The sequence below is a fragment of the Monodelphis domestica genome, chromosome 1 (genome assembly GCF_027887165.1).
Source record: "Monodelphis domestica isolate mMonDom1 chromosome 1, mMonDom1.pri, whole genome shotgun sequence".
Classification (NCBI taxonomy): Eukaryota; Metazoa; Chordata; class Mammalia; order Didelphimorphia; family Didelphidae; genus Monodelphis; species Monodelphis domestica.
The window spans coordinates 64,217,527-64,283,910 of NC_077227.1; the positions used below are offsets into that span (position 1 = coordinate 64,217,527).

Below are 66,384 nucleotides of genomic sequence, written 5' to 3' on the forward strand. Positions count from 1 at the left end.
AAATAAGCTGTCTAAGTTATTTGGTATTCCTGTTTCTAGGCTTCTTGCTCCATTTTCAATTGGGTAAGTCTGAGAAATAGAAGAGTTGGGCACATTAAAAGGAAGGGTTTGTTGTTGTCCCATATTGCCAAAAAATCAGGAGTACGGTGTGAATTTAGGTTGGAATGTGAACTTAAAGTGGATTGTGTAGGAGGAGAAGGAGGAGCCAAGGAAGAAGTGTGAAAGGATACAGAGGTGTTTGGATTGGAGGAATCAGTGTCAGAAGTATTGGTAGGGTGTGAACTTAGAGTTGATTGTGTTGGGTCAGAAGAGTGGGTGGGGTGCCAACTTAGAATTGATTGTGTTGGGTCTGAAGCATGAGCAGTGGGAGGAGTGGGTGGGTTTTCTGAGGCCGAGGGGGAGGGGGGAGGGGTGGGTTCATTAGAAGCAGGGGGTTCTAAGGTCGAGTTGGCAGAAGGAGCTGTGTCCAGAGTTTCTGATAATGTTCTTAATTTTCTTTTAATGCTTCTCATAAAAGCTACAATCTCTCCTTGACCTTTCTCTATAAGCTCAAGCCGAGTATTTAGTTCTGCATATTGGTGATTCCCAGTCCCAGTTCCAGACCTCAAACTATATTACAAAGCAGCAGTCATCAAAACAATTTGGTACTGGCTAAGAGACAGAAAGGAGGATCAGTGGAATAGACTGGGTGCAAGCCACCTCAGCAAGACAGTATATGATAAACCCAAAAATCCCAGCTTTTGGGACAAAAATCCACTATTCAATAAAAACTGATGGGAAAACTAGAAGACAGTGTGGGAGAGATTAGGAATTGATCAACACCTCATACCCTACATCAAGATAAATTCAAAATGTGTGAATGACTTAAACATAAAGAAGGAAACCATAAGTAAATTGGGTAAACACAGAATAGTATACATGTCAGACCTTTGGGAAGGCAAAGGCTTTAAAACCAAGCAAGACATAGAAATAATCACAAAATGTAAAATAAATAATTTTGACTACATCAAATTAAAAGGCTTTTGTACAAACAAAACCAAGGTAAATAAAATCAGAAGGAAAACAATAAATTGGGAAAAAATCTTCATCGAAACCTCTGACAAAAGTTTAATTACTCAAATTTACAAAGAGCTAAATCAAGCCATTACAAAAAATCAAGCCATTTTCCAATTGATAAATGGGCAAGGGACATGGATAGGCAGTTTTCAGATAAAGAAATCAAAACTATTAATAAGCACATGAAGAAGTGTTCTAAATCTCTTATAATCAGAAAGATGCAAATCAAAACAACTCTGAGGTATCACCTCACACCTAGCAGATTGGCTAACATGACAGCCAAGGAAAGCAGTGAATGCTGGATGGGATGTGGCAAAGTAGGGACATTAATACATTGTTGGTGGAGTTGTGAACTGATCCAACCATTCTGGAGGGCAATTTGGAACTATGCCCAAAGGGCGATAAAAGAATGTCTACCCTTTGATCCAGCCATAGCACCGCTGGGTTTGTACCCCAAAGAGATAATGGACAAAAAGACTTGTACAAGAATATTCATAGCTGTGCTCTTTGTGGTGGCCAAAAGTTGGAAAACAAGGGGATGCCCATCAACTGGGGAATGGCTGAACAAATTGTGGTAAATGTTGGTGATGGAATACTATTGTGCTCAAAGGAATAATAAAGTGGAGGAATTCCATGGAGACTGGAATGACCTCCAGGAAGTGATGCAGAGTGAGAGGAGCAGAACCAGGAGAACATTGTACACAGAGACTAATACACTGTGGTATAATTGAACGTAATGGACTTCTCCATTAGTAGTGGTGTAATGTCCCTGAACAATCTGCAGGGATCTAGGAGAAAAAACACTATTCATAAACAGAGGACAAACTGTGGGAGTAGAAACACAGAGGAAAAGCAAATGCCTGACTACAGGGGTTGAGGGGAAAGGTCAGAGGAGAGACTGAAGGAACATTCTAATGCAAATACTAACAACATGGCAATGGGCTCGAATCAAGAACACATGTGATACCCAGTGGAATCACGCATCGGCTTTTGGGTGGGGGGGAGGAAAAGAAAATGATCTTTGTCTCTAATGAATAATGCTTGGTAATGATCAAATAAAATATTATTTAAAGAAAAAAAGAATAAGGTATGGCTATATCAGGTAACAGTAATTATAATAATCAGGGTTTCTTACTTTGGAGATAGGAAATGTCCATAGGGTTAAAACCACTTTCACCATTATGTCATGTATCTAGATTTGTGGTCTTGTAAAAAACTTATTAGCCAATTTCTCCTCTGCACAAATGGCCTATAGTATATTTTCACAATTATACCGCTTTTCAATTCATTTAAACTCACACAAATTCCCTCTGACAAGCTTTACATAGCATAACAAATATCCTCCTGAATCTGCTTTTTTAATATTCACTGATACTCAAATCTATTTTGTTTATATTTCTTTCTTTTTGAATCAGAAATCCTTCTAGGGCAGGGATCCTTAAACTTTTGAGTAGCATGAATGTGTTTGGTAATATAAGGAAGCCTATGAACTCCTTTAGAATCACATTTTTAAATGCATATAATAAAACATAAAATCAGAAAAGAAAAAAAATTATTGAAATACAATACCAAAATATAAACAAGTTCAATCACTCTAAATTAAGAACCCCTGCACTAGAGTCATATTCAATTTATGAGTCCCATTCCACAAAATAAAGGAATACATAACATATGAAGTCAAATTTGTCCCCTGGATATGAGGAATTCTAATTTACTCTATTTTTCATTTAATATTTTTGTGTAGAGAAATCTCAGGCCATTGCATGTTTGTTTCTCTTTTTGGGTAACATCACTTGTTAGTTGTTCATACTCTCTCTTTTTGTAGTACTGAGGAAAAAGTATGGCTAACAAATTCCTTAATTATTGAATCTGCACAAAAATGCAATGGACTCCCTGTGAAAGTGATGGTTTCCCTTTCAGTGAAGCAAAAGGTAAAAGTTGGATAACTATTTGTTGGGGAAGTAGTCTACTGGTTTTAGTGTCAGCAAAAGTTTCAATCTAACCTCATATATTAATTAGCTGAGGGTCTCTGGGGAACTCATTCAGCCTAACCATATATAAAATAAAAATGAAACTAGAATTCCACCTCCTGGGGTTATTGTGAGAATCAAAAAATGTACATAAATTGCTTTGCAAGTCTTAAAGTGCTATATCAATGCTAGCTGGCTACAGGAGATACCTTTTCACACTTCAATTGTATTGCATAAATTCTGAGGCCTCTTCCAACTCTGAGAGGCTATAATTCCATCATTCAGATTTTGTATTATAGTTATTTATATGTGCATCATTTATAATATCTCCTTATTAGATTGTAAGTTCCATGAAGACAGGCATCACATCTTCTTTGATAGTCCAATGAATTGGTGATCTCATTGATATGGGTAAATGACATAGAAAACAAGCCAGATATACGTGTCCAAACTGTGTGTCTCTTTGTAACATTTACCATAAAATCCTACATGGGGGGATATATTCAATCTGATTGGGGCCTACTTCTGGATCTCTTGGTATCACATGAATATCAACATAATGTATAAGTTAACCATTACATATCAGTCCCAATTATTTTTCTGGCCACACATATATCTTCATTTTTGATATCTGGAAGGCTAGAACCTTTCACCATGAACCTCTCCATTCCCTTTGTTTGAGGATTCATTTTGTTTCTTTGGTAATCCTGGCATTCCATGACTAGTAGGATAATCCCTGTCTTGTTATTCATTGAATTGGATTAAATTGAAATGGGACAACTCAGAATGGAAATGAATCAGATATAAATTTTCCTTCTAAAACCCTATAAACTATGTATATCATCCTTTCTCATTCTGCTTTCACCACTAGCTAAGTAACTTGAATAGGGAAGAAGGTATAAGAAGACTGCCTAGGACAGTTAATGTAGCTCCTTTGAAGTAATTATCTATTGGGGCAGTTCTGTCAGGAAAGGACATTGATGGCTTTCAAGGTAAACTGGAATCCCATTCTCTTTCCTGCTTTTGGAACAGCAATTGGACTTGGGAATTCATAGGTGCAAGAAACTCCTAGAGAAGGGAAATTGTTTGATCAGTACAGACTAACCCCTTCTCTATAACCTACAGTCTTAAAGTTGCCTAGAACAATTAGGAGTTAAATGATTTGTCAAGGGTCACACAGCCAGTGTATGTCAGAGACAGAAGTAGAATCCATGTCCTGGTTCTCAGGCCAATCAATACTCTATCTACTAGGTTAGGTAACCTCTCTTTCCTCTCCTAGCTATGTCAAGAACACCTTGAATCTAGGATGTAAAAACTTCCCTAAAGCTTTGTTTACTAAAGTACACAAAAAATTCCTATATGAAATTAGTAAAATAAACTAATCAATCAATAAAACAAACCCTCAAACTTCCTTGAAACAAATTCTCAGAAATTGAGCAATGGGAAGACGGATAGAAAGTTAGTATATAAAGGGGAACCCAACATCCTTGAAAACATGTATCATGATCATTTCTGCGGAAGTGGAGGCATCGAATACCCCTGAACTCCATTCTCCACTCTTCTATCAAGCTCATTGGTGACCACCCTATTGCCTGTCTCATCTAAACTTCCCCTTGTGGGGGACTTCATAGGCCTTGGGTGGAGGTAAGCAGTCATGGATCCATATCTGGTTTGGTTTGGTTCCCTTACTTGTTTCAGGAAGTGTGAATGAGTGAGTACTACCTACTGTCTCCAATCCCCATTGTTGATCACATTATGCATTGCTTTCTGAGATGGATGCAATTTAATTTGAGACTCTGAAGGATCATTTGCAATTGTACCATACCTGTATTAGATTGGTGTCCAGTCTGTGGCCTACTGACCAGTGGAACAACTAGTTGGCTTCTACTCTGGGAGCCAACATTGCTCTCAAGCTCCTTTCTGCCTCAGCTTTCTGGTGTTTCCCAAGTTAAAAAATAGGGCAAAAACTACGTCATGGAATAACCTTCCATATATGAAGCAGGCAGTGCAGCCTATAGAATTAAGTGAAACATGTTAATTAAGATATGTTCTCAAGCCATGAAGAAATTGTATCAGAATGTCCTGCATACTGGTTGGAAATAGTTAAAGTTCTGAGACATAGGTGCCAAAGTAATGAATGACAGAACCTATAGTTACTGAAAAAGAATCTCAAAGGAGTATTTTAAAAATTAGACTTAGTCTTGAATTAATAGAAATATCAAATCCCAATGATTCAGTCAAATAAATACAGGAAATAATATATTTACCAACTTTTAGAAGGTAATTGATCTAATTCTCTGTTAGAGTTCTGGACATGTGATCTGAGTTCAAATCCCACCTCCAGATTTTTATTCAATTAAATTCGGAGCCTGTTTCTTTATATACCAAAATGAGTCATGATGAGGATCAAATAATATAACATATCTAAAATGCTTTAGTCTATTGTATTTGTGATCTCTTCATATTTCATTTTCTTTCCAAGGACTCAGATCACAGTCCAGTCACTTTTATCTGTCCTGTAGAACTCATAAATTTGCTGGGGGGAAGTTGGGCATAGGTTATGGAGAAAAGTGATCAAGGGTCCACCCCGAATGCTAAGTGTCTTACCAAAGCTCTTTTAATATTATCATTCTGAGACAGAAGGTAAGGGTTTAAAAAAAGAAAACAACTTTAGAAGCTATAAGTTGACACAGTCATACCAGAGCAATGTAAGAATATTAATGTTAACCAAAACAATAGGTCTTTGTTTCAGAAAGGAACATTTGGACCTTAAAAGAATTTTGTAATTTCCCAAAAATGATCCATCTGATTCTCTTCTTATTTTTTCTGGACCTAATACATGGTTCCTTTGCAATATCACACAAGATACCTCTATCTATGTCTATGACTATATCTAATTATGTCTATGTCTGTGTCTATATTTATGTCTTGGGCCTCTATCTCTATTTATATCTATATTTGTGTCTGTGTGTATGTCTATCACTATTTCTATATCTCTATTAATTTTTATTTATATAGATCATATATATATATACATATGTACACATATGTAATATACAAATGCACAGGCAACCTATATAGAGGAAACAGATTAGATATGTACATAAATTGACAAATAGATCCATAAGGAATTTCTTTAAGTTGTCTATCCCGATCATAAGATATTCTGGACAAAAAGTAGTCTTTAGCTACTTGATTTTCCTGTGTAGAAAAACAGGCTACACTTATCTGAGTGATTAAGGATCTCATTTAGGAGAATCTTTATTATTCTGGGCCTTGGTTGGCTAATCAGAATGTGATCCTTAGAAAATGAAATCTGAAGTATCTTACCATCCAAAACAACTATCATTACTTTTTAATAAGGAAGTTGAGACTTTAGGAAATGACTTTACCAGAGTGACAAACTGACTTAATTGAAGAGCTAGAAATAGAGGCCCAACCTTGTTAGTCACATCCTAAAGCTCCTTTCCCTATGATAGGATGACAAAAATGAGTATTTCATTGTCCACTTTTGTGTTTTGGTCTGTTGTTTTACTATAGAGAGGGCTAAAGATATGGGAGAAAATACAACTAGCAGGTACAGTTTTCTTAAATTATTTAAATTATATTTAGATATAATTAAAATTACATTTGATAGAGTATTGCTTGATTGAAGTAAGAAACACAAACACGGTACCCCCAGAATTCTTGATGATCAACAAATGCCTCCCAGCAAAACTTTATTGCTCATATTTCCCAAGTGAGTGACCACACTCCTTAGCAAAAAATGAAGAACACAATCTCTGGCCATACACTGTAATTGGTCCTTCCCCATGTTCTGCAACAAGCAGTAAATTAACCCTCTTCCCATTGTGGTTCAGAGACAAGAATCATGCTCCTCCTCTATCTCTCTGCACTGATCCTCTTCATAAGCCCACTGGCTGCTCAAGATGAAGTGACAACACCCTCCAAAGAAAAAGAAAGCTCAGGGGCTTGTACCCTCATCGTGTGTGAACCTGGAGAAAGAGGATTGCCTGGAAGAGATGGAATAGATGGCAAACAAGGTCCCAAGGGAGAAAAGGGAGATCCAGGTACAGATGTTTCTATGACTTTGACTCACTAGGACATACATATATTCTGCTGACAAAGTTTCTCTCTCTTCTTGTGTTATGCATCTGAGTTGGATTTTGAAATTAGGGAAAAAATAATTTCAGAGCTATCAGCAAGGCCTTCAATTTCTCACTGCTTTGTGTAGAGTGTCAGTTTTTTTTTTTTTTTTTTATCAGTAACTCAGGTTTCTCTGGCCGTACTCCATCTGAGAAATGATTTCCGCAGTAGAATGAAAATTGTTTGTGCCTCTGTAGTGAGAAATGTCTTGAATGACCAGTCTGAACTTTCATAGATGGTAAAAGCTATAACCTAGAATTAACAAAAAGATCAAAGCTAGTATTAAAACAAAATGTGAAGAAGTCAAACATTCCTTAAGGTTCCCATTGACTCCTTTCTCTACCCTTTTTCTGCTGTTACCTTTCCCTCTTCCCATAAGGCACCCAAGCACTCTGTTCTCTCATCTCTTTACCCTTACTAAAGCCTATTCTAAACAAAGGCATGGACAGAGGCAGCAAGGTGGTAGAGTGAATAGGAAGTAAGTCCTGGATACAGGAGAACTTGGGTTCAAATCTGGCCTCAGACCTTTCCTATTTGTGTGACTCTGGGCAAGTTATTTAAATACATTTGCTTAGGCTTGCCCTTTTTTCTTTGAGTTGTTACTAAGATAAAAGGAAAGGAAAGGAAAGGAAAGGAAAGGAAAGGAAAGGAAAGGAAAGGAAAGGAAAGGAAAGGAAAGGAAAGGAAAGGAAAGGAAAGGAAAGGAAAGGAAAGGAAAGGAAAGGAAAGGAAAGGAAAGGAAAGGAAAGGAAAGGAAAGGAAAGGAAAGGAAAGGAAAGGAAAGGAAAGGAAAGGAAGGGAAAGGAAGGGAAAGGAAGGGAAAGGAAGGGAAAGGAAGGGAAAGGAAGGGAAAGGAAGGGAAAGGAAGGGAAAGGAAGGGAAAGGAAAAAGGAAAGGAAAGGAAAGGAAAGGAAGGGAAAGGAAGGGAAGGGAAGGGAAGGGAAGGGAAGGGAAAGGAAGGGAAAGGAAGGGAAAGGAAGGGAAAGGAAGGGAAAGGAAGGGAAAGGAAGGGAAAGGAAGGGAAAGGAAGGGAAAGGAAGGGAAAGGAAGGGAAAGGAAAGGAAAGGAAAGGAAAGGAAAGGAAAGGAAAGGGGGAGGGAGGAAAAAGAAAGAAACAAAGAAAGAAAGGAGGGGTGAAGGAGACAGGGAGGTCAGGAGGAAGGGAGAAAGACAGATACTGACATTGGTCATTTATGATTAAAATCACAATGGCTGGGAGATTAGAAAACATGAATTTAAGTCCTGACTCTTCCATTTTTAAGTTATATGACCAAAAGCAATTCACTTAAATTCTATGAGCCTGTTTCCTCAACTTTAAACTAGGGGCAATGACAATATTGTACTAGCTCATAGTAGGACTATGAGAAAGGCATTTTGTAAAGAATAGTGCAAATGTGAGTTCTAAAGCTGCATGGTACAGTGGAAGAGGTAGCCTGGGAAAGTCAAAGGAATAAGTAAGCACATGTAGTGCCTACTATTTGCCAAACACTGGCCCAAGTGCTTTACAAATCTCATTTATCTACTTTGGTCCTACCAACAATCCTGACAGATAGATGCTATTATTATTATTATCCCCATTTTACATATGAGGAAACTGAGACAGAAAAAGCTAAACTGCCCAGTGTCACCCAATTAATAAGGGTTAGAGGCTGGATTCAAACCCAGGTTCTAGGGAATCCAAGTCTAGGACTCTCTTCTGATTCTTTCTAACACTCTTTCCATAACATCGTAATCCCCCTTTCCCCACTAACCTGAGTGTTAGCTCTCCTTCAGACTCTACCTCCTCCATGCCTTTCCTGGGTACCATGCCCTTATAGATGTCCCACTCCCTCCTCTGAACTAATAGCACTCATTGCCTGCACCCTTCTGGTAGCACTGCTTTTGTGACACCTTTTTTTTCGTGATGATGCTTAGAGGAGACAAATGTCATGTAAAGAGCATTGGTTGGGGAATAAAGAGCCTGGATTCAAAATCCCATTCTATCACTTAATGCCTTTGGGATTCTGGGGGAGTAACCTTATGTCTCTGGGCTTCCATTTCCTCATTCATAAAGGAGATAGAGATGCTATGTAAGTCCTATTTCCTCCCTTACATCTTATGAATGCAGTTATATTATCTTACAATCATAAAGTCATACCTGGAAGAGGCTTGAGAGCTCATCTCATCGAAACTCTGTTTTTCAGAAACAAACCGAGGCTACTTGCCCAAGATCACTTTCATTAAGAAGAAAAGGGATTTGAAATCAGGTTCTTGGATTCCCAAGTCTGGCATCCTTTCCCCTATGCCCCAGGTGTACTTAATTATTTCCTCAGAGGTCCTATAAGTTCCTCGCAAATTGAGGCCAGGGACAAATATCTATGAGTATCACTATGCTGTGCATATACTGGATGATCAATAAAAATATTTTGAATAATGTCCTTTTTGGCAACATTTTTAACAGCTATTGCTACTAGAAATGTGTTTGGTTTAGAAAAAGGAGAGGCAAAAGTTCACCTGGTATGATGGGTTCTTAAGTAGAATATTCTACAAAGAGCTTCTTCTGTCTTTACATTGGCTGATTGAAAACCTGTTTCATTTTGGGGGGTGGGGGGAATACGAATGCCAGGACCAAGAGGACTGGGTTTTCCTAGGAAACCTGGCCCTATTGAACCCTGTGGGGAAAATGGTTCTCTAGGTGACCCAGGCCCAAAAGGAGAGCCTGGAGAAAAAGGTGAGTGCCAGCATAAGAGGAAGTTTTGGAATAGTGAAAACAAAATATTCTTGAAGTAAGAAGACTTGAGTTCAAGTTTTGATTCTAGTATTACTTAACTCTGTGAGGAAGGATATGTCATTTCACCTTTTCAACTCAGGGCCTTCCTTCCTCCTCTATAAATGGAATAAATAATTAGATCAGATAATATCTAAGGTCCCTCTCTATCCTCCCCTGCCTTATCTTCCTGCAGTTCTCCTCAATCTCCATTCTGCTCAGGGCTAGCCCCATTCACTGTCCTCTGAAACCACACAATTCTGTTGATCCCACTTTTTAATATTTTCCAGGGGACCAGCTCTCTAAGTCAGGCTGCTATGGAAATGATTCCCTGAGTATATTCACTGCTCAAAAACATCTCCAGTACTCTTGAATCTTAGTTTGCTTCCTTTCTTCATTGTTTCATGATTCTGAGGTGTTAAAGAAGTTATATATTTTGGAGACTTATGAGAATTTATTTTTCATATACTGTATTAATTCTTATATCAGGGTCAGCCTCAAAAATGTATCTTGGTGCTAACTCCATGTAGTCTCATTGAGATTTAATACTTTCTTCCTCTCTTCTCCATCACCCAGACATTATCTCCAGCTAATATCAATATTTCTTTATGGGTTCACTCTCTCTGTGCCTTCTTCTCTGTTCTTTTATATTAGTGGATCTAAGCTCAGATATTTATAGTACCTCCAGCTACTTTCTGGCACTGTATAATGGAAAGAGTAGTAGAAGATAGATGGCAGATATGCGGTACCATGAATTAAGCATCAGATCTGGAGTCAGGAAGATTCATCTTCATCACTTCAAATCTGGCCTCAGACACTTTTGAGCTGTGTGACCCTGGGCAAGTCTTCAGACTGTGTTTACCTCAGTTTCCTCATCTGTAAAATGAGCTAGAGAAGGATATGGCAAACTGTTCTAGTATTTTTACCAAGAAAACCCCAAATGGAGTTACAAAGAGTCAGGCACAATTGAAAAATTCAATCCCCAAAAGGAGGAGACAGGAGAGAAATTGGTTATCTCTAATGTACACAAAGTAATAGATATGCACACATATACCTATACATATATTTGGGAAAACTGAGTGGAGTAAATAATTTACCTAGCATCCTAGCCCTTGTTATTGTTCAGTGATTTCAATCATGGCTGACTTTTGGTAAGCTCATTTGGGATTCTCATGGCACAGATAATGGAGTAGTTTGCCATTTCCTTCTACAGCTCAATTTATGGTTGAGAAAAATGAGGCAAAATAGAGTATGTGATTTGCTCAAGATCACACAGCTTACTAAATGTCTAAGATCATATTTGAATTCAGGTCTTCCTGACTCCAGGAGGGATGCCCAATCCACTCTGATGCTACCTAGCTGCACCGTGGGATAGTAATCACATATTTTAGCACTTGGGACACTAATGAGTGTTAGGCACACACACACACTTGTGGAACAAACAAGTAGTTTAATATAAGGTAATTATTTGGGCATGTGTTTATCCCTTCAGCAAAACGTAAGCTCCCTGAGGGCAAGAACTCTTTTGGTTTTGCCTGTGTAAGGTATCAGCAGTATCTTACAAGTAGTGGGTGATATTGATAGAACTAATAAAAAATTTGAAATTGAAATACCTCATGGTGAAACTTATATGAAATACTACTGATTTCCCCTACATAATTCTTCTAATGTTTCTATCAGTCTTGCCCTCTTCAACTGGACACAAAAAGGTGGTTCAAAAAGGACTACGGATTACCTTAACTGTTTTTCCCTCAGGACACCCTAGAAATCCAGGTTTACCTGGATAAACGGGTCCCCTGGACCCCAAGGTCCAGAAAAAGGACCTCCATGAGAACAGGGACCCAAGGGAGAAGATGGAGCCAAAGGTAGATGGCACAGGTGGACTGAAGAATTATTGACACTTATTCTTTGATGTTCCTCTGCAACTAAGACTACAGTGAGCAGAAGGTATCCTAAGTATTTGGAGGTGAAAAGAGATCAAGACTAGGAATCTAACAATCTCTCTCTGGCATCAGTTAGTATGTTATTTTATATTGACCCCTCTAAATCTTATTTTTTTCATTTAAGAAGAGGAAAATTAGAACCTCTAAAGTCATTTTTCAGGTTCATGATTTTAATCCATGTGTCTTTTCATTGTCAAAGGTTCTGTTAGTTAACTACCCTTTTTTTTCTCAGTGATTCTATGCTACAGATGTTACTATCATCCTTGTTAATTATTCATCCCTGACCTGAGAGGCATAACTGTCACTCCTAAGACTTTCTTCATTCTGACAACATTTGTGGAGTCCTCAGATATTTACTGAAATTTACATAATAATTCCATTAGAATCATCATGGGAGAAAGCTCTGGACTTAGATCTGAATTAAAATCCACAATCTTATATAACTTATATGTCTGATTCTAATGGTACAGTGCACTTACTAGAACAACAGCAACAACACATACACACACACCAGCATCCACACACAGAGCAAGTCAAGAAGGTATAGTAGAGTCAAGTATGGACTTGAACCAAGTGTTGAGGGAATTAGAAGTAATTCATATGAAGGGTGTCGAAAGGGAAAGCTTCTACACGAGGTGTAGCTTTAGACATGAATGAGATCTCACAGTCCATCTAGTCCATTCTAGCCCCACTACCCAACTATTTTATAGGTGGGAAAATTGAGGCCCAAAGAGTAGACATACATACTCTAAGAAAGAAAAACTGCTTAAACTCAATTCTAGGTTCTTCGACAGCAGATTCAGCCCTTTCTTAACTGTATTACCATAATCATGGTTGGGTTTCTGTGACCATCCCTCATTTTTTCGCATTCCCCTGAAGGGCAGATTCAGAATTTCTGTTCTTTATTATCTTCAAGTGATGGTAATGCATGTACTTATCTTCATGATGGTCTATTTGCTTAGAGTCAATATGAACATTTTGTGGAGGTGTGACCAAATATATCGATGGAAGGGTTTTGTTGTTGTTGTTTTGTTACCTTCAAGCAAATGATCAATTGGCAAGCATTTTAAACATCTACTATATTCTTGACACTGTGCAGGGGATATGAAGACAGACATGAAAGAGTCCATACCTTCAAGTAGATTGCCTTGAATCAGAAGAAACAATAGGTACACGTATACATATATTTACTAACTGTCAACACCTTGATTTGCCCCTCTGAAAAGGACATTTGAGCTATCCTTTTACTAAGGCCCAACTTTTTTATGTCTCCTCATTCCATTTTAAAGAATGGGACAAAGGGCCACTTTGAATCATTTCATGAGTCTTCATTAACAAAGAATCTGTCACCTGCTTGAGCTTTAAATCTATAAGCCTATGAAATAATCCAAATTTAACCCCTAATTAAAGGGGAGTAAAATGAGGAACAGAGAGGAAAAACAATTTTCTGTAAAGACCCCCAGGTACTGTGTGACAAAGCTGAGTACAGAAGCCAGCTTTCTTGACTCCTAGTTCTGTGTAGTACTATAGGTATTTTTATTCCAATTGAAAAGATCTGGAAACTGAGACTGGGAGAAGGAAAGCAGCTCTTCCATGATAACTAAGTATCAAAGGTGTGATGTGAATTCTTGTATCTTACTTAACAAGTCCAACATTCTTCAAAAGCAAATTCCATTTGAGATACCAGTTTGAACAATATCCATGTATAGATATCAAGTGGAAGTTTTTTGAATGGAGCTCAAGAAAAAATGCTTCCATCCCTAAAAAATCCCTAATAAGGCCTTATCATGCACATAGCAAACTTGCTTATTTCTGAATTGTTCAGTTTCAGACACTGAATATGAGCACCGAGCAAATCACATCACCCCATTTGTCTGTTTTCTCATCAACAAAATGAGTTAGAGAAGCAAATGGCAAATCACAGTAGAAACATGAAGTATCAGATACAATGGAAACAACTACAGAACAAAGAGTAGTTCTTCAGTTGTTCTTCAGAAAAAACATAGTAGCACCTAGATAACAAGGTTAAAAATAGAAAACTAACTCATTGGTCCTCTGAAGTCATCACTGCTCCTGGTCCAGGATTATTCCTAATCTTTTTTACATCTCTCCCAAACTGATGGTGTCCTTCATGTCACTGCCCTGGATTATGGCTTATAGAACTTGTTCCCCAAATTCAAAAAGTTCCTGGTTATACCCCTCTATTGAACTTGTCTCTCCATGAGACCAACAACAAATCTTAAGAAAGAGAACAGTATCACCATCTTACACTGGAAAGAGTCAGAATATCTGGGTTCAAATCCTACCTTTCATGCTTCCTTTGTTTGTTGGATTTATTACTTTGGATTAGTTAATATCATTGGGACTCAGTTTCCCCATCTATAAAATGAAGAAATGAGATTAGATGGACTCTGAGGTGCCTGCTACCTCTGGATCTATAAAGGTGTAATCCATTCAATTGTCTTCTCTTTCTACTGTATTCCATAATATCTAACAAAGGAGTGGGCATATACCCAGGACTCACTGAATATCTGTGAATTGGTTGATTGAATCTGACCGAAAATAATTCATGGGCTAAGTAGATATGGGGCTGCTCTAACAGCATAACATCAGAAACTACTATACCCCCAGGTAGAGGAGATGAAGAAAGTTGAAGAAGAAACTAACAGTCCATTTTCAGGGAAATGTTCAAAATACATGTTGTATATGTGCTGCCACCAATTAAAAAGAGGGAGAGAAGAGAAACCAATGATCAGAATATTCCTAAGACATTTCTGTTCCACCATCAGGAGCAGCAGGAGAACCAGATAAAGAATATTCCTCAGGCCCGATTGGCCCCTCAGACCTGGAAGGAGAAAATGGAGAACCAGGAGCAGGACTTCCTGGACCTGCTGGTGAGTGATGGAAAGCAGGCCTGGGAATCTCAGGAAAAAAAAAACAACCCTGTCTGCATGTTCACCAAGCTCCAAACTCCTTTTCATATAGCATTTGAGTCAGAACCACACCTTCTTATGGTGAAGGGTCAAGAGAGATTGGAAGACTCAAAGTATTCATCGCTCAGGAGGGATGGGGAATATTTACTGAGAAAGTCCTATTAACTAACTCTTTCCTGGTCTCTTGTCATTCAAAATTAGGGCCACATAGAATACCTGATTTTCCAGACCCCCAAGAGCCAAGTGGTCCATCTGGGCCACGGGTTGATATACCATTACCTGGGGAGAAAGGAAAATGTTGTTGCGCAGGTAAGTCAGCCAACATTAAGGGTCCATCATGTTTGGTATGAGCCGGTTCTCCTAGCTCATTGCTTCCCTGTTGTTTTGGAATTTTAGAGAATGACCAAAACAGTATTAGGAACCAAACTATCAAAAGTCCCTCTAGATGGGAAAGCAGCCTCAGGAGATGCAGAGTTCCTTCCAATGGAAGGTGATGGAAGAGCTATACAAAGTGATCAAAACGAATATAACAAACTTTCCTAACATTCAGGTTAATGAAACTAACTCTAAACGTGACAAAGGAGTCATCACAATGGGTAACAGGTTGCCAGAAAGTGTCTCTTTAGAAGACCTGAGATAATGCTTAGAACACATACCCTATACACATGTACATATGTGTGTACATATCTATAGACACATAGATAAGATCATGTTAACATCAAAGGCAGAGAACTGATTGGCCTGCAGCCAATTAGTACTGAAAACTGAAAGGCAACATCCCAAACTGACCGAGGCATCCAGTTTCTCACAACATGGTTGATTGACTCCCAACATATCTCCCTCTTTGTTATGACCTTGCTGAAGAATATAAAAGATGAAAAGAATTCATAAGAACACTGAAGAGTTTTTTATTGAAACATACCATTCATTATTCACTTTATTTCGTTCCATGATTTTCCTTAGGGCAAGCAATGTCTTGTTTCAAAACATGATAAATAAGGAAATATGTATTATATGATAAAATGTGTTCAACTATATCGAAGAATAAGTAGGAAATTAGGGTTACAGTCTCTTTCTTCTCCTTTCCTGCCCTTGTCTGGACAAAGCAGGACCTTATGAACTACAGACTTTGTTTATTTCTGAGACAATGGAATATTGGATAGTAAAGACTTTCTTCTATGTTCCTTATAGTAACCTAAAACTCAGCGGCTTTTTCTCAGAATTTATAGTTTGGTCTCAACTCCCAATTCAGACATTCCTTCATGTCCTCTTATGAGCATTCTGTAAAGGATGGGTGTGAGTAATAGCAAGAAGGACTGTTGACTGGACAAATGAATTTATAAAGAAGCCTTAGGTGTGATGAAATTGGAAATACAGACTATATTCAGCTGCAGAAGATTAATAAGTGACAGAAAACTTCATATTTGATCCTAGAGGAAATTGGGAAGATTGCAGTTGTTCAGAATTTCAATCATATCTGACTGTTCTTGACCCCATTTGGGATTTTCTTGTCAAAGATACCAGAGTGATTTTCCATTTCTTTCTTTAGCTCATTTGACTCATGAGGAAACTGGTTCAAAGAGGGTTAAGTGACTTGCCCATGGTCACACAGCTAGTAAGAGTTAAAGGCCAAATAGGGAACTGAGGTCCCCCTGACCCCAGGTCAGGCACTCTATCCCCTGTACCTCTTAGCTGCCTATAATTAGGAAGATGCTGAATTTGAGTAATTAGGGAAGTGACATGATACATATTCTCCTAACTGTCAATTCTGTAATTTGCCCCTCTGAATAGGATATGTGAGCTATCCTTTTACTAAGGCCCAACTTTTTTATGTCTCCTCATTCCATTTTTAGGAATGGGACAAAGGGCCACTTTGAACCATTTCATGAGTCTTCATTAACAAAGAATCTGTCACCCGCTTGAGCTTTAAATCTATAAGCCTATGAAATAATCCAACTATAAATCCTAATTAAAGGGGAGCAAAATGAGGCCCAGAGAGGAAAAACAATTTTCTGTAAAGACCCCCAACAAGTGTGTGACAAAGCTGAGTACAGAAGCCAGCTTTCTTGACTCCTAGTTCTGTGTAGTACTATAGGTATTTTTATTCCAATTGAAAAGATCTGGAAACTGAGACTGGGAGAAGGAAAGCAGCTCTTCCATAATAACTAAGTATCAAAGGTGTGATGTGAATTCTTGTATCTTACTTAACAAGTCCAACATTCTTCAAAAGCAAATTCCATTTGAGATACCAGTTTGAAAGATATCCATGTATAGATAGATATCAAGTGGCAGTTTTTTGAATGGAGCTCAAGAAAAAATGCTTCCATCCCTAAAAATCCCCTAATAAGACCTTATCATGCACATAGCAAACTTGCTTATTTCTGAATTGTTCAGTTTCAGACACTGAATATGAGCACCAAGCAAATCACATCACCCCATTTGTCTGTTTTCTCATCAACAAAATGAGTTAGAGAAGCAAATGGCAAACCACAGCAGAAACCTGAAGTATCAGATACAACGGAAACAACTATACAACAAAGAGTAGTTCTTCAGTAGTTCTTCAGAAAAAACAGAGTAGCACCTAGATAACAAGGTTAAAAATAGAAAACTAACTTATGGGTCCTCTGAAGTCATCACTGCTCCTGGTCCAGGATTATTCCTATTCCTTTTTACATCTCCCCCAAACTGATGGTGTCCTTCATGTCACTGGCCTGAGTTATGGCGTATAGAACTTGTTCCTCAAGTTCAAATAGTTCCTGGTTATACCCCTCTATTGAACTTGTCTCTCCGTGAGACAAACAACAAATCTTAAGAAAGAGAACGGTATCACCATCTTACACTGGAAAGAGTCAGAATATCTGGGTTCAAATCCTACCTTTCATGCTTCCTTTGTTTGTTGGATTTATTACTTTGGATTAGTTAATATCATTTGGGACTCAGTTTCCCCATCTATAAAATGAAGAAATGAGATTAGATGGACTCTGAGGTGCCTGTTACCTCTGGATCTATAAAGGTGTAATCCATTCAATTGTCTTCTCTTTCTACTGTATTCCATAATATCTAACAAAGGAGTGAGCATATTCCCAGGACTCACTGAATATCTGTGAATTGGTTGATTGAATCTGACCAAAAATAATTCATGGGCTAAGTAGATATGGGGCCGCTCTAACACCATAACATCAGAAACTACTATACCCCCAAGTAGAGGAGATGAAGAAAGTTGAAGAAGAAACTAAGAGCCCATTTTCAGGGAAATGTTCAAAATACATCTTATATTTGTGCTGCCTCTAATTAAAAAGAGGGAGAGAAGAGAAACCAATGATCAGAATATTCCTAAGACATTTCTGTTCCACCATCAGGAGCAGCAGGAGAACCAAATAAAGATTGTTCCTCAGGCCCAATTGGCCCCCCAGACTCCGAGGGAGAAAATGGAGAACCAGGAGCAGGACTTCCTGGACCTGCTGGTGAGTGATGGAAAGCAGGCCTGGGAATCTCAGGAAAAAAAAAAACAACCCTGTCTGCATGTTCACCAAGCTCCAAACTCCTTTTCATATAGCATTTGAGTCAGAACCACACCTTCTTATGGTGAAGGGTCAAGAGAGATTGGAAGACTCAAAGTATTCATCGCTCAGGAGGGATGGGGAATATTTACTGAGAAAGTCCTATTAACGAACTCTTTCCTGGTCTCTTGTCATTCAATATTAGGGCCACATAGAATACCTGATTTTCCAGACCCCCAAGAGCCAAGTGGTCCATCTGGGCCAAGGGTTGATATACCATTACCTGGGGAGAAAGGAAAATGTTGTTGCGCAGGTAAGTCAGCCAACATTAAGGGTCCATCATGTTTGCCATGAGCCGGTTCTCTAGCTCATTGCTTCCCTGTTGTTTTGGAATTTTAGAGAATGAGCAAAACAGCATTAGGAGCCAAACTATCAAAAGTCCCTCTAGATGGGAAAGCAGCCGCAGGAGATGCAGAGTTCCTTCCAGCTGGAAGGTGATGGAAGAGCTATACAAAGTGATCAAAACGAATATAACAAACTTTCCTAACATTCAGGTTAATGAAACTAACTCTATACATGACAAAGGAGTCATCACAATGTGTAACAGGTTGCCAGAAAGTGTCTCATTAGAAGACCTGAGATAATGCTTAGAACACATACCCTATACACATGTACATATGTGTGTACATATCTATAGACACATAGATAAGATCATGCTAACATCAAAGACAAAGAACAGATGAGTCTGCAGCCAATTAGTACTGAAAACTGAAAGGCAACACCCCAAACTGACCGAGGCATCCAGTTTCTCACAACATGGTTGATTGACTCCCAACATATCTCCCTCTTTGTTCTGACCTTGCTGAGGAATATAAAAGATGAAAAGAATTCATAAGAACACTGAAGAGTTTTTTATTGAAACATACCATTCATTATTCACTTTATTTCTTTCCATGATTTTCATCTAGGGCAAGCAATGTCTTGTTTCAAAACATGATGAATAAGGAAATATGTATTATATGATAAAATGTGTTCAACTATATCGAAGAATAAGTAGGAAGTTAGGGTTACTGTCTCTTTCTTCTCCTTTCCTGCCCTTGTCTGGACAAAGCAGGACCTTATGAACTACAGACTTTGTTTATTTCTGAGACAATGGAACATTGGATAGTAAAGATTTTCTTCTATGTTCCTTATAGTATCCTAAAGCTCAGTTGCTTTTTCACAGAATTTATAGTTCGTTCTCAACTCCCAATTCAGACATTCCTTCATGTCCTCTTATGAGCATTCTGTAAAGGATGGGTGTGAGTAATAGCAAGAAGGACTGTTGACTGGACAAATGAATTTATAAAGAAGCCTTAGGTGTGATGAAATTGGAAATACAGACTATATTCAGCTGCAGAAGATTATTAAGTGACAGAAAACTTCATATTTGATCCAAGAGTAAATTGGGAAGATTGCAGTTGTTCAGAATTTCAATCATATCTGACTGTTCTTGACCCCATTTGGGATTTTCTTGACAAAGATACCAGAGTGATTTTCCATTTCTTTCTTTAGCTCATTTGACTCATGAGGAAACTGGTTCAAAGAGGGTTAAGTGACTTGCCCATGGTCACACAGCTAGTAAGAGTTAAAGGCCAAATAGGGAACTGAGGTCCCCCTGACCCCAGGTCAGGCACTCTATCCCCTGTACCTCTTAGCTGCCTATAATTAGGAAGATGCTGAATTTGAGTAATTAGGGAAGTGACATGATACATATTCTCCTAACTGTCAATTCTGTAATTTGCCCCTCTGAATAGGATATGTGAGCTATCCTTTTACTAAGGCCCAACTTTTTTATGTCTCCTCATTCCATTTTTAGGAATGGGACAAAGGGCCACTTTGAACCATTTCATGAGTCTTCATTAACAAAGAATCTGTCACCCGCTTGAGCTTTAAATCTATAAGCCTATGAAATAATCCAACTATAAACCCTAATTAAAGGGGAGCAAAATGAGGCCCAGAGAGGAAAAACAATTTTCTGTAAAGACCCCCAGCAACTGTGTGACAAAGCTGAGTACAGAAGCCAGCTTTCTTGACTCCTAGTTCTGTGTAGTACTATAGGTATTTTTATTCCAATTGAAAAGATCTGGAAACTGAGACTGGGAGAAGGAAAGCAGCTCTTCCATGATAACTAAGTATCAAAGGTGTGATGTGAATTCTTGTATCTTACTTAACAAGTCCAACATTCTTCAAAAGCAAATTCCATTTGAGATACCAGTTTGAAAGATATCCATGTATAGATATCAAGTGGCAGTTTTTTGAATGGAGCTCAAGAAAAAATGCTTCCATCCCTAAAAATCCCCTAATAAGACCTTATCATGCACATAGCAAACTTGCTTATTTCTGAATTGTTCAGTTTCAGACACTGAATATGAGCACCGAGCAAATCACATCACTCCATTTGTCTGTTTTCTCATCAACAAAATGAGTTAGAGAAGCAAATGGCAAACCACAGCAGAAACCTGAAGTATCAGATACAACAGAAACAACTATACAACAAAGAGTAGTTCAGTAGTAGTTCTTCAGAAAAAACAGAGTAGCACCTAGATAACAAGGTTAAAAATAGAAAACTAACTTATGGGTCCTCTGAAGTCATCACTGCTCCTGGTCCAGGATTATTCCTAATCCTTTTTACATCTCCCCCAAACTGATGGTGTCCTTCATGACACTGGCCTGAGTTATGGTGTATAGAACTTGTTCCTCAAGTTCAAATAGTTCCTGGTTATACCCCTCTATTGAACTTGTCTCTCCATGAGACCAACAACAAATCTTAAGAAAGGGAACAGTATCACCATCTTACACTGGAAAGAGTCAGAATATCTGGGTTCAAATCCTACCTTTTATGCTTCCTTTATTTGTTGGATTTATTACTTTGGATTAGTTAATATCATTGGGACTCAGTTTCCCCATCTATAAAATGAAGAAATGAGATTAGATGGACTCTGAGGTGCCTGTTACCTCTGGATCTATAAAGGTGTAATCCATTCAATTGTCTTCTCTTTCTACTGTATTCCATAATATCTAACAAAGGAGTGAGCATATTCCCAGGACTCACTGAATATCTGTGAATTGGTTGATTGAATCTGACCAAAAATAATTCATGGGCTAAGTAGATATGGGGCCGCTCTAACACCATAAGATTAGAAACTACTATACCCCCAGGTAGAGGAGATGAAGAAAGTTGAAGAAGAAACTAACAGTCCATTTTCAGGGAAATGTTCAAAATACATGTTGTATATGTGCTGCCACCAATTAAAAAGAGGGAGAGAAGAGAAACCAATGATCAGAATATTCCTAAGACATTTCTGTTCCACCATCAGGAGCAGCAGGAGAACCAGATAAAGAATGTTCTTCAGGCCCGATTGGCCCCCCAGACCCCGAGGGAGAAAATGGAGAACCAGGAGGAGGACCTCCTGGACCTGCTGGTGAGTGATGGAAAGCAGGCCTGGGAATCTCAGGAAAAAAAAAACAACCCTGTCTGCATGTTCACCAAGCTCCAAACTCCTTTTCATATAGCATTTGAGTCAGAACCACACCTTCTTATGGTGAAGGGTCAAGAGAGATTGGAGGACTCAAAGTATTTATCTCTCAGGAAGGATGGGGAATATTTAATGACAAAGTCCTATTAACTAACTATTTCTTGGTCTCTTTCTTGTCATTCAACATTAGGGCCACCTGGAATACCTGATTATCCAGACTTCCTAGAGCCAAGGGATCTGTCTTGGCCAAAAGGTAAAATAGGAATTCTTGGGGAGAAAGGAAAATGTTGTTGCGCAGGTAAGTCAGCCAACATTAAGGGTCCATCATGTTTGCCATGAGCCAGTTCTCTAGCTCATTGCTTCCCTGTTGTTTTGGAATTTTAGAGAATGACCAAAACAGTATTAGGAGCCAAACTATCAAAAGTCCCTCTAGATGGGAAAGCAGCCGCAGGAGATGCAGAGTTCCTTCCAGCTGGAAGGTGATGGAAGAGCTATACAAAGTGATCAAAACGGATATAACAAACTTTCCTAACATTCAGGTTAATTAAACTAACTCTATACATGACAAAGGAGTCATCACAATGGGTAACAGGTTGCCAGAAAGTGTCTCTTTAGAAGACCTGAGATAATGCTTAGAACACATACCCTATACACATGTACATATGTGTGTACATATCTATAGACACATAGATAAGACCATGCTAACATCAAAGACAAAGAACAGATGAGTCTGCAGCCAATTAGTACTGAAAACTAAAAGGCAACACCCCAAACTGACCGAGGCATCCAGTTTCTCACAACATGGTTGATTGACTCCCAACATATCTCCCTCTTTGTTCTGACCTTGCTGAGGAATATAAAAGATGAAAAGAATTCATGAGAAAACTGAAGAGTTTTTTTATTGAAACATACCATTCATTATTCACTTTACTTCTTCCATGAGTTTCCTCTAGGATAAGCAATGTCTTGTTTCACAACATGATAAATAAGGAAATATGTATTATATGATAAAATGTGTACAACAATATCGAAAAATAAGTAGGAAGTTAGGGTTACTGTCTCTTTCTTCTCCTTTCCTGCCCTTGTCTCAACAAAAGCAGGACCTTATGAACTACAGACTTTGTTTATTTCTGAGACAATGGAACATTGGATAGTAAAGACTTTCTTCTATGTTCCTTATAGTATCCTAAAACTCAGCTGCTTTTTCTCAGAATTTATAGTTTGTTTTAGTAGGTGAGTGTTATTGAGGTCTAGAACTAACATCATGGCTATTATTTAGGATGAAGTAGTAGGAAGGAGACAGATGCAAGAGATGTTGTAGAGGTAGAAGGGACAAGAATTTCCACCTTCTTAGATGTGTGAGATAGGGAGAGTAAGGAGTCATGGATAATGCCAAATTCAAACATCTCAGACTTTTGTTAAAAATGGGGAAATTCAGAAAAGGAAGAGAGTTGGGAAGGGAAAGATAATGAGTTGAATTCTGCTAGGACATGCTGGGTTTGAGAATCCTAGAGAACATCCAGTTCAAACTTCCAAAGGTAAGTACAGATGTTGTGACCACAAAAATGTGGGTGCAAGACTGTGAATTGCCAAAACTGTAAAGATAATTTTGGTGTTTTGATTTTAATCAAAAATTAGTGGTCGCCATGGGAAAAATTCCCAAATATGAAATACCCAAGTCAGCTGGGTTTTATGGAGATTTTAATTAATACGAATGAAGGAATTAAGGGAAGGGAAAGAGACAGAGTAAGAGGAGATAGTAGGAAAAGGCCTAGGGCCTAGGCCAAATGACCTAGGCCTTTCTCTTTAACAGAGAAAACTAAGTCAGTCTTTTATCTACTCACCACAAGATTTTGTCTGAAGCAAAACTCCAACTTAGTTCAGAGGCCCAGCTACTACAACTAGTCCGAGATCCAATCCCCCTAAGTTGAGAGAGCTAGCTCCTTTTAAAGAGAAATTTCTCTCATGTCACCTCCCCTAAATTTTCACATCTACATTTTTTTGTTGAATTGCTTTTGTATTTTACTGGCAAGTGAAATATTCTAAAACATAGACATTTTGATAGTCTTCTAATCCCTCTTGATTCAAACCCATTTCCATGTTGTTGATATTTTCATTAGAATGCTCATTTAGATTCTCTCCCCAGATATGTCCCCTCAACCCCTGTAGTCAAGCAATTGCTTTTCTTCAGTGTTTTTACTCCACAGTTTGTACTCTGCTTGTGGATAATGTTTTTTTCTCCTAGATCACTACAGATTGATCAGGGACATTGCACTGACACTAATGGAGAATTCCATTACGTTTGATTGTACCACAGTGTATCACTCTCTTTGTACAATGTTTTCCTGGTTATGCTCCTTTCTCTCTGCATCACTTCCTGGAGGTTATTCCAGTCTCCATGGAATTCTTCCACTTTATTATTCCTTTTAGCACAATAGTATTCCATCACCCATTGCAGTAGACTTTTTCCACAGGACTGACCATTCTTAATTCACATCTTTTTTTGTTAATCACCTTCCCTGAGTATACTAAAACTTCATACCTCTTGCTAAGCTTGCCCTTTGTAAGTTGCTTGACCTTTTAGTGATTAATTTAATCTTTATAGGTACTTATCACCTTTTTGAATTAGACATAAAATTGACATAGATTAAGGTTTTGGCCTCACTATAAGTATGAGTTAGGGACTTTTTCATTGTTCAATAAGGAGTTTTACAATTTTATCTCCCCCTCAAGTATGCCTAAGTATGGGTGGAGTAATGTTAAAATTCCCAATACATTCATTTTTTTTCTCTTTTTTTTTTAATTTTTATTTGGTCATTTCCAAACATTATTCATTGGAAACAAAGATCATTTTCTTTTCTTCTTCTTCCCCCACCACCTCTCCACCTTCCCAATACATTCCTGATCAAGTACCTCCATTGTTTAAATGAGGAATAGCCTCAACCAAATGTTCCAAGGTAGAGTCTGAGCAGTTTTAAGATTCACAATCCCCCGTGATGATCATTAGGAGACTAGTCTCCCCACTGATCATTTAACATAATCATCCTGTAGTCCTAAACGCACTTCAAACTGTAGATTCATACAATATTATATTTTCTAAGAGGAAATTAGAACAGTGAGGGATAAATGGAAAAGAAAGAAAACAAAACCAATGTTTTGCTAGGTGCATTGACAGAAAGCCAAATTAGGGGAAGTCTCTTTTGGCATAAATGTGTACATTTACAATAAATGTTCAATCAAACTTCAGTTCAATCAATCACACTCAAAGTTCACTCTTAATCTTCTTGATCTAGTTTGGATTTTCCAGCATCTTTCTGAAACAGTTCATTCAGGCCTTTCCATAGAAGCTTCCAAAGAAGCTGCTAGCTTTGCAGCGGCATCTGCTCTATCATTTCCTCTAGAGTCAGGGTCAGTACCACCTGTATGGGCAGAGCAATGAACTACAGCTAGGGCTTCAGGCAGCTGGAGAGCAGAAAGAACTTCATTCATAATTTCTGCATTAGCTATAGATTTTCCAGCTGAGGTTTCAAATCCTCTCTGGAGCAATAACATTCCGACTGAGTGACAAATGCCAAAAACATATCTAGAATCTGTATAAATTGTTGCCTTTTTATCCTTGGCAATTATACAAGCATGCTTCAGAGCTATGAGTTCTGCTCCTTGAGTGCTAATTTTAGAGGGTAGTAAAGCTGACCACTCAGTGGCAAATTCTAAGACTATGGCAGCTCCACTGTAGCGTAAGTCATCCCTCATAAAAGAGGAACCATTGGTAAATAAGATCAAATCTGGTTTGTCTAGGGGAGTGTCCAAGAGATTATCTTGAGGCTTTTCTACTATGGATACTAATGTTTCACAATTGTGTAATGGTTCTCCTGAAGTTGGTAAATCTGGAAGCAAGGTGGCAGGGTTAAGAATAGTACAATGTTTCAAAGTAATATTTTCACTATTTGACAAGATTATTTCGTATCTTTTAATTAGCTGATCTGAGAATGCCTGTGTTCTATGCTTTAGCAACAATGCTTCTACCTCATGTGGGAACATAATTGTTAATGGGCATCCCAATACTAGATCAAGAGTTTTTTTCACTAGTAAGGCTGTATCAGCTACTCCTCTAAGAGATGATGGTGCTCCTGATGCTACTGGGTCCAGTTGGGCAGAATGATAAGCAATTGGATGCTGAGAAGTCCCCAAAGTCTAAATTTTAAACACTCGAAGCTACTCCTCTTCACTCATGTACATACAAAGTAAATGGTTTGTTGTAATCTGGGACGCATTAAGCAGGGGCAGACAGTATAGCCTGTTTTAGATCTTATAGAACTGACAAGTGTTCTGGCTCTAATTTGAGGGGTTCTGGGACTGAATCCTTTGTTATTGCTATAAGGGGTTTAGTAATTTCCACATAGCAAGGAATCCATTGTCTGCAAAACCCAGTTGCTCCTAAAATTATTCTCAACTGTTTCTTAGTAGTAGGAGCTCTTAAATTTTGAATATTCTCAATTCATTTCAGAGAAATATAGCAAGCACCAGCAGTATGGATGAATCCCAAATATTCTACTTTCGGGAGACACCACTGAACTTTATCATTTGAAATTTTATGTCCCCTTTTGTGTAATTCCAAAAGAAGGTGTTTGCTATCTTCCTGACATAATTCTGCATCTGTTGAAGCCAAGAGTAGATCATCTACATATTTGATTAATTTACTATTTTTAAATGTTATATTATCTGTGTCTTGGCTCAAAATGTGTGCAAATAAACTCGGGATTTCCACATATACCTATGGCAAACGACTCCATGTATATTGTGAGCCCTTACAGGTGAAAGCAAAAATATGTCTGGAGTTTTCATGTAAAGGTATGGAAAAGAAAGCTGAGCATGAGTCTACCACTGTAAAGTATGTAGCTGTGCTAGGAATAGAAGAAATAATAGTGTTAATGTTGGAAACTATGGAGTGTCTTTTTATAACGTGGTTATTCACCACCCTCAGATCCTGTACGAATCTATAGAGGTGCTTGCCATCGGTCCTTCTTTTTGGTTTTTTAAAGGTCAGGATGGGCATATTGCATTCAGATTTACAAGGTATTATCATTCCTTGTTTAATTAATGAGTTAATTACTGGGGAAATGCCCTCAATTGCCTCATTTGAGAGAGAATACTGAGGAATGGAAGGAGGTGGGATAGACTTAGTTTTTATCTGCACAGGAACAGGAGATTTAAGTAAGCCTAAATCAGAAGAAGATGCGGCCCAAAGAGACTCTGGTATATCCATAGGTATTTCAAAAGTGAGAGGCTCTTTTGCCTCCTGGCTCTCTGAGGGAAGTACAGGAAGTAAATTTAAAGATTCCTTTTGTACATTCAATGTTAAGGAACCATCTGGGGAGCAAGTTATTGTGGCTCTGAGTTTGCATAGAAGGTCTCTCCCCAGCAAATTTAAAGGGGAGTCAGGCATCAAAAGGAAGGAATTTTGTACCTTTAGGGGTCCTACAGACACCGTTCTAGGGGCAAGTTTTTCAACTCTTTGGGGTGTTCCTGATACCCCCACTACATTTTGTGAGTCAATGGAATAACAATTTAAATCAGGTACATTCTTTAATACACACCTGGTAGTTCCAGTGTCTAAGAGACAATCATAATAGGTGTTACCCAACTTTAAGGTAACAAGGGGTTCACTAGTATGGGGAGGGCAGTGGATAAGGACAACGGGTAGTAGGAAATCAGGCTCTGGAAAATCAAACATTGTATCCTTTTATTCCTGTGCCCCAGCCCCTCCCCCCACACACCTTCATTGTGTTTGGGATTTTCCTTGAGCACCCCCCAAAGGGCATTAGCACCCCCTGAAGGGCATTGGACGAGCACCATTTCTTATATAATGTTATTGGGTATTATCATTTTCTTCATTTGGAGCATTGTCATTATTTTCCCAATTCTTCTTTCTAAAATTTTGGATTCTATAGTCCTTATTTCTATAGTCATTATAGTTAGTTCCATAATTTGTAAAATTCTGTTTTCTATGATTGTCATCATTTCTATAGTTATTATTTCTAAAGTTGTTAACCTGTGTATTCCTTCCAATAATCTTGAGAAAAGTTCTACATTCTATCATTCTGTGACCCTTCTTTTCATAGAAGTGGCAGGTTACTGATTTATTTATGGAATCCTGCAAAGGGGCTATAGTCTCTACCTTATTTTTCAATTGCCCCTTTAACATTTCAATTTCTTTCTTTAAGTCTTCCACTAATGTATTATGTTCCTCTGGTCTTTTTACACAACCTTTATGAAATAGGTTGCTACTCTCCTAAATTCTTCAAGGTCCATAGCGCCCCAATTGGGACAGCTAGTTTTAAAGTAGTCTTTTACCAATGAACAACAATTCTCAATGAATTGCCTACATATTTGCCTAATGTAACTTTCTCTGGATAAATCAAGGTCCCTATATGTATTTCTTACGTCAATAAGTCTATCCATAAACTGTGAGGGGATCGCATCAATTTCTTGTTGGGTTCTTTCAAATTTTGACCATTTTTCAGGTCTATCTGAGCAAGCTCTCATGTCTGTCAATAATGCTTCTCTGGCCTGGTTTAGTCTAGTTCACCATTGGGGTTCCAGTGTGGATCTTCAGGTGGCCAATAATGTCCTTTCCTACCTCGCTTCTGATTAGCCAGAGAGACAATACTGTATTTTTCTCTTTCTGTTTAAAATGTCTCTAACTAATTCTCAACATCCATCCAAGTGGGGTCAAAAGTTTTGAATATGTTTTTTAATTTTTTTATAATTAATATTGGTTCTTCCAAAAATGATGGAAGATCTTCCTTAAATTTGTTTAAATCCTTAGGGTTAAAAGGTGTATGATGTCTTTCAGATACCAAGTTCTGATCTTTATTAAGAGTGAGTACTTCCCTTAAAGGAAATAACCTATCTGAATTATTTGTTACTGCTGATTCTGTTTCTAGGCTTCTTAATCCATTCTCAATGGGGTAGGTATTAGAAAAAGAAGGGGTGGGCACACTAAGGGAGAAGGTTTGTTGTTGTCCCATAGTGCCAGAAGGATCAGAGGTAGGAAGGATCTGAGAATTAAATTGGGCAGGGTGGGAAGAAGAGGCAAAGGAAGAAGGGTCAATAGCTGGGGCAAAGGATGCAGAGGGGTTAGGGTTGGAGGAATGAATATGGTGTGAACTTATGATGTGAATATGGTGTGGAGGCATTAGGATGGTCAGAATGGGTGGGGTGTGAACTCAAGGTGGAGGTGGTTGGGTCAGAATCATGGGTGGAGTGTAAAGTCAGGGTGGAGGTGGTAGGGTTCCAAGCATTGGTGGGGTGTGAACTTAGAGTGGAGGGTGTGGGATAGGAAGCATGGGCAGGGGGAGGAGAGGGTTGGTTAGGAGCAGGGTTTTCTGAGGCTGTGGGGGCAGGGGGAGGGGTGGGTTGATTAGGAGGGTTAATGTCCAGAACAAGTTGGGACAGAGATTCTGATAATCTTCTTAACTCTCTTTTAATGTTTCTCATAAAAACTATGATCTCCCCCTGACATTCCTCTATAAGTTCCTGCCTAGTATTTATTTCTGCATTTTGTTGAGTAGTAGAAGGAACACTCAGTTGGTTTGACTGAGAAGTAACAGTCAAAATCCCAAGGGGGACTAGTATGTTGATTATACTTTGCCATAAACTCAATGGTTGAGAAATTTCAAAGACAATGAATGAGAATTGTACAGGTTTGGTCATAGAGCTGATGAGCCAGTTGTTAGTACATTGTGAACTGGCTGTGTCCACATATTTCTAAAGTAAACATGTGGAGAGCAGGACAAGGCAAAAAGCTTTTCCCAGGTTTCCCTTAATCCTAATTTAGGCAGTTGTTCCCTAAAGGAAAGGATATTTAGAAACAGCTCTCCTAGCCAGGATCTTAGGGCCCTGTTGCTAAGATTTAAAACAGCTGTGTTCTATTTAACTTAAAGAGAAATAGATTGTTTTTACTCACCCACTCTTGCAGCTGTGTTTTGAAGCCGAGTTAGCACATTTAAAAAGGTTGACTGACAGAGCAAGTAATAAAGAGAGAAAGGAAAGATACTTCACAGAAATTTGGGGGCATTTTAGTTACAATCTTCTTGGTCAGCCATAAACTGTGACCACAAAAATGTGGGTTCAAGACTGTGAATTGCCAAAACGGTAAAGATAATTTTGGTGTTTTGATTTTAATAAAAAATTAGTGGTTGCCATGGGAAAAATTCCCAAATATGAAATACCCAAGTCAGTTGGGTTTTATGGAGATTTTAATTAATACAAATGAAGGAATTAAGGGAAGGGAAAGAGACAGAGTAAGAGGAGATAGTAGGAAAAGGCCTAGGGCCTAGGCCAAATGACCTAAGCCTTTCTCTTTAAGAGAGAAAACTAAGTGAGTCTTTTATCCACTCACCACAAGATTTTGTCTGAAGCAAAACTCCAACTAAGTTCAGAGGACCAGCTACTCCAACTAGTCTGAGATCCAACTCCCCCCTAAGTTCAGAGAGCTAGCTCCTTTTAAAGAGAAATTTCCCTCATGTCTCCTCCCCTAAATTTTCACATCACCAATCACAGTAGATGTTTTCCACAGGATTGACCATTCTTAATTCACATCTTCTTTTGTTAATTACCTTCCCTGAGTAGACTAAAAGTTCACACCTCTTGCTAAGCTTGCCCTTTGTAAGTTGCTTGACCTTTTAGTGATTAATTTAACCTTTATAGGCACTTAGTACCCTTTTGTATTATATATAAAAATAGACCTAGATTAAGGTTTTGGCCTCACTATAAGTATGAGTTAAGGATCTTTTCATTGTATGGGGGGAGTAATGTTAAAATTCTCAATACATTCCTGATCAAGCACCTCCATTGTTTAAATGTGGAATTGCCTTAACCAAATGTTCCAAGGTAGAGTCTGAGCAGTTTTAAGAATCACAATGTGGGGCAATGTATGAATCCACATAGAGATGATAATTAAGCACATGGGAACTCATAGAGTCACCAAGATAGAATGTAGAGAGGGAATTTTTGGATTATTATCCAGCAAAGAAGACATAAAAAGAGTTGTCAGGCTCATTGAGAAGAACAAAGAAACCACAGTAGCAAGATAATTCAGAGGAGCAAAAGAACCTGGGAGGAGAAGATGATCAGGAATGCCAAAGGCTGCAAAAGGTCTGGTAGAATGAAGTCTGAGAAAAGAACATCAGATCTGGCCAGTAAGAAAATATGACTGATAACTTCAAAGGCAGTTCATATGGTCAATGGGTCAAAGATGAGGAAGTTGAGGATGTGAGATAGTGAAAAAATGTTCTCTACAAGAAAAGAGAGAAATTCACAAAACCATAGAATAGACTTAGTGAGGGAAGGGATCTTAGCATCTCTCATGTCTAGCTTCCCTTTACAGATGAAGAAATTAAGGCACAGAAAAGTTCAGGTGACTTGCCCAGCTCACATAGCTAACTTATCTGACATAGGACTTGAACAGGGCTCTTCTGAACTCCAAGTCCAAGTGCTCTACACAGTCACTCTGAGGATGACTTTGTGTGGAAAGGTAATGGTAATCATAACCCATCCCTGAATGTGTAGCAATCAGAGTACTTTAAAGTGCTTCAAGGCCTGATTTATTTGGACAACACCAAATTAAGTCTCTTCACAGCTAATCTCGCTTCACCTTGTGGAGAAGTCAATGAGTCCTCACTCCTTCTTCTTCAGGCAAACTCAGACTGTTGAGTGGGAAATAGTTGAAGTTCAGCCATAGGCCAGGGCTTCTCACCCATAAGCTCTTATAGGAAATTGCATTACCCTCCTATTCACTGTAGTTAGTGAACATTTTTGGCACAATGGGGAAGGAGGGATAGAGATCCTCTAAGGCAGAGCAACAGCAGAAGGCTTCTCCCCAATAACAACCCTTACCCCAGGCACCTCTTACTGACTGCTGACTCCCTGGGTGTCTCCAAGGACTTTCTTCTCTAGCTTATGAAAGCCTAAAGTATGAATCCAAGAAAAACTCATGGACTGAGTATGCTTCCAAACCTCTTTCCCCTCATGCAGAATCTCCCAATGAGTTGGAGCAACAAGTGCCTGAACTGCACAAACAAGTTGAGAACCTCCAAAAAAGGTTTTCCAAACAACAGAAAGGTAAGTACTTTGGGGCTGAGGCTAGGACACGCTTTTCTTTTATCTCTGTCTCTTTCTTTGTTTTCTGGCCATGCACTGCTTTTGCCAGCTCTTTCGAAGTTTGTTTCTTGCTTTTCAAACCTCCTTCTCTGTATTTGGGCTTCTCTCTTGCTTAATGATGAGGAGAGGATGTAAAAATCCATTTGAAGGAAATGGGAAAATGCAGCCAAGGAAAGGGAAGAAGAAAGGAAAATGGAATTCTAGACTTGGTGCTGGAAAGGATGTTGGAGGCTACCTAGTGCAATCCCCTGGATTTAAAAATAAATAAAACCAGACCCAGACAGTGTAAAGGGCATGCCCAAGATCAGATAGGGAGTGAGCGGCTGCTCTAGGATACAAATCCAGTGCTCTGCCTCCACCTACAGCATGATTTCTCTACTGCATCTCCTTTGTCTCAACACCATGAGTCTCAGATATTTCTCATTTCATTTTTCTTTTTTTATTCCAAATTTCATGAAATAAACCAAAATTTTCCATATAAAAAGAAAAAGAAGACTGCAAATAAATGAAACCACAAATCCCTTCGATGTTTTGCTTCTTTTTCTTCATATCTACATAATAAAGTCCATCCACACATGTCCCAGCTTCTCTACATCCTCCCTGTATCACAGAAGATATAGTCCAGAAGCCTGCCATGTTCATACAAATTAAATGTGCATCTTTCAGTTCACTTTATGGAGGTAACATTCACAGTTTATACTTCCAACATTAATTATTCTATCTGTGTATAATGTTCATTTGGTTGCACTCATTTCACTATTCATTATCTCGTGTAGTTCTTTCCAAGTCTGAAATTTGCTTTGAAAGAAGGACAATCAGTCAATCAACCAATAAACATTTAATTGTCTACTCTGTGCCAGGCACTATACTAAGAGCTAAGGATTCTGAGAATCAGAACCTAAGGGGAAAAATCCATTTCATTCATGGAGCATAGGTTGTACAAATGGTTGAAGGCAAGCTTTGGAATGCTAAGCTCAAAAAGAGCCAGTAAATCTGTCTGGCTAGAATGTGTAATACAAAAAGAAGCTATGTGGCTTACTGAACTGAGAATCAGGTATAGAGAAAAGAGGTCCTGGGTTCAAATCTGGATGGGTGACCCTGAACAAGTTACTTAAGCTCCATTGCCTAGCCCTTACAGCTCTTCTGCCTTGGAACCAATATGCAACATTGATTCTAAGAGAAAGGGAAGATTTTTTTAAAAAAGAGATAAAGTATAGATGGCTTCCATAGATCCTTAGTTGATAAATTGATATGTCCTAGGGGGTCCATAAAACAGACATCTTTCTTTTTACTGATCTGTAACTGAAATTTAGCATTCACTTTTTTACTTGAAAATAGTATTCTGTTGTCTCCAGTTTGCCAAAAAGGGATCTATGAAACACAAAAGGTTATGAACCTCTACTCTAATAGTATAGATATATGCTGAGAATTTTTGATCCAGAGGACCACAGAGTCAGAATTGAAATTCTCTGGACCCTTAGTCCCCTACCTGCTATACTATCTGCAGAACAAATACACATGTATGTTTATTTTATTCCCTGTGTTTTTTTCCTAGTCTATCTCAATGGTCAAGCACATGGGAAGAAGATATATAAGACCACTGGCACAGAACACAACTTTGACGATGCAGCGGAAATATGTGACAAAGCCGATGCCATAGTAGCCCCCCCAAAAAACAAGGCATAGAATCAAGCTATACAGGACATCCTCTCAAGATACAAGAAGTCAGCCTTCCTTTGCATGACTGACAGAAAGAGTGATGGCAAATTCGTCTATCGAACAGGAGAACCACTGGTCTATTCCAACTGGAGGTCTGGAGAACCTAATAATAAGGGTGGTGGAGAGAACTGCATTGAGATGTCTCCTAGTGGCAAATGAAATGACATGCCATGTCAGGAATCATTTCTCACTATTTGTGAATTTGAAGTCTAGGTGGTTTGGGTAGTGTGTACTAGGGAGATGTGTTGCTATGGGTTAGGGGTGGGGAAGAGGCATGCCAGGGGATGACAGATGATCATCAGGTGGAGGGCCATTGTACCACTCATAACTAATAAATAAAAATATCAATGCTCTGCACTATCTGCTGCTTCTCTAAGCATGACACCTGTTAATTCCCCTAGGGCCTGAGATGGGAAAAGGGAGATGGTGTGGTCAATACCCAACCTTGGGTTCTATCTGCCTTCCTAAAAGTCTTCAAGCTGAGCCCTACCTTTTCTTCTTGGTAGACATTCATTAAATGCTATGTAGAGGAGCAGATAGGTTATTCCGTGGTTAAAATAGCTTGTGAACTTTAGATTACTCCACCCTACTTAGTCCAACAAAAATCAGGAATGTCTACACCCGTACATAAGGATTAAATATTTAGGAGGATGGCCTATGACAGACGTGTGCTAGCAAATGACAAATCAGAAACACCTGGCAGACCCCTGGGCTGTCCTAAGTCAAGCCTAAGATATCTTTGGAACATGTGAGATTCAGGAAAGTGATGAAAAACCATCTATACATTTTGCATCACTTCCTCTCTCCGGCCTCATTGACGGCAGAGAGGTGGCTGGTGGCAGCTTACTGAGTGTCGGCCTCTTGGTGTGGCAGCTGCTATTGTCCGGGTTTAGCAGTGAGTTTTCCTTGATACCATACTGGAAGAAGCCTAGTAACCTAGTTAGATGAGGCTCTTCTCTGAGATCTTTTGGAGTTTAGGTTGATTTTTCTCTCCTTTATCTTCCAAACACTATCATCTTAGAGAAAGACTCTAATCTTCAAGGACCTTGTGGTGGAGGTCTTTGAACTTTCCTGGCACAGGCTGGGTGGGAGAAATCCTATACCTTTTCCCTCTCTCTTCTCCTTGATTTCTTCCCCACATATTGATTAAACCAACATGTATTTCCAAACTGACTTTGGTATTATATTTGGGATATCCCCTGGTGACCAAAAATCAAATTTAGATTAGGTAACAACCCTAAATTATGCTTAAAAGCTGGCCTGGAGTCAGGAGGACTTGGGTTTAAATTTGGCTTTAGACATTTCCTAGTTGTGTGACCCTGGGTAAATCACTTAACCTTGATTGCCTATCCCTTGCCACTCTTTTTTCTTAGAATTGATCCTAAGGAAAAAAAAGGTAAAGCTTTAAAAAGAAATGGTATATATGTGGAGATGACTGTGCCATACTCTGCACTTTAAAAAGTTACATGATCTATTTAATCCAGATTGATTATCTGGATCCTATCTGGATCATTATCTGTAGCAGCAGCAGCAGCAGCAGCTCTCAAATAGGAAGAAGGAAGGGAGACAATTTAGATCATATAACTTCAGAAAATACATGTGGGGATTTGTTATTAAAATAAAAAAATTAAGCAACATGATTTTACATTCCTGGAACTTACAGTGGAATATTAAGAAAATTAAATTCTTCTGTTCTGAGATATGTTTTCTTTCCCTGTTATAAAGTATATCACTTAAGGTCTGGGACTGTTTTTTTTGTGTGTGTGCACTTAGCACATGTTTGGCACATAGCAAGCATTTAATAAATGCATTACCTTCATTCATTCAACTAAGCTTTTCATTCAGTTAATGCCTACTTGGAATGTTTACTTCTACTTTGATGAATCAATGAAAAGACATTTATTAAGTGATTACTCTCTTCCCAATACCACACTAATCACTAGGGAAACAAAGAGGAAATAGAAATTCCCTGTTTTCATTGAGCTCACATTCTAAAGGAAGAGGTCAAAATACCCCAAAGGATTCAGTGATAGAATAGGATGGAAGATCCTGGTGGTCCAAAAGATGTAGCAGTAGCTCAGATGGCCAAACCAACCTTAGGGTTCATTGATATGTCAGATTATAATGCTCATGGGCATTGGGTGTCATAGTGCCCTTTGGTCAGCTGTTAAAGCCTTTGGATTTCTTAGAATGTTCTAAAATGCATAAAATAAAATACATAGAAATATAAAGGAAATCAGTTAAACTGAAATAGTTATACAAATATTCAAAATATAAGTTTACAGTCCCAAAGTTAAGTAATCCTTGTCTAGAGGGTATAGAAGGTATTCTACCTTCTACCTCTAGCTTTCCTTCTGGTGGGAACCAAGAGTCCCTGCATTGAAAGGGAGCTTAGAAGGTGGTTAATTATGCAGTAGAGCACAAAAGAAGATAATGGGAATCATGACTTCAGGAAACTTCCTGTCTCCTGAAAGGAACACAATTTGTACTATTAGGCAATAAAAAAAAATGTATTTGCCCAGGTAGGTTTGTGATTAAGGGCTGAATTGTAGCTTGTCAAACTCTTGTTCCTGCAGTCTAGTTTTCAATGTCTCTCCTTGGAAATGAAATTGATGTCCAAATGAATCTAAAGATATGCTTACTTGGATGGACCTCTAAGTTTCCAGATCCTAAATCTACTCAAGTCTTGTGGCCTCCGAATGTTAATTCCACTTCACTTTAGTTCCACACAGGAATGGAAACTTAGGTGTGTTTTTAGGCAGCAATAAAGTAAATAGTAGAAAACAGGAGAGTGAGACAATGGAGAAAGATGGTGGGTACATTTTGCTGAAGATGGTGGTATTAACAGATTGATCTTGAAGAAGAGAAGGTTCACCTCTTTATCTGAGACTGAAATAAAACAAAATGGAATGGGTGGTGAAGTTATGAGATGCTGAGAAAGGGAAAAGAGGGAGTTCAGGATGAATAACCTTTATTTTCTCAATAAAGCATTTTTGGTTGTGAGGAGAAAACACTAGCATCCAGAAACTGGGAAAGTATTCTACAGAAAGTACAACTTCATCTGAGATTCAAAGGAAACCAGATTCTGAGAGGTAGGGGTAAGGAGGGAGAACATTTTAGACCTGGAGGATGAAGCCAGTATATATATATATATATATATATATATATATATATATATATATATATATATATATATATATATATATAATACCATCAAGTGTGAGGAACAGCAAATAGACTAATGTAACTGACCCTTGAGAAGAGGAGACAGAGGAGATTTGGGTGTCTCTTTAGAGGTAGCAGGGAAGGAATGGATAAAGAAACTGGAAAATCTGTGCAAACTGAATGAAGCATGGTGACTCCAAGACAACATCTACAATAGCCATGACATTATGAATGAAAATAACTTTGAAAGATTAAAGAGCTCTGATCAATACAATGAACCAGAATGATTAAGTGTAGAAGTGATGGACTGTAGGCCTTTTGAGAAGACTTGCCTACTCCTGAGTTATTGGTGATTTCCATCTCTCCGAAATTTCTTTGAATTTATTTATCTACCTAAATTGGATTCTAGATTTAGAGGTCGAAAAAAGGTACAAGAATCATCATCTAGTCCAATATCTTTGTTTCACAGGTAAGGAAACTGAAGTCCAAACAGGAGATGTAATTGTCCAAAGTCTTACAGGAAGAAAGTTGGAGGGATGAAATTTATTTTTTTCCATTTGAATTAGTTTATTTAGTCAATTTAGAACATTATCCATTGGTTACAATAATCACATTATTCCCCTCCCCTCAACCCACCCTTCCCACAGCCAACATGCTATTTCATTGGGTAATACTTGTGTCCTTGATCAGAACCTATTTCCATGTTGTTGTTTACACTTGGATGATCATTTAGAGTCTACATCCCCAACCATATCCCTTTGATCCATATATTCAAGCAGTTGTTTTTCTTTGGTGTTTTTACTCCCACAGTGTTTCCTCTGGATGTGGATAGTGGTTTTTCTCGTAAGTTCCTCCAAGTTGTTCAAGGTCATTGCATTGCCACTAATGGAAAAGTCCATTACATTCGATTGTACCACAGTGTATCTGCCACTGTGTACAATGATCTCCTGGTTCTGCTCCTCTCACTCTGCATCAATTCCTGGAGGTTGTTCCAGTCTCCATGGAATTCCTCCACTTTATTATTCCTTTGAGCACAATAGTATTCCATCACCAACATATAGCATAGTTTGTTCAGCCATTTCCTAATTGAAGGGCATCCCCTTATTTTCCAATTTTTTTTTGCCACCACAAAGAGCACAGCTATGAATATTTTTGTAAGGGATGAGATTTAAAATGAAGTTCTATGATGCCTGGGTCAGCTCTTTGCCCACAGAGCCCCCCTGATGCTGTGTAGCCCCAGGAAAATGGAACCTCCTTAACCTCCTGGCAGGTTTGACATTCTGATTCATTAAAATGTCCAAAAGAAAAGCCAATAGAGTTCATGCAAGATAAGAAAGAATTCTAACCAAAATGTATTTTGAGGAAAAGTGAAAATTTGGTCCATGAAGTAGAGACATTCCAATCAAAGTTGCCAAAAGGTATATAATGACTTCTACTTGATGGCAAGGGAAAAAGTGAACTGAGACATTTTATGATCTGCCACCAAATGGAAGGTGAGAGACTACCACATCCTCAAAACCTCAGAATGGTCTAGCAAAAGTAAGTATGATGTTGTGAGATAGATCACTGTTTTGTTCTTAAAACCAGCAGACTGTGTTCAAGTCCTGATTTCCACATTTACTATGTATGTGGTATTGTACAAGTAACATAAACACTCTGGGCCTCAGTTTCTTCATCTATAAAAATGGAGAGAAGAGAATGTCTGATCTAGTCATGTGACCTTTAACCATTCTGAAACTCAGTTTGTTCATCTATAAAATGGGGATAGTTAAACTACCTACCTTACAGAACTATTATGAGGAAAGCACTTTGTAAACAATAAAGTGGCTATAAATAGAAGATATCAACATCATGTCCAATATGATAGCAATATGATATACTGAAAAGAATACTGGATTAGAGTCAAAGGACTTAGGTTTAAATTCCATCTCTATTGTCTGTGTGACCTTAGGCAAGTAATGTAGCATCTCCAAGTTGAGTTTCCTCATCTATGAAATGAATAGATTGGGCTAGATGAGTTCCCATGTCACCCACTTTATCAGGTGAAGTAGAATAAATCTGGGATCCTGTGTTCCCATGAAATTTGTGATCAAAGAGCTTTATGGCTCTATTATTAGCCAATCAAAAAGCATTTAAAGTCAACTAGGTGGCACAGTGGATCAAGCACCAGACCCGGAGTCAGGAAGACTCATTTTCCATAGTTCAAATCTGATCTTAGACAGTTTCAAAATATGTATAGTAACTCTCTTTGTGGTGGCAAAGAATAGGAAGCTGAGGGGATGCACAACAATTAGGAAATGGATAAACAAATTGTGGTATATGATTGTGATGGAACACTATGGTGTCATAAGAAACAATAAACAAATTGATTTCTTAAAAGCCTGGAAAGTACTTTATGAGATAATGAACAGTAAAATAAATATAACCAGAGAACATTGTACACAGCAACAGAATAAATACTAGAAGCATAAAATGAGAAGTTACCCATAGAAAGTGAACACAAAGATATAACAGGAAAGATTTAATATAAATGAGCATATTGGCTTCCATGATAATGTCCTCTGTGATGCAGGTAGGACAGGGAGGGATTGAGACACAGGTAGATGAGATCCATTATGTAGATATGAAGGAAAGTAAATTAAACATATAGGAGATAGGTGATTTCATTTTGTATATCTTCTTTTTTCTTTATATATGGAAATATTTGTTATGTTTGGATTTTTAAATAATTTTAAAAATTCTATAAAACATTTATTTAAAAAATAAGCATGTATAATGTAATAGTCACTATGATAAGCAGTGGAGATTCAAAAGGCAAAGCAATTCATGTCTTTGAGAAGCTTCCATTTTAATGTAGGACTTTGGTAAACACCTCGATGCATTAAAGTTATAAGTGAAACAAATGAAAGGCAATTTGAGAGGGAAAGGCATTAGAAGCTAGACTAACATAAAGATGGGAATCAGGGGAAAGCAGAGGCTGGGAAAGACTTTCTGTAGAAGGTAAAAATTTGAGCCAAGTTTTAAAGAACCATGAAAATTAGTTGGAAGTGAGAGGGTATAGCATTCTGGGAAACAGTACAAAGTTTTAGAAGGGCAAAGTGCTTTGGGTGTCAATGGAAACACCTGAAAATATGGGATATAGAATGTATGAATTTCTATCTCTAAAATTCTGACCAAATTCCTCTATGATGATGACTTATGTCATGGGACCCTAAATGCTTAAAATGACAGTCATACAATATTGTTTGACTCATCATTTCTTATAGTTTTCCATTATAATCATATACCATAACTTGTTCAGCCATTCCCCAATTGATGAATCTCCTCTCAATTTCCAAGTCTTTGCCACCACAAAAATTGTGTATATAGGTTCTTGACCTTTAAAAAAATCTCTTAGTGATACAGACCTAGTAGTATTGCCGAGTCAGAGTTTGCACTGATTTATTGCCCTTTAGATATGGTTCCAAATTGCTCTCCAGAACAATTGAGTCAATTCACAACTCCACCAACAGTGAGTTAATGTCATAGCTTTCCTACATCCCCTCCAACATTTATCATCTTCCTCTTCTATCATATTGTGAGGTAGTAGTTGTTTTAATTTGCATTTCACTAATCAATAGTGATTTTGAGCATTTTTCATGAATATAAATAGCTTTATTTCTTTATCTGAAAACTATCGGTTCATATCCTTTGACCATTTATCAATTGGGGAATGACTTATGCTCTTATACATTGGCATCAGTTCTCTATATATTTGAGAAATGAGATCTTTGTCAGAGATATTTTTCTGTAAGAAAAATTTCCCCAGTTTTGTTTTCCTTCTAAATTTGGTTGTATTTGTTATGTTTGTGCAAAAACTTTAACGTAATAAAAATTGTATACATCCTGTAAGGCTCTCTCTTATTTGGGCATAAATTCTTCCATCATCCACAGAGCTGACAGGTTAAACTATCCATGATCTCCTAATTTGCTTGTGGTATCACCCTTTATGTATAAATCTTATATTCTTTTATACTTTACCTCCAGAAACAGTGTGAGATGTTGGTCTATGCCAGGCTTTTGTCCTATTCTTTTCTTGTTTTCCTAGTAGTTGTTGTCAAATGGTGAGTTTTGGTCTCAAAAGCTAGGATCTTTGGGTCTATCAAACACTAGCTTACTGTGGTAATTTCCTGCTGTGTATTGGGTACCTAACCTATTCTATTGACCAACTACTCTGTTTCTTAGCTAGTACCAGATTATTTTGATGATTTCTGCTTTATAATATAGTTTGAGGTCTGGCATGCCTAGGTCACATTCCTTCACACTTCTTTTTTTCATTAATTCCTTTATATTCTTGACCTTTTTTCTTCAAGCTGAATTTTATTTTTTCTAGGTCTATGAAATAAGTAGTTTGATATGACACTAAATCAGTAAATTAGTTTAGGTAGGATTATCATTTTTATTACATTGGTTCAACATATTCATGAGCAATTCATGTTTTTTCCAATTATTTAGAGCTGACTTTATTTGTGTGAGAAGTTTTTTGTAATTGTGTTCATATAGTTCCTGCATTTCTTTTGGCAGGTAGACTGCCTCTGGCTCAGGTATTTTATCTTGCCTACAGTTATTTTAAATGGAATTTCTCCTACTATCTCTCACTTATGGATTTGTTGGTAATATATAGAAATGCTGATTAGTTATGAGGGTTTATTTTATATCCTGCAACTTTGTTAAGTTGTTATTGTTTCAATTAGTTTTTAATTGATTCTCTAAGATTCACTAAGCATACCATAATGTCATCTGTAAAGAGTGATAGTTTTGTTTCCTCATTGCCTGCTTTAATACTTTCAATTTCTTTTTCTTCTCTTATTGCTATAGCTAACATTTCTATTACAATATTGAATAATTAATGTGAAAATTGGCATTCTTGCTTCACATTTAGCTTACTAAGAAGGCTTCTAGCTTGTCTCCATCATGATCAGTTATTTGAAGATTAATCAGAATAAAGGGAGATGCATTAAAGGAAGAAATACAGTGAGTCCTGGTACGGGGACCTGGGGACCAGAAGGACTGACACTTTTAGGGCTGGGCCAGCAGGTGGAGAGGAAGGATAGAAATCTGGGGTTTCTGCCACAGTAGTTATTTTTGCAGCGGCTAGAAAGAAAAGGCTTTCTTAGGATTTCTAGAGGAAACAGGAGCTTGCGTTTTTGAAAAATTATAGGCAACACAAAATATGGAAACACTTTTATGTAAGTTGCTCTAAGTAATCAAAGATTGTCAACCAAAATGATCAAAGGAGAAAGCAAGGAAAAGGAGACCAACTGATTGATAGCCATTGCTCTATAGCTACTTGAGAGAAGGGGCATTCAATGGTAAAGTTGGAAAAGCTCTTCAATTAGGAAATAAACATGATAAGTATTCATTCACCTTCAAACATTAGAACATTTTATTTAAAAAAACAATTTAGAACTGGTTAAAAAGTAGAGAAATCAATTGATGGAAGAGAATGGGTACATTATGTATATCTAAAAATTTTCAGCATCATAATCTTGGATAAACCCCAAAACGCCAAGCCATTGATATAAGGGCTCATTATTTCACAGAAATTAGAAAGCTTTTCAGTAGAAATTAGGTATAGATCAACAGCTCATATGATATACCAAGACGATCACCAAATGAATACATAACTTAGACATGAAAGTTGACATCATAAAAAATTAGAAGAAATTATGATTTGGATCTATGGATAAGGGAAGAGTTTATGACTAAACAGGGAGTGGAGAGGTTTATAGAAAATCTAATAGAGAGTTTTCATCATATAAAACAAAGAAACTTCTGTACAAACAAATCTAATGCAGCTGAAATAAGAAAGGAAATGAAACAGAAAAAATATTGTAAATTCCTCTGAAAAAGGTTTCACAAACAAGGTATATAAGGAACTAATTCAAATTTATAAAAGTAAGATATTGCCCAACAGATAATAGTCAAAGGATACAAATATACAGTTTTAAAAGAAAGAAACACAATGTATTGGCCACCATATAAAAATACTTCAAATACCAGTAATAACAGAAATCCAAATTCCTGCAATTCTGAGATCCCATTTCACACCCATCATATTGGCAAAGATGACAAGAGAGTAAAATCCCAAATATTAGAATAGTGGTGAGAAATCAGTTACCCTAGTGTATGTGAGTAGTACTATAAATTACTCCAGCCCTTCTGGAAAATTTAGAACTATGCCCATCATGTTAATAAATTGTGACTATTCTTTGACCTACTATGCCTATATGATGTCTAGGCCACTACTATGTCTATATGATGAAAAGATCAAAGAAAGATGAAAAGAACCTATGTTACAAAAACATTTATTGTAGTTAGTTATATAATAGTAAAAACTAAAAATTAATTATTAAGCTTTGGGGGAATATATGGTTTATGGAAATAATTTCTTATTATGTTATAATAAAAGAAAAAATGAAAAGTTACAGAGAAAATTGGGAAGACCCATATGAATTGATGCAAAGTGAAGTCAGCTCAACTAAGAGAACAATATATTCTACTTATTGAGAAAAACAACTTTCAAAGACTTTAGAATTCTTATCAATGAAATGATGAATCAGAATTGGGAGTTCAAAAAATCCTATCCTAAACAGGATAGAGTCTCCCTTTTTTCTTTTTCTTTCTTTTTAAGCTGAATCTAAATGATGAACACTAGCTTTGAAGTAAAATTAAAAACCTGAGTTTGCCCCTTAACTCTGCCACTCACAACCTGTTTGGGCAAAGGCAAATCACTTAAACACACTGGACTATAATTTCTTCGTGTGTACAGTGGAGGAGATTGGACTACATGGTCTCTATGTTTCCAAATATCTCTAAAGTCTAAAGTCCTAGTACTTGAGCAACTGGTGTCTGTGACAAACAGACCTTTGCCTTAATATCTCTAATTATAGGGAGCCCAGTGCCCCCCTCTCCAAAGCAGCCCTTTCTACTTTGGGTTAGTTCTAGTGACCATTGGTTCTTAACCTGTTTTTTATATCTTAGAACCCTCCAGCAATTTGGTGAAGCCAATGTACCTCTTCTCAAAACAATGCTTTTAAACATAGAAAATAAAGAGAATTGTAGTGGGCTTAAATTCATTTGGTGCTCTTCATGAGTGTGAAATTAAAAGTACTGAATGTATGTGGAAGAGAAGGACATTTTATTCAACATAAAAATAGACTTCTTAAAAATTAGAGCAGTGGTTCTTATTTTAGCATCTGTCAACATTTTTAGAATAATATTTTAATAACTACATTTAACTATAATTTATTTTCTTTGTAATCTCTGATCTTTAGGCAAGTGTAACTCAAATTGCCCAGAAAGTTGAGAGCTGAAGCTACTTTTAAAGGTTTCTGAGGATTACATTACTGATTCTCCTAATCCACTGCCTCCTCAAGAGGATACTGAGATTGCTCAAGTCTAACTGAAATCTTCCTAGCAGCAATTAATTTACATCCAGCGTGGTGATAAGAAAGAGTGACTCAAGATTCTCTTTCAAAGATCTACTAAGTCTTCTCTCACCCATTATTCCCTTCCTAAAAATTTCAAACCTTTTCCCCCCTATCTGAAGCATATATGCTCTGGCTTCACTCTCTTGGGACCAGGTCTTCTACGTTATCCCTCAGGGTTTAAGGGTACTTTAATGGTTTTATCTATGCCTTCCAACTTTTTGTTCTCTGAAAATCTAATAAAGATATCACATATACTGGTTCATAAAAATGTGGACCAGTCTTCATTGGCAGAAACCATTGGAGATACAATTCCAAGTTGACACCATATATTAATGACTACCATTTGGGTCCAGACAATCAATTAGTGGGGAATCCATATAATTTCTCCATGTCTGTCCCATGCCTCTGCTTTGTTCATACAAATAACATGATAGATTATGTCAAATGGTTCCCTAAAACCAAGACATACTATGTCTCATCTAACAAATAATGTCAGATATTTTCAGTTGATGAACCTTTTTTAAAAATACAAGGTTATCCAATGAATAGAGTTTGGAAATGACCAAATAAAATAAAAAAATACAAAAAATTTTAAAAAATTAAAAAAAAGAGATAGTTCCTATGGCACAGGCCAAGTCCTTCCCCCAAACAACTGAAGACATTTCTGATTAGTAGTCACTGAGGAGGTAGACTCAGAGACCTCAGAAACCTCAACCCTTCAACCCTGTATCACTTCATTAAAGGAAGGGGAATCTCCTTGTTGAGACTCAGAAGACACCAACACATTCTGCCATATGGCCAGGTCAAAGTGGTTGCCAAATGCACTTCTGCACATTCTCTTAGAATCAATACAATTCCAAGGTAGAGAGCAGTAACAGCTAGGCAATGAGGTTTAAATAATTTGCCCAGGGTCAACCAACTAAGAAATGTCTGAGGCCACAAGACTTTCTGCCTCTAGGTCTGGCTTTCAATCCACTGATTCACTCAACTGCCTCCCTATTGCACTCCAGATATGAGTTCCCCAATCTTCCCAACATGGCAACTAGAACTCTAGATTTAACCTTCCAAGTTGGTGAAGTGGCTGTGGCCCTGTCTCTAAACCTATTATTTTTCCAAGATCCAAACAAAAGAAGGGTGATTAGGATCAGTTCTTCCAGAGAGCTTTAACTCTTCTGAAAGTATTTCACACACACAAATCTCAATTCAATGTTGATTTTCCACATTTTTAAGTGATCATTTCTGAACTTTTCATCCTAACTTCAACCATTATCAAGCTTGGCTGGACATTAAAAAAATGTCTTGATCATGAGTGTAATCATCATTGTCATGGAATCCTTTGGTAGTCAGAGTAATTCTAGAGATTGCCCAAGAGAAAATAATAGAATCGTACCATTAAAGTTGAAAAGGATCTTGAAATCTATAAAATCTACACACACACCCATTTTACATATACAGATGAAGAAACAGACACAGAGAGATTAAATGACTTGCCCAGAGTCAAACAGTCACTAAGTGTTTGAGATAGGGTTTGAAGCATCCTGGGGATGGTTCTCCCATCTGGAATACTGGTGTGGGGCCCAGATATCATTCTTGATCCCACCCAGCTCTAAGAGTCTGATTTTTCAAGAATGAATTTTTTGTCCAAAGCAACCACAGAAACCAGTATTGATCCTCTGCCCTCCACAGCAATCTATAGTTGGTTTTATTTCTATGCAAATGGAAGGTTTCCAATGCCATATACAGATCAGTTGCCATTCAGCTGCTCAGCAGTTATAGAAAGACTTGATCAATTGTCCTCCTGGATTTGCTAGAATAAGTCTGATACCAGTAGAGAGGAGAAAATGTAATAATAATAATAATAATAATAATAATAATAATAATAATTGACTTTAGTATTTTCTTTAGTATTTTGACTTTGCTTTTTTAATTCTTGCTCTTTTGCAAGAGTATTGCCTTCCAGTTGCCTGATTTTGATTCTGCCTATTCTTTAAAGACAGTTTTCCTTTTCAGTTTGTTCTGACCAATTTTTTGAGCTTCAAGCTGTTTATGCATTTGCATATTTTGGTCCCTCAGATTGCATAGTTCCTTTTGCATTGTTTCCCATTTTTCCTGCCAGAAGGCTTCCATCTTTTTGATAATTTCCAATTTAAATCTTCAAAAGCTTGTGGAGAATTTCCATTTCTTATGGAAGGTTTTAGAGTATTTGTTTGTGTTTCCTCTTCTATCTCCTCTGTATTTTGAATTTTTGCTATATAAAATGTGTCCAAAGTCACCCCCTTCTTCTTGCTTTCCTTTGTGTTTGGGGGCTGTTGCAGTTCTGCACTGTTTGTCATATCTATGGTTTTCCCTCCTCTTTCCAGTCAGAAATCTGAGTGAGGAGAGCTGGCTCTCAGTGTATGCTTCAGATTATTGAGGCTTTAGCCCCAGGCAAAATGTTCTCTGCAGCTGCCTTGTCTTTCCAGGGAAGACCAGGGTCTGTCCTCCCCTGCCTGCTGGTGTTTTGGGTGTTATTGCTTTCAGTTCTCTTCAGCTGCTTCTCCGCTGCCTTACTTCCACACTCTGAGCCTGGCACAGCACTGTCCACAAGGTACTCCAGTGCCTTTGCCTACCCCGAGGTTCCTGTCCTTTTGGGAGACCCTGCATTCTAGGGGGGCTGGGGTTCTAGCCTCCCTGAGCTCTGAGGGCCCCTGATGGGATTAGGTTCAACTGGGTTGGTTTTGATGTGCCCCAAGGCAAAAACCTCCGGTGAGACTCCAATGGAAGGACCCAGGCACGGGGCTACAGGCTCCCCCCCTTCCGTCTCTCTCAGTCTATTTCCCTGTCATCTGTGTTGGACACCTCAAGCCTTTCCCTGGTTGCTTTCAAGGTGCAACCTTCAGAACACCACCTTTGCCTTCCCTGAGGTTCCTGCTGCTGCTGGGGGCACAGTGCTCTGGGTTGGGGGGGAGGGGTTCTGGGACCTTCCTTCTGCCTTCCCTTAGACCCAAGTGTTCTAGGATTCCAGCTTTAGGGTGATGTACCTTTTGATTTGATTCCAGAAGGAGGGTTCCTCGGATCTGTCCTGTTATTACATTTGAATTTCAGTCCCCAGGAGCATTCAGTTTGTGATTGGGAAAGAAGGGTTTTCAGAGGTCTGAACTTTTGTTGCTTCTAAGCTGCCATCTTGACTGGAAGTCTCTATACTTTTTTTAAACCCTTACCTTTCATCTTAGAATCAATACTGTATGTTGTAAAAAATGTGCATCACCCCATATCCTAGAATGGAAGTGAAATCTTTCCTGGGGCATTTGCATCATAGACTTTAGCTGTCCTCTCCTGTTACCTCCAAGACTTTCAATATCTGCTTCATTTAAGACAAGCCATTTAATTCATAGGAGCCTCAGTTTCCTCATCTGTAAAGTAAATGTGTTGTTAAATGGTCTCTAAACTTTTCTCTACCTAGATATATATGATTCTATCCTTCCCTCATCAAAAAGTTAGTATGTAAACAAGATGGCATTAGAATCTAGTCTTTCTTGACATCCAGACCATCTCTATGTCCACTATGCCATACTACCTCAGGAACACTAATGTCCTCTTTAGTCCGTTGTCTATAGTTTTTGAGGTGAGGCTGGATACGATTGCTTAGAAGATTTCTTACTCCAAGATTTTAGGATTTGTCTCTGGGACTTTCTAGGGAGCTTTTACAGCTTCCTGAGGACACTGACTTCTCTCTGCTACAAGACTTCAACTCCTTCCTAAAAGAGGATGCTCCATTATCCTAAGCCCAAATAACTACCCTCAATTAGAAAACTGATTGCATTTACTTCTTTAATGTGGCAAGAATGAAAATGGATTACTTTTATTTCCCATTTGCTGTCTGTGGTTAAGCAAGCTATCAAAATATACTGTGGAAATAAACCACTGCTGTCTTTAGTGGAGATCACTTTGATTTCACCTGTTTTCTACTTCCATTTGTCTTCTTCCTACCCCAAACTCCTCTTCCACAAAACTCTCATTTCTGCTGTTCCTAATGTCCTAGTCAAATTAGGAGGGGACAGGGAATATCACCTCCTTAAGAAATGGCAGCAAAGAAGTCCAAATAATTCTAGAATCACAGGGCAGAAGGTACATTAGATGTCATCTGGTCTAAAACCCCTCACCACATTCTAGAGATGAATAAATTGAAGGAGTTTGGACACATAAATTCACAGGAAACAAAAATTGAAGACATCATGAGACTGTAGTAAAACCCATGGCCCTAAGTGCCTATATCCAAATTCCAAAATAATGGTAAATAAATAAAAAGAAGTAGAGGTTTTAAAGTAAAGGGGAAGATATGATCTCTTAGGTATCACTAAGACTAAATGAGATAAAAGCCATGTCTGTGAAATGGCTATAGATCTGTATTGAAAATAAATGGTGGAAAGAAAAGGGACTGAGGCAGAGGTAGCATTGTATATTAAGCAGGTATACTCCTGTTAAGAAATTCTATTACCAGAGCAGGGAAACATGAGAGAGAATATCTGGACAAAGGTCAAAATACAGAGAAACAGAAATTACTTTTGACCTTGATTTAGAATATGGAACACAGGGACAGAAATGGGAAAAAATGGGGAGTTTATGAAATAGATCACAAGTTGGGCAGAGAGGCATAATAGTGATGAAGAGCTTCAATTATCCAGAAATCTGCTAGAGTTCCCTCTCTGACAGAGCACCTAATCACTTTTTGACTTGCCTTAGTAATCATTTGTCCTTCAAGAGGTGGAGACAACAAGGGGAAATGATGACTTGGATTTGATTATCACTAATATGGAGTAATCAGTTGTTAAAGGGTGGAAATGATGGAAATCTGATGGAGAAAGAGATAATTCCACACTGGAATTTAAGATAAAGAAGAGTGATCAGACTTCTGGTCAAGATATTGCTTAGACAGAGCTAAAGTTCAGATCTCCAAAAAACCCTTCCTTACCAATCTCAAACTGTATGCTCCTAGGGCACCGAAATTCAAAACGAACAACAGGATAGACCCTGGGAACCCTCCTCCTGGACATGGATCAAAAGGTATGGCCCCCCAAAAGCCAGAACCCTAGATCACTCGGAACTAAGAGGTAGGCATGGTCCCAGGATGGTCCCAGGACCCATCCCCCCCAACCCAGAGCACTGAGTCCGAGGCAGCAGTGGGAACTTCAGAGCCAGCAAAAGTACCTCAGGGCCAGCTATTTTGAAGGCTGATTCCTAAAAACCACCTGACTCAGTCACAGGGGGTACCCAACACAGACAGCAGGGAAACAGAGAGAGATGGGATGAGCCTATAGGCCCCTGGATGGATCCTTCCATCTGAGTCTCACAGAAGGTCCCCGCGTTAGGGCATACTCAGTCCAAGGCAGCTGAAGTTAATCCTATCAGGAGCCCTCGGAGCTCCAGGAAGCCACTGTCCCTCCCCTTCAGCAGGGTCTTCTGGTCAGCAAAGGCACTGAAATAACTTGCGGAGAGTGCCAAGCCAGGCTCAGAGCGTGGAAGTAAGGCAACAGAGAAGCATTGGGAGGGAACTGAGGAGAGCAGTAACACGGAAACACCAGCAAATTCCTTTCTTCCCTGGGAAGACTGAACAGCTGTGGAGAACGGACAATTTGCCTGGGGCTAAAGCCTCTGAACACCAGACAGATATAAGAAGAGCTACTCCTCCCCACTCAGATAGAGATGGCAAACAGCACCGAAACACAAAAGCCTCAAAACAACAAGAAAAACAAGAAGAAGGGGGCAACTTTGGACACATTTTATGGAGCAAAAATAAAAAATACAGAGGAGATAGAAGAGGAAACACAAGCAAATGCTCTGAAACCTTCCAAAGGAAATGGAAATTCTCCACAAACACTTGAAGAATTTGAATCAGAAATGATCAAAAAGATGGAAGCCTCCTGGCAGGGAAAGTGGGAAATAATGCAAAAGAATTTCACGCAACTACAAAACCGGTTTGACCAAACTGAAAAGGAAAACCAGGCTTTAAAGGTCAGAATTAGGCAACTGGAAGACAATATCCTTGAAAAAGAGTAAGAACCAATAAAGCAAAACCAAAATATCAAGAAATTAGAAGAGAACATAAAATATCTCACTGACAAGGTGACAGACTTGGAAAATAGAGGAAGAAGAGATAATTTAAGAATAATTGGACTACCAGAAAAGCCAGAAATAAGCAGCAAACCTGAAATCATAATACAAGATATAATCAAGGAAAAATGCCCAGAGATTCTAGAACAAAGGGGCAATACAGGCATTGAAAGAGCTCACAGAACACCCTCTACACTAAATCCCCAAAAGACAACTCCCAGGAATGTAATTGCCAAATTCCAAAGTTTTCAAGCAAAGGAAAAAAATCTTACAAGAAGCCAGAAAAAGACAATTTAGATATAAAGGAATGCCAATCAGGGTCACACAAGAACTTGCAAGTTCCGCTCTGAATGATCATAAGGCATGGAACATGATTTTTAGAAAGGCAAGAGAGCTGTATCTTTAACCAAGAATCAGCTATCTATCAAAACTGACTATATACTTCCAAGGGAAAGTATGGGCATTCAACAAAATAGAAGATTTCCAAGTTTTTGCAAAGAAAAGACCAGAGTTCTGTGGAAAGTTTGACATTGAAAAACAAAGAGCATGGAATACCTGAAAAGGTAAATATGAAGGAAAGTAAAAAGGAGAAAATTGTTATCTTTTCTTTCATTCAAACTCTCTTCTATAAGGACTACATTTATATCTATATATCTATATTAATATATGGAAAATGTAATGTGTAAATATGGGGAAAAGAAAAATCTAATAGAATAATCTTTCTCACACAAAAATTCACATGGAAAGGGGAGGGGAAGAAGACTCTTATAAGAAGGAGAGGAAGAAAGTTTTTACTTAAACCTTACTCTCAGGGAAATCAACTCTGAGAGGGAAGAACATCCAGGTACATTGGGATCTTGAATTCTATCTTACCCAACAAGGGTAGGGAGAAGGGAAAATCAAGGGGGATAGGGGGGAGGGAACACAAAAAGGGAGGGAAGGAGAAGGGGGTAAGGGAACAAAAAGGGAGGGGCTAGAAAGGGAAACATATCAAGGGAGGGGACAAGGGGGAGTAAATCACTGGATTAAAAGGTAGAGCTGAAGAAAAAAGTTTAGAATTAGGGAACGATATCAAAATGCCAGGGAGTCCAAAAGTGACAATCATAACTTTGAACATGAATGGGATGAACTCACCCATAAAACATAGACGAATAGCAAAATGAGTTAGAATCCAAAACCCTACCATATGTTGTCTTCAAGAAACACACATGAGGTGGGTAGACACCCACAAGGTCAGAATTAAAGGATGGAGTAAGACCTTCTGGGCCTCAACTGACAGAAAGAAGGCAGGAGTGGCAATAATGAAATCTGATGAAGCCAAAGCAAAAATAGACCTGATTAAAAGGGATAGGAAAGGTAATTATATTTTGTTAACAGGGACTTTAGATAATGAGGAAATATCACTAATAAACATGTATGCACCAAATAATATAGCACCCAAATTTCTAATGGAGTAATTAGGAGAATTGAAGAAAGAAATAGACAGTAAAACAATATTAGTGGGAGACATGAACCAATCACTATCAAATTTAGACAAATCAAATAAAAAAATAAATGAGAAAGACGTAAAGGAAGTGAATGAAATCTTAGAAAAATTAGAGTTAATAGACATATGGAGAAAAATAAATAGGGACAAAAAAGAATCCACCTTCTTCTCAGCACCACATGGCACATTCACAAAGATTGACCATACACAAGGTCACAGAAATATGACAGACAAATGCAGAAAAGCAGAAATAATAAATGCAGCCTTTTCAGATCACAAGGCAATAAAATAATGATCAGTAATGGTATGTGGAAAACCAAATCAAAAATTAATTGGAAATTAAACAATATGATACTCCAAAATCATTTAGTTAGAGAAGAAATCACAGAAAGAATTAATAATTTCATCGAGGAAAATGACAACAGAGAGACATCCTTTCAAACCTTTTGGGATGCAGCCAAAGCAGTAATCAGAGGTAAACTCAAATCCCTGAGTGCATATATTAAGAAACTAGGGAGAGCAGAGATCAATGAATTGGAAATGCAAATTTAAAAACTCCATAGGGAACAAATTAAAAACCCCCAAAAGAAAACCAAACTAGAGATCCTAAAAATTAAGGGAGAAATTAATAAAATCAAAAGTGATAGAACTATTGAACTAATAAACAAGACTAGAAGCTGGTATTTTGAAAAAACAAACAAAATAGACAAAATACTGGTCAATCTAATTAAAAAAAGGAAAGAAGAAAAGCAAATTAACATATCAAAGATGAAAAGGGGGACATCACCTCCAATGAAGAGGAAATCAAGGCAATCATTAAAAATTACTTTGCCCAATTATATGGCAATAAATACACCAATTTAGGTGATATGGATGAATATATACAAAAATACAAACTGCCTACACTAACAGAAGAAGAAATAGAATTCTTAAATAATCCCATATCAGAAAATTAAATCCAACAGGCCATCAAAGAACTCCCTAAGAAAAAATCCCCAGGGCCCAAAGGATTCATAAATGAATTCTATCAAACATTCAGAGAACAGCTAATCCCAATACTATACAAACTATTTGACATAATAAGCAAAGTGAGAGTTCTACCAAACTCCTTTTATGACACAAACATGGTACTGATTCCAAAACCAGGCAGGTCAAAAACAGAGAAAGAAAACTATAGACCAATTTCCCTAATGAATATAGATGCAAAAATCTTAAATAGGACACTAGCAAAAAGATTCCAGCAAGTGATCAGAAGTATCATCCACCATGATCGAGTAGGAATTATACCAGGGATGCAGGGCTGGTTCAATATTAGGAAAACTATCCACATAATCGACCATATTAACAAGCAAACCAGCAAAAACCACATGATTATTTCAATAGACGCAGAAAAAGCCTTTGATAAAATACAACATCCATTCCTATTAAAAACACTAGAAAGCATAGGAATAGGAGGGTCGTTCCTAAAAATAATAAACAGTATATATCTAAAACCATCAGCTAATATCATTTGCAATGGGGATAAACTAGATGCATTCCCAATAAGATCAGGAGTAAAACAAGGATGCCCATTATCACCTCTACTATTTGACATTGTACTAGAAACACTAGAAGTAGCAATTAGAGAAGAAAAAGAAATTGAAGGCATCAAAATAGGCAAGGAGGAGACCACGTTATTGCTCTTTGCAGATGACATGATGGTCTACTTAAAGAATCCTAGAGCTTTAACCAAAAAGCTAATCAAAATAATCAACAATTTTAGCAAAGTTGCAGGATACAAAATAAACCCGCATAAGTCATGAGCTTTTCTATACATCTCCAACACAGCTCAGCATCAAAAACTAGAAAGAGAAATCCCATTCAAAATCACCTTAGACAAAATAAAATACCTAGGAATCTATCTCCCAAGACAAACACAGGAACTATATGAACACAACTACAAAACACTCTCCACACAACTAAACCTAGACTTGAGCAATTGGAAAAACATTAACTGCTCATGGGTAGGACGAGCCAGTATAGTAAAAATGACCATCCTACCCAAACCTATCTATCTATCTATTTAGTGCCATACCCATGGAACTTCCAAAAATTTTCTTTACTGATTTAGAAAAAAAACATAACAAGGTTTATTTGGAATAACAAAGGATCAAGGATATCTAGGGAAATAATGAAAAAAAAATACAAAGGAAGGGGGCCATGCAGTACCAGACCTCAAACTATATTTCAAACCATCAGTCATGAAAACAGTTTGGTACTGGCTAAGAGACAGAAAGGAGGATCAGTGGAATAGACTTGGGGCAAGTGACCTCAGCAAGACAGTATATGATAAACCCAAAGATCCCAGCTTTTGGGTCAAAAATCCACTATTCGATAAAAATTGCTGGGAAAACTGGAAGACAGTGTGGGAGAGATTAGGTTTGGATCAACACCTCCCACCTTATACCAAGATAAATTCAAAATGGGAGAATGACTGAAACATAAAGAAGGAAACTATAAGTAAACTAGGAGAACACAGACTAGTATACATGTTAGACCTTTGGGAAGGGAAAAACTTTAAAACCAAGCAAGACATAGAAAGAGTCACAAAATGTAAAATAAATAATTTTGATTACATCAAATTAAAAAGCTTTTGCACAAACAAAACCAATATAACTAAAATCAGAAGGGAAGCAACAAATTGGGAAACAATCTTCATAAAAACCTCTGACAAAAGTTTAATTACTCAAATTTACAAAGAGCTAAATCAATTGTACAAAAAATCAAGCCATACTCCAATTAATAATTGGGCAAGGTACATGAACAGGCAGTTTTCAGATAAAGAAAGAAAAACTAATAATAAGCACATGAAAAAGTTCTCTATATCTCTTATAATCAAAGAGTGATGCAAATCAAAACAACTCTGAGGTATCAACTCACACCTAGCAGATTGGCCAACATGACAACAGAGGAAAGCAGTGAATGCTGGAGGGGATGTGGCAAAGTAGGGACACTAATTCATTGCTGGTGGAGTTGTGAATTGATCCAACCATTCTGCAGGGCAATTTGGAACTATTTCCAAAGGGTGATAAAAGAATGTCTGCCCTTTGATCCAGCCATAGCACTGCTGGGTTTGTACCCCACAGAGATAATAAGGAAAAAGACATGTACAAGAATATTCATAGCTGCACTCTTTGTGGTGGCCAAAAATTGGAAAATGAGGGGATGCCCTTCAATTGGGGAATGGCTGAACAAATTGTGGTATATGTTGGTGATTGAATACTATTGTGCTAAAAGGAATAATAAGATGGAGGAATTCCATGGAGGCTGGAACAACCTTCAGGAAGTAATGCAGAGTGAGAGCAGCAGAACCAGGAAAACACCGTACACAGAGACTGATACACTGTGGTAGAATCGAAGATAATAGACTTCTCCATTAGGGTCAATGCAATGTCCCAGAACAACTTGCAGGGATCTCAAAAAACACTATCCACAAGCAGAGGATAAACTGTGGGAGTAAAAACACTGATGAAAAGCAACTGCTTGACTGCAAGGGCTGAGGGGAAATGACTGAGGAGAGACTCTAAATGAACACTCTAATGCAAATACCAACAACATGGAAATGGGTTCGAATCAAGAACACATGTGAAACCCAGTGGAATCGTGCATTGCTATGGGAGAGGTGGTGGGAGGAGGGCGGGGGGAGAAAAAGAAAATGATTATTGTTTCCAGTGAATAATGTTTGTAAATTACCAAATAAAATAATGTTTTTTTTAAAAAAGAAGAGTGATCAAGCTAGTAGGATTTATTAAGGGTCCTCTGTGCCAGGCATGGTGCTAGGCACTAGGGATATGAGTACAAATAAGGAAAGAATAGGCAAGCCTACATAAAATATGCATAACATAAACATGAAGTTCATAGATGGAAGTAAATATAAAGTCATTAAATACTGGGCAGTTTGGAGGCAGGGCCTGAGCAGGAAGGGGTTATGAGAGGTTTCAAATTTTCAAAGATGGTGCCCTAGTTGTGAGGTAGAGATAAGGAGGGAGTGCATTCCAAGCATGGGCTTAATTCTAATTTTATTTCTCCATTTTCTCTGCAAAGAATAATGATCTTTATAGTGGAAATTACAGAATAAGAATGGCTAATGGTGATTTGATACCTAAGATAAATAAGGAGATTGTGAGAGTACCCAGCTGCCCTTACTCAGTTCAGGTCATCTGGCACAGGCCAGATGCCGTCCTCAGAGGTGATAACTGAGGGATTTTTGAAAATTTTTTTTATAAAATTACTAACTCAATAGATGAAGAGAGTGTTTTGGATAGACTTTACCTAGATTTTTAGCAGTGTTTTTAATAAAAAGTATTTTAGGGTTGGCTAGGTGGCTCAGTGGTATGAGCCAGGTCTGGAGATTTTAAGAGTTCTGACTTTAAAGCTGGCCTCAGACACTGTGTAGCTATGTGACCCTGTGCAAGTCACTTAAATTCTATAACTTTGCTCTTCTGCCTTGGAACCAATGCACGATATAGGTTCTAAAATGGAATTTAAGCGTTTAAAATTTTTTTAAAAATAAAAGTATTATCATCCTTGTTTTACAACATGACAAATGGAAAAAAAATGTCTATTATATGATAATATATGTACAACCTATAACATATTACTTGCCTCCTTAGGGAGAGGGAAGAGGAGGAAAGAGAATAAAAACAAGATGTGAATTTTTTAACATAGATAATTAAGTGTTTGTTTTTCTTAGATCAACATATTTGCTATATATATTTATATTTCTAATAAATCATATGTATTATTTTACATAAAAAATAAAAAATACAAATCTGTGCTTTCAAAAAATTTTATTCTTCTTGGGAGAAAATAGAGATATTTGGATTAGGCAATAATATAATCATATGAACAGCTATTGAACAACTGCTATCAACCGTTTGGGACAGGAGCACTGGGAGTAGGTGCACCATACATATCACCACTCTTGCTCTCAGACCAGCCATCATTTAGTAAAGTAATTCCTGTTGAAAAGAGGCAAGTGATACCTACCAACTGCCACCCAGAGGGTCAACAAGCCAGTCTATCTAAAGGAATAAGGCCTCCTGAGGTAGAGACAGAATGCAGCTTATACTTGAATACTACTTGACCACCATCTCCCCTCAAATCTTGATGGGTATGCCCAGTGCCCTGAACCCAATAGCCGTGAAAATAGAATTCCTTTTAGCCTATTGCCTCCAAACATCATCCCAAAAGCCCAAGTCTGTTCTCTATGTGCTTCCCCTTTCAGCACTGGCCTGTACTTAACTTAGCTATGGTTCTCTGGTCTCTGATTCATGCCAGATCCATTTGCATTTTTTTGAAGGGAAAGTTCTGGAGTGAGGCTAATATGTTCAATGGCTATGAGTCAATCATTTTCCCCAATGGACTGACAAACACCAGAATATAGGCACTTGTATGAAGGAGACACGAAGCCACAAATACTGTAGTGTTTAACAAGGACTATTTGAATTTAGAGAATTTGGCTTTAGCAAGGAGAAAGAGATAAATGATAGTGTGGCCATCCCATAGGCATTAGCACAGGTTGCTAAGCTGAGCAGCCCTAGCACAACATAGAAACATTTGTTGAGAATCAGAGTAGGGATATGGCAGTTTCAGTATCCACCCCAAAATGATTTATTATGTACCTCAAAAGAACCATAAATTTCCATGACAATGACAATATCAGAAGGGTTCTACTGGCTCAATGAAGCCTAGAAACAGAAATTTTATGTTATGGTCTTCTGCCCTAAACTTGAGAATCATACTCAGAATACAGAAAATGACTAAAGGATGCTTCTAAGGAAGCCTATATGCTATTACAAAAATCCCAAGGAATCTATGAATAAAATTTTCATTCCCCTTAGAATTTCAATCCAAAAAATGAGCTAATGTCCCTTTATTTTTTTCTAATGTCCCTTTATTGAGATATGGGTTCCTCAGCAATTGTCACCTTGGTATTTTATAATAAATATGACACTGCAAAAATGTCCAAATTACATTGGAGAAGTGATCATTCCAATGCCTCTGCCTTGATCATATCTTTTCTGGAGTATTGACTTTTTTGTTACAAGAGTAACATTTCAAGACAGATATTGTCAAGCATGAGCAAGACCAGAATAGTGATCAAAATTTAGAGGATACTGCGGGCCATGCCATGCCTTATGAAAATAGTTGAAGCAATTGAAAATGCTTAGATTAGAAAAAAGAAGACATGGTGGCACATGATAGCTATCTTTAAAGATCTTACAGAGGAGTAGTTTAACTTACTGGGAAAAAAATGGGAAAAATGGATAGAATTTGGAAAACAACATGGGTTACTAGGAAAAGGATATTTAGAGTTAGATGAGTTGAGTTCAAAACTGAATCATGCCACTAGTTACTTGTATAACTTGTAGTTAGCTTGTACAAGTAGTCCAACCTTGAGCAAATGGTCTAACCTCTCTGCCTATTTTCCCATGTATACAAGAAGTATTGTATAAATTATCTATAAAGCCTTTTAGAGTTATAAATTTATGACTCAATGCTGAAAAAAAGACTGGTCAGAATCACCAAATTTCATGGCTAGAAGAAAGGTCAGAGATTGTCTGTTTCAATCTGCACCTTCTCAAGCATTAAAATTTAATGGAGATAAACAAAGCTTTCACTTGGGTTTATGGAACCACTTATAGAAGTATACTATCTTGTTTGTTTGTTTGAAAAGAACTTGAGTCAAGAGTGTTATTGTCCTTCATATAAAAAGAGGACTAAAACAACATCTGCATGGCGAAGTCTAGGTTGCCTGGCCGTGGCTGATTAAATAAATATAAGTTCAGAAAGCTCTACTACAGACCAAGAATAAATAGTCTTCATGAATATTTGGAGAGGAGATGGCTCTCAATTTGAGAACCTCACATTTCTTTTGAGCTACAGCAATCCTGCTTTGCTCATAGAGTGCAATGCTTTCTTTGATGCAGTCACACCATGCTAGATAGTCCTGTACCAGTGACTCCAATGTCTCATAACTGATACCAAAGTTTCTAGAGATCCTGAAAGTGCCTTTGCATTACTTCTGCTTACCCCCATGTTAATACTTGCCTTGTGTGATTTCTCTGTAAAATAGTGTTGTAGGCAAACATATGTTTGGTATTTGAATAATGTGATCAGCCTATTGGAGTTGCACTTTTCAACACTAGAGTTTGAATGCTTGGCAGTTCAACTCCAGATGGATCAGTGTGCAGTATCTTATCTTCCCAGGTGATCTTCAGAATCTACCCAAGAGAATTCAGATGGAAGAAATTCAATTTTCTAGCATGGCCCTGGGATACCATTTTGAATCTTAAAAATTTCTCAGACTCTACTTCAGAAGATTTGATTAAGTTAAACCCATTTTAAACAATGAAGGTTCTTGATCAGGAATGTGGGGACTTCTAACATTACTCCACCCATACTTAGGCATACTTTAGGGGAAGAAAAAGTTGTAAAACTCCTTACTGAATAATGAAGGTTCTTAACTCATACTTATAATGAGGCCAAAACCTTAAGCTGGTCTATTTTTAGATCTAATAAAAAGAGTGCTTAGTACCTATGAAGGTCAAATTAATCACTAAAGGGTCAATTAACTTACAAAAGGCAAGCTTAACAAAAGAGGTGAGAAGTACTCAGAAGATATCTACCCAGAGAAGGTGAGAACTAAAAACTAAGAATGGGCTGTCCTAGGAAAAGTGTCTACTGTGATTGGTAGATGTGAAAATTTAGGGGAGGTGACACAAGAGAAAATTTTCTTTAAAAGGAAGGAGCTGGAGAGCTCTGAAAGTTAGTTCAGCTTTGGTAGCTGAGTTGGAGCTGGGACTAGTTGAAGTAGCTGGGTCTCTGAACACTAGAGTGTTACTTGGAAAAGATCTTGTGGTGAGTGATTAAAGACTGACTTAGTTTTCTCTCTTAAATGAGAAAGGCCTAGGCCACTGGCCTAGGCCCTATTTCTTCTCTCTCTCTCTCTCTCTCTCTCTCTCTCTCTCTCTCTCTCTCTCTCTCTCTCTCTCTCTCTCTCTCTCTCTCTCTCTCTCTCTCTCTCTCTCTCTCTCTCTTCTCTCTCTCTCTCTCTTCTCTCTCTCTCTCTCTCTCTCTCTCTCTCTCTCTCTCTCTCTTGCTCTCTCACTCTCTCTCCCTCTCTCCCTCCATCTTTCTCCCTTTCCTCCCTTTCCTTAATTCCTTAATTTGTATTAATTAAAATCTTCATAAAACCCAGCTGACTTGGGTATTTCATATTTGGGAATTTTCCCATGGTGACCACTTTATTTTTAATATAAAATCAAGACACTAAAAATTACCTTTACAGTTTTTGGCAATTCAAAGTCTTGGAACCCACATTTTCATGGTCACAGTTTATGGCAACCACTCTTTTGTCTGTAACACCATCCAGGTTTCATAAGCATAAAACAATGAAGTTGGTATCTTTGTAGACCTTCAGTTTGGTAGGCAGACTAATATCTCTTCTCTCCCACTCATTCCTACGAAGTCTAACAAATACTGTTCTGATTCTGACAATATGGGTGTCAACCTCATCATCTATGTGGACTACTGCCAAAGTAAGGTAACTTATTCACAGCATTCCAAACTTCTCCATCTGCTATGGTTTCAGGTATGGATAGCATGGTGCTGGCTGGTGGAGAATCTCTATTTTCTTGTTAATAATCAGGTCAAAATTCACATAAGTGGTAGACAAATGACCATTCTCTATTGCAACTCAGCCTCAGAAACTGTATTGAATACACAATAATCTGCAAGCCTTTTCAAATTCATGTATTAGTATGGTAGCTGATGATGTCATTTTCATTTTCATTAAAGGCATTTGACAAGATCACTGTAAACATCATGCTTAAAGTCAGGGAAGCAAAGACATATCCCTGTTTCATTCTAGTGGTGTCCAAGAAAGTGAGAAAGCATCATACATCATCTAGGACACATGGAAGCATGCCATCATGAAACTGATATGCAATACTGAAGAATTTCTCCTGGCAACCAAATTTTCCCATGATCTCCCACAAGCCCTCAGGACTGAGATTATCAAAATATTGGATCAATTAATGTTGTGTACAGAATCCTGTTCTGCTCAGTTTCTTCTACAGATGTCAGGCAACAAACACCATATTGACCTGACCATTCCTTGACCCTTTCTGAAGTCACATTGGCTCTTGGGTAGATGTCCATTTCCCAGGAGATGAATAAGTCTATTAAGGAAGCCTTTGACAAGATTATTGCCAGCAATGACTGAGAGACACCCATCTACCTAAATCCCATGACTGTCACAGAATAATCTATTTCCTTTTCCATTATAGAATTGGATAATAGAAGCATCCTTGATCTCCTGGAAGATAACCTCCTTTTGCCATATAACCTGGGAGGCATCAGTGAGCTTTTGTATAAGCAGTGGATCCCCTGCCTTGTAAATCTCTGCTGGAATGAAATCAACACAGGGTGTTTTGTCACACAAGAGGAGCCTAATGATATTCAAAACCTCTACTTAGTTGGAGTTCTGCTAGAGAGGAATTGACTTCAACCTGAGGTATACAGTACTTGACTTCAGCTTTGGTTGATAATATTCTGTTCAGAACACTATGAAGTTTTCATCCCATCCATCTCCCCAGGATCATCTCCTTATCATTAATCCATATAAATCCATCAGTGCTGAGTAGTGGAGATGCACTATAGGTCTTTGGGCCATGAATAGCCTTCAGAGCATTTTAGAATCATTTAGGATTGCTACTATTAGCTCAAAACTGAATTTCCTCAGCCCTCTTATTGAGCAAAGAATCCTGCATCTCTAAACTGTGCTTTGTTTGAATTTCACTCGGAGTAAAATGCTGTTTTCTTAGAGACAAATGAACTATCTCCTGGTAAACCTTGCAGAGTTCTCATTTTTTAATTAGTAGCTTCTGAATTTTCCCATCATTTTCATCAAACCAATCCTGATGTTCACAAGTGTTCTGGCCCAGAGGAGTAGATGTACTATTGTACACAAAACCTCTGTAAACTGCCTACTCCTTTTCTGCTTCATTTCTACCAACCATGTTTTGGTCCAACTTTTCCTATAAATCAACAACAAATTCTTCATGCAGAGGGAAGAGCTATAATCTTTTGACATTAAGTCTTCTAGTAATTAGCTTGCCTTGAGACCAATTGCTTTTGTTGAATGGGAATGTTTAGCTTGAAGAGGATAAGTCTATGATGGCTCTAACATTCTGAGATAAATATCACCTTAGCCATTCTCACATCCTGCTTCTAAAAACAGCATATCGAATGCCAATTTTAAATGCAAGAATGCATCAGTGAAATTTCATTGCATTTGGATAAATGGAAGATAGCATTAGTGATGACTCAAGAGATGCATAAGTCTTTGGTAGTAAGAGACCATTGCTGTTTCTATTTCCAACTTCATTCCTTCCAAGGATCCTGTGCCATGTATAATAATGTGTTCATACACTATTGTTCAAGTTACCCAGAATTGTAAGTTTATCCTCTTTCAGCACATTAATGATGAGATTCTCCAGATACTCATAAAATTTTTCTTTTATCTCATTAGAATTTGTCATAATGGGGGAGGCAGAGTGAAGATGGCCTCATAGAAGGAGCAGAAGTTCAGAACTCTGAAAACCCTTCCTTACCGATGACAAACTGAATGCTCCTAGGGGACTGAAAATCAAACCCAACAACAACACAGAGTCAAACAACCCTCCTGCTAAACTCAATTCAAAAGGTACAGTCCCCCAAATGCCAGAATCCAAGAACAATTGGGTTTAAGGGGAAAGCAAAAGGAAGGTCCCAGGACATATTATCCCCCCCCCCCCCAGAGCACTGGGCCTCCAGTGGCAGCGAGAACCTCTGCGTGCTGCTCTGGAGAGTGTACCTTGAGGGCAGGGCAGTGCCAAGCTCAGAGCATCGAGCACAGATGAGGGGGGGGGAGGAGCTGGAGTGGGAGCTGGCAGCCTGGGCAGAGCCATGGAGATTTTCCATACTGCTCCAGCCTTGCAGGATGTTTTCGGTCTCAGAGCACACCTAGGAACGAAGGCCCTGAGTTGAAAAGGTGAAATGACATATCCTTCCTCACAGAGTTTTAATTTGCATCTCTCTGATTATAAAAGATTTAGAACACTTTTTCAGGTGCTTATTAATAGTTTTGATTTCATTATCTGAAAACTGTCTATTCATGTCCCTTGCCCATTTATCAATTGGAGAATGGCTTGATTTTTTGTACAATTTATTTAGCTCTTTGTAAATTTGAGTAATTAAACCTTTGCCTGCGGTTTTTATGAGGATTGTTTCCCAATTTGTTGCTTTCTTTCTGATTTTGGTTACATTGGTTTTGTTTGTATACAAGCTTTTTAATTTGATGTAGTCCAAATTATTTATTAGGCATACAAAAAAGAGACAAAAGATAGACCCTGATTTCAAGGGGCTTAGAGTCTAATAGACTTTGCCCTTTAGTCTATCTAATGCAGCACCAAACACAGCATGTTCCTCCACCCGATATTTGTTATATTTTCAAAAAAGTCCAATGAGAACAAAGCTGAAGTTAAAAGAATAACTCCAGTGGCAGAATCTGAAGCACAATGATAGGTCATTGGGGGAAGGGTGGTTCCAGTGCCCCTAAGTGAAAGATTGTAATGGGACTCTTGCCCCCCACTTATTTGAACAACTAGTTCTGGCATCTGGGCTTTAGGCATGCAGTGGTTCTCACAGTGTTCCCCAGCATCTGCAATTAATGTCTCTTAACAGGCATTTGTTTAGCCCCTGCTATGTGTCAGGCTTTGTGCTGGGTGCTAAGAATATGAAGCTAGAAATGAAACAGTCTTTGCTCAAAGGATCATGAAATATTTCCTTTAGGTTGCATCATTTGAGTTGACTTTTGATGAAAATGGAAGCTTCTAAGAGGTAAGAATGAGGAAGGAGTGTATGTATGTATGAGGAACAGCTAGAGGGCAAGTTTAGCTGGCTGTCCCTTTCTCTATTGGATGCAAACATTCTGGTGACATAGCTGTCCCAATATTTCTATTTCTTTAGGCTAAGATTAAAGATTGAGGACAAAAAAACAACAACAATTCTGCTCTATGTACTTAAAAAATTCTTATTTCTCCCACCTCCCAGAGTTGACAAGCAATTCCACTGGGTTATACATGTATTATCACTCAAAACCTATTTCCATGTCATTCATTTTTGTAAGATCATAATCTTATAAATTCAAAACTCCAAACCATATACCAAAGTAAACACGTGATAAATCATGTTTCCATCTGCACATAATCATTATTATTAACATGAATTTGCTAACCTGCCATGCAAATTTTCTCATGATGAAACAAAATAAATTGTGAAAAAAAAATCCTTACTTCTATCTTAGAATCTGGTTCTAAGGCAAAAAACTGGGAAATACTAGGCAATTGGGATCAAGTGTCTTGCCCAGGGTGATACAGCTAGTAAGTGTCTGGGGGTATATTTTAATCTAATACTTCACATCTCTAGGCCTGGCTCCCCTTCTTTTGAGAGACCCAGATGCCCCTCTGATGTATCTTAAAAGTCATAATTTGTTTATAACCTATCCTAATTCACAGGATCATAAAGGGGGCACTTCTTGATTGAAATGATAAAGAATATAGATCTTGAATACAGACCTTCTTTCCCTTCCTGCTTTCTGTGATATACCCCTTCCTCAATCCCCATGAGGAATCAAATGATCTTTGATTTAGAGGTAGAAGGTGCATTGAGAACTCTCTAGTCTAGTTCTCCTATTTTACAGATAGGAAAGACTTAACCCTGTTCATACAATATACAAATGACAGAGTTACGAATGGAGCCCACGTCTGCTTCACTAAAATGTTGTATCCATTACAGACCATTGCTCCCAGTTACATTATGAAATTATCCCTTTCTCTCAGCCCCTACCATAATACTAAGCATAAAACCTGGAAATGAATAAGTGAGATCAATAGTTTTTCCACAATAACCCTATGAATTACGTGATCTAAGTATCATTATTCCTATTTTACAAATGAGGAAATAGAGGATTAAAGAGTCTTCAGGGGTGTTTCAGCAATCTTTCTCTGATACCTTTACCCAACCTAAGGTACCTGCATAACCTGACAATTTTCCCTCCCATTCTCAGGAATAGAGTTGAAATTCACTTACACTTAGAAGGTCTAGCATTTAAATTAAGATTAAATCTAATGTAATGTAATAATAGAATAGAATAGAATAGAATAGAACAGAATAGAACAGAATAGAATAGAATAGAATAGAATATATCCCTCCATAGTTCCTTCCCACTCTGGGACTTTGTGCTTCCTTTCATGAATATCAAGTATTAATTAAGGCCTTACTATGTGTTAAACACTGGAAGGCTCTAATACTTTTGAAAGTTTATTTTAAAATATTTTTCCATGATTCCATGATTCATGTTCCCTCCCTCCCTTCTTCCTTCCCCTCTCCCTTAGCTGACCAGCAATTCCACTGGGTTATACATGTATTTTCACCATATTATTAATTTTTGTACAAAATAATTTTTAAGCCCAAACTCCATTCCTATATCCATATGAACAAATGATAAGTCCTATGTTTTTCTTCTGTGTTTCTACACCCACAGTTCTTTCTCTCATTGTGGATAGCATTCCTTCTCATAAATCCTTTGTGATTGTCATGGCTAATTGCATTGCTACTAGTAGCAAATTCGATTACTCTTGATCATTCCACAATGTTTCAGTCTCTGTACAATGTTCTCCTGGTTCTGCTCATTTCACTGCATATCAGATCATGGAGGTTCTTCCAGTTCTAATAGAAACAAAATTAGTCATTATTCCTTATAGCACAGTAGTATTCCATCACCATCATATATCACAACTTGTTCAGCCATTCCCCAATCAAAGGGCATCACATTATTTTCCAATTTTTTGCTGCCACAAAGAGTGCAGCTACGAATAGTCTTATACAAACTTTTTTTATCTCTTTGGGATACAACCCTAGTAGTGTTATTGCTGATTCAAAGGACATACATTATTTTAAAGCCCTTTGGGCATAATTCCACATTGCCTGGAAGGTTCATTAATAGGGTGACTGTCAATCATAGAATCTGCTGGAAATAAAATCAGTGGTTTCCAAGATCCCTTCAGCTATAATCCAAAATATTTTAAAGTCTCTCCCATATTCGATGGGATTTATTTTCTCAAAATATTTGTGTATATTTCTGTGAATAGAGAAATACTAATAAATGGAACATATACACTTTGTAATTTGTTGTTGTTCAGTCATTTTTGTTATTTCCAATTCTTCATGACCCCATTTGGGGTTTTCATGGCAGAGATACCAGAGTGATTTGCCATTTCCTTCTCCTTTTGCAGAGGAGGAAACTGAGGTAAATAGTATTAAGTGACTTTGCTCAAAGTCATGGAACTAAAAAGTGTCTGAGTCTGGATTTGAACTCAAAAAGACTGAT

General features: G+C 37.8%; 1 protein-coding gene across 1 annotated transcript; it reads left to right on the forward strand.

Annotated features, from left to right (window-relative positions):
• The first annotated feature begins 4,537 nt into the window (after nt 1–4,537).
• LOC103098337 (collagen alpha-2(I) chain-like) lies at nt 4,538–35,637 on the forward strand. Its single transcript, XM_056800013.1, has 10 exons — nt 4,538–4,670; nt 6,887–7,096; nt 14,651–14,755; nt 14,996–15,103; nt 18,154–18,258; nt 18,500–18,607; nt 21,654–21,758; nt 22,003–22,065; nt 31,851–31,937; nt 33,532–35,637. The coding sequence occupies exons 2-10, from the start codon at nt 6,898–6,900 to the stop codon at nt 33,660–33,662; spliced, it is 1,011 nt and encodes a 336-aa protein (XP_056655991.1). The 5' UTR covers nt 4,538–4,670; nt 6,887–6,897; the 3' UTR covers nt 33,663–35,637.
• The last annotated feature ends 30,747 nt before the right edge of the window (nt 35,638–66,384 follow it).

Excerpts from the sequence above, each read along its gene's own strand:
- LOC103098337 (XM_056800013.1), top strand. The coding sequence starts at position 6,898 with ATGCTCCTCCTCTATCTCTCTGCACTGATCCTCTTCATAAGCCCACTG. Across the intron at positions 14,756-14,995 it reads AGGACTTCCTGGACCTGCTG|GGCCACATAGAATACCTGAT; the intron begins GTGAGTGATGGA and ends ATTCAAAATTAG. Across the intron at positions 21,759-22,002 it reads AGGACCTCCTGGACCTGCTG|GGCCACCTGGAATACCTGAT; the intron begins GTGAGTGATGGA and ends ATTCAACATTAG.